Source organism: Anolis carolinensis, unplaced genomic scaffold, assembly GCF_035594765.1.
Source record: "Anolis carolinensis isolate JA03-04 unplaced genomic scaffold, rAnoCar3.1.pri scaffold_13, whole genome shotgun sequence".
Taxonomy (NCBI): domain Eukaryota; kingdom Metazoa; phylum Chordata; class Lepidosauria; order Squamata; family Dactyloidae; genus Anolis; species Anolis carolinensis.
In genome coordinates this window covers 17,013,494-17,078,178 of record NW_026943824.1, presented here as the reverse complement: position 1 = coordinate 17,078,178, position 64,685 = coordinate 17,013,494, and the positions used below count along the sequence as shown (strand labels likewise).

General features: G+C 42.9%; 1 protein-coding gene across 2 annotated transcripts; it reads right to left on the bottom strand.

Moving 5' to 3' along the window:
- Window positions 1-17,536: 17,536 nt before the first annotated feature.
- Window positions 17,537-55,364, bottom strand: rhbdl1 (rhomboid like 1). Of its 2 annotated transcripts, none has more exons than XM_062964352.1 (8): window positions 55,181-55,364; window positions 48,302-48,469; window positions 38,187-38,411; window positions 35,378-35,526; window positions 35,081-35,193; window positions 29,863-29,963; window positions 24,584-24,644; window positions 17,537-21,461 (listed from the first exon to the last, which is right to left on the bottom strand). In XM_062964352.1, the coding sequence occupies exons 1-8, from the start codon at window positions 55,217-55,219 to the stop codon at window positions 21,055-21,057; spliced, it is 1,263 nt and encodes a 420-aa protein (XP_062820422.1). In that variant the 5' UTR covers window positions 55,220-55,364; the 3' UTR covers window positions 17,537-21,054. The 2 variants fall into 2 exon arrangements, with proteins under 2 accessions (XP_062820422.1, XP_062820423.1); XM_062964353.1 differs by having other exon boundaries at window positions 48,311-48,469; window positions 55,181-55,362.
- Window positions 55,365-64,685: the final 9,321 nt, after the last annotated feature.

Here is a 64,685-nt window from a genome sequence, read left to right as displayed (position 1 = left end):
AGCATTCTCTCCTGTATAACACAGCCAGGCATTGAAGCTGCAAGGCTATTCAGTGCAGTTCAACCAGACCAACAAAGGATTAACCTTGGTAGAAGGCGGCCAGGCTTTGAAGCAGCGATACTACTCTGTACTATTGAAGCTGACCAACCAAAGATTCCGCTAGGTAGCAAGCAGCCAGGCTTGGAAGCAGCGAGGCTATTCAATGCAATTCTAAGCAGCCCAAAAAACCATTCCCTTAGAACACAAGTACCCAGGCTTCCAAGCAGCAAGCCTATTTCATTACAAACAAGGATTCCCATAAGAAGAAAACAGCCAGGCTTTGAGGCTGCAAGGCTATTCACTGCTATTCCACTTGGCCAACAAAAGATTCCCATATACCACAGCAACGCGTGGCCGGGAACAGCTAGTTAATCATCAATATACAAATCTCAACATATTTGAACTTTGCAGAATTTTTGATGGTATTTAAGTATGCTTATTTGCCTTTCTTGCTGCGTGCTTTACACTTTGGCTCACTGGCCCATTTCCCTGGGTACCGCTAGGGGGGAGGCTTCCATTGCAGAAGATATTTCTTCCACTCATTTGGATTTTTCTCCATTGTCAGCATTCTCTATAATTGGGGTGGTGTCGTCCTGTGTGGGCTTTTCTTTGTATTAATAATCAGTGAATTTTTTGCCCAGCTGGCCTTGGATTGCTTCTCCTGCAACTCTGTAAAACATGGAACAGATTGGACCTAATCCCGCATTTGCTTATTAATAGCATCGAAAACTACTTAGGAAGCTGTGAGCAACAAGATTGAAATATATTTTCTCGCATATCTGACAGTATGTAAGCACAAGCCTGTACTTAGACCTATGTATAGTCCAACAGAGAAGTGAAAAAATGTATATGAAATTAATCTTCCAGTGCCAGTGTTTTCCATAGACACCTCCAAGGACATGTGGCCACTGGCAGGACTGCATGGAGCGCCTTTACCTTCCCACCGGAGCAGTACCTATCGATCTACTCACACTCTGGGGGTTGGTGCTCATCTCCATTTCTAAGCCGAAGAGCCGGCGTTTTCCATAGACACCTCCAAAGATGTGTGGCCACTGGCAGGACTGCATGGAGCGCCTTTACCTTCCCACCGGAGCAGTACCTATCGATCTACTCACACTCTGGGGGTTGGTGCTCATCTCCATTTCTAAGCCGAAGAGCCGGCGTTTTCCATAGACACCTCCAAAGACGTGTGGCCACTGGCATGACTGCATGGAGCGCCTTTACCTTCCCACCGGAGCAGTACCTATCGATCTACTCACACTCTGGGGGTTGGTGCTCATCTCCATTTCTAAGCCGAAGAGCCGGCGTTTTCCATAGACACCTCCAAAGATGTGTGGCCACTGGCATGACTGCATGGAGCGCCTTTACCTTCCCACCGGAGCAGTACCTATCGATCTACTCACACTCTGGGGGTTGGTGCTCATCTCCATTTCTAAGCCAAAGAGCCGGCGTTGTCCATAGACACCTCCAAGGTCATGTGGCCGTAGGCATGACTGCATGGAGCGCTGTTAACTTCCCACCAGAGCTGTACCTATTGATCTACTCACATTTGCATGTTTTCGAACTGCTAGGTTGGTGGAAGCTGGGGCTAACAGCAGGAGCTCACCCCACTCCCCAGATTCAAACCTGCGACCTTTCAATTTGCAAGTTCAGCAGCTCAGTACTTTAACATGCTGCACCACCGGGGGCTCCTAGAGAAGGAGATAGCACCACTTAAACACACTTCAAATCTTCTATATATATATAAAAGAGTGATGGCATCACGGCAGCGGACAAAACAACAAAAGTAAACACCCCACAACCTTGAAAATTGACAGCACAACCCCTCATCCATGCCTCTAGGTTGATACAACAAAAAGGAAAGAAAAATAAAGTCTTAATTAGAGGGAGAGGAATAATTGTTTTTATCCAATTGCTCCCAGTTAGAAGGCTAAGCTCCGCCCACTTGGTCTCCTAGAACCCACTCAGCCCAGGGAATCCTTTACCTTAACTACCACCAATTCCTCAGTACTTTATTTCCCATACCACCATACTTTGCCACAGCAACACATGGCCGGGCACAGCTAGTGTATGTATAAGTCACATTTGCATGTGAGAGAGATTTCAGGTGTGTAAATCTCCATTCCTTTCTATAATTTATATACATGTAGGTTTGAATCCAGGGAGCGGGGTGAGCTCCTGATGCTAGCCCATTTCCTGCCAACCTAGCAGTTTGAAAACATGCAAATATGAGTAGATGAATAGGTACTGCTCCAGCTGGAAGGTAACGGCGCTCCATGCAGTCATGCCAGCCACATATGATCTTGGAGACGTCTATGGACAATGCCTGTTCTTCAGCTTGGAAATGGAGATGAGCACCAACCCCAGAGTCAGACACGACTAGACTTAACGTCAGGGGAAAATCTTTATATAAAACAAGTGTGTATGTTGTGTTGTGGGAGAAGAGAGGGAGAACCAGGAATGAATGTAATCATTAGAAAAGAAAGAAATCGAGTCATTAAGGAGGAAGGAGGGGAAATCAAGACTTGAATTGTTTCCCTGGATGTAAAGCCTCATTGAACGTCCCTTTGAACAGATGAGTGAGGAACGTGCTTATATTGTGCTATGCTAATAATATAATTTATTGTATGTACATATAACTTGTAAGCTGCCCTGAGTCCCCTTCAGGGTGAGAAGGGCGGGATATAAAGGTTGATGATGATAATAATAATGATAATAAAAATTATAATCATCATCATCATCCTTGACAAAATTGAAGGAAAAGCTGATAAGGAGAAGACCTGGCTCTGGCTCACGAATGGGACCCTGAAGAAGGAGACAGAAGGCCTGATCCTTGCAGCCCAGGAGCAAGACATCAGGACAAAGGCAATTAATAATAATAATAATAATAATAATAATAATAATAATAATAATAATAGAAGACCTGGCTCTGGCTCACGAATGGGACCCTGAAGAAGGAGACAGAAGGCCTGATCCTTGCAGCCCAGGAGCAAGACATCAGGACAAAGGCCATTAATAATAATAATAATAATAATAATAATAATAATAATAATAATAATAATAATAGAAGACCTGGCTCTGGCTCACGAATGGGACCCTGAAGAAGGAGACAGAAGGCCTGATCCTTGCAGCCCAGGAGCAAGACATCAGGACAAAGGCCATTAATAATAATAATAATAATAATAATAATAATAATAATAATAGAAGACCTGGCTCTGGCTCACGAATGGGACCCTGAAGAAGGAGACAGAAGGCCTGATCCTTGCAGCCCAGGAGCAAGACATCAGAACAAAGGCAATCAAGGCCAAGATTGAAAAATCAGCTGATGACCCAAAATGCAGACTGTGCAAGGAAACTGACAAAACCATGGATCCTATCCTCAGCTGCTGTAAGAAAATCGCACAGACAGACTACAAACAGAGGCACAACTATGTGGCCCAAATGATTTATTGGAACTTATGCCTCAAGTATCACCTCCCTGCAGTTAAGAACAGGTGGGATCACAAACCTGCAAAAGTCTTGGAAAATGAGCACGCAAAGATACTGTGGGACTTCCGAATCCAGACTGACAAAGTTCTGGAACACAACACACCAGACATCACAGTTGTGGAAAAGAACAAGGTTTGGATCATTGATGTTGCCATCCCAGGTGACAGTCGCATTGACGAAAAACAACAGGAAAAACTCAGCCGCTCTCAGGACCTCAAGATTGAACTGCAAAGACTCTGGCAGAAACCAGTGCAGGTGGTCCCGGTGGTGATCGGCACACTGGGTGCCATGCCAAAAGATCTCAGTCGGCATTTGGAAACAACAGACATTGACAAAATTACGTTTTGCCAACTGCAAAAGGCCACCCAATTAGGATCTGCGCGCATCATCCGAAAATACATCACACAGTCCTAGACACTTGGGAAGTGTTCGACTTGTGATTTTGTGATACGAAATCCAGCATATCTATCTTGTTTGCTGTGTCATACAACAACAATAATAATAATAATAATGATGATGATGATGATGATGATGATAATGATAAATGGCGAAGCATCTCCAAAACAGAACACAGACAAGTTCAGGGCAGTGGTGTCCAGCCTCGTTTTGGCCGGGGCCTTTGGCCACAAAACCCCTTGGGCATCATCTCTCCCTTCTGCTTGGCCTTTCCTCCTGCCAAGGTTTCAATAAGAATGCTTTCCCGCTGCCTGGAATATGCCTCCTGGCCGGCTTTGCTCTGCCTGGACTTTTCTGCTCTAGTAATTTTTTGTTCCCTCCAGTGCTCCGAGCCCCTCTTTTGCCTGCCTTGTCCACGCTTCCCGATTCTATCCCTTTATACATCCTTCCTCCTTTATTTTTACCTTCAGAAAACCAATGCTCCATGCAGAGAATCCCACAAAGACATAAGTATGAAATGCTTTCCATTTCATACTTCCTGTCGCACCCCAGGGCTGTATGAACGCAGCGTTTTGGCGATGATGCGCAGCTGCGGGTAGGGGTGACCGGCTGGTTGAGGACGCAAGCGGCAGAGTTTTGTGGGGAAGGAGTTGCCAAGCTCATTCCTCGCTATGAGAAGTGCCTAGATTAGAATGGCGACTGTGTTGAGAAGTGGTATTTGGGTGTGGCTTTCAACTACATATGTAAATGTGTTCTCCTATACTTTTTGAGGATGCAAGCGGCCGGGTTTTGTGGGGAAGGAGTTGCCAAGCTCATTCCTCGCTATGATAAGTGCCTAGATTAGAATGGCGACTGTGTTGAGAAGTGGTATTTGGGTGTGGCTTTCAACTACATATGTAAATGTGTTCTCCTATACTTTTTGAGGATGCAAGCGGCCGGGTTTTGTGGGGAAGGAGTTGCCAAGCTCATTCCTCGCTATGATAAGTGCCTAGATTAGAATGGCGACTGTGTTGAGAAGTGGTATTTGGGTGTGGCTTTCAACTACATATGGTAAATGTTTTCTCCTATACTTTTTGAGGACGCAAGCGGCAGAGTTTTGTGGGGAAGGAGTTGCCAAGCTCATTCCTCGCTATGATAAGTGCCTAGATTAGAATGGCGACTGTGTTGAGAAGTGGTATTTGGGTGTGGCTTTCAACTACATATGGTAAATGTTTTCTCCTATACTTTTTGAGGATGCAAGCGGCAGAGTTTTGTGGGGAAGGAGTTGCCAAGCTCATTCATCGCTATGATAAGTGCCTAGATTAGAATGGCGACTGTGTTGAGAAGTGGTATTTGGGTGTGGCTTTCAACTACATATGGTAAATGTTTTCTCCTATACTTTTTGAGGACGCAAGTTGCAGAGTTTGGTGGGGAAGGAGTTGCCAAGCTCATTCCTCGCTATGATAAGTGCCTAGATTAGAATGGCGACTGTGTTGAGAAGTGGTATTTGGGTCTGGCTTTCAACTGCATATGGTAAATGTTTTCTCCTATATTTGTTCATTTTTAATTCCAAAACGTAATCTACTTTCTGGATAATCCTCGTATAAATACGTGAGGGGAAGTCCTAGGGAGGAGGGAGCAAGCTTGTTTTTTGCTGCCCTTGAGACTAGGACGCAATGGAACAACGGCTTCAAACTACAGGAAAGAAAGGAGATTCCACCTGAACAAGAGGAAGAACTTCCTCACTGTGAGAAGGGCTGTTCAGCAGTGGAACTCTCTGCCTCGGACTGTGGTGAAGGCTCCTTCTTTGGAGGCTTTTAAGCAGAGGCTGGATGGCTATCTCTCGGGGGTGCTTTGAATGTGATTTTCCTGCTTCTTGCAGGGGGTTGGACTGGATGACCCGTGAGGTCTCTTCCAACTCTATGATTCTATGACTCACTTGACAAAATCAATGATGCTTAATAAGATGGAAGGCAGCAGGAAAAGAGGAAGACCACATTCCAGATGGATGCTCTTCCTTCGAAATGGAAGCCATGCGTCTCCTGAGTTTGCAAGACCTCAGCAGGGATAAAGGTCTCTCCTTCAATAAGGGTCACCATTCGTCAAAGTCAACAGCAGTTAACCAAAAGTTGTACTATGTCAATGATGGGCAACCTTTTGCACTTGGTGTGTCAAAATTCGCCAAAAAACCTAGCATGACTTGGGTGGTGTGTCACTTCGAGAAACAAACCCACAATTTCGCAATATGTATAGTTTAAATAATAAAAATATATAATTGTAATATATTACTGTATTCAATAAATCAAAAACTATTTACTACCATTATTTCCATGTACAACAATCTATGGTACCTCTTGCAATTTCCACGCTGATTTCTCTCGGTTGTAGTTTCAATGTAGTCATGAATAATGAATAATATAATAATCATATAATAGTAAAAATATAATAATATGCTAGCCAGGCTCTGGCTCACAAATGGGACCCTGAAGAAGGAGACAGAAGGCCTGATCCTTGCAGCCCAGGAGCTCAAAGGAACTCCTCAAAGCACAGCAGAATCAGTACAAGAAAACCGCACTACAAACTAGAGCTGACAGCTGGCACAACAAAACATTGCATGGAAAGTTCCTTGACAAAATTGAAGGGAAAGCTGATAAGGAGAAGACCTGGCTCTGGCTCACAAATGGGACCCTGAAGAAGGAGACAGAAGGCCTGATCCTTGCAGCCCAGGAGCAAGACATCAGGACAAAGGCAATTCAGGCCAAGATCGAAAAATCAGCTGATGACCCAAAATACAGACTGTGCAAGGAAGCCGATGAAACCATTGATCATCTCCTCAGCTGCTGTAAGAAAATCGCACAGACAGACTACAAACAGAGGCACAACTATGTGGCCCAAATGATTCATTGGAACTTATGCCTCAAGTACCACCTCCCAGCAGCAAAGAACTGGTGGGATCACAAACCTGCAAAAGTATTGGAGAATGAGAGACTTCCGGATCCAGACTGACAAAGTTCTGGAACACAACACACCAGACATCACAGTTGTGGAAAGAAAAAGGTTTGGATCATTGATGTCGCCGTTCCAGGTGACAGTCGCATTGACGAAAAACAACAGGAAAAACTCAGCCGCTCTCAGGACCTCAAGATTGAACTTCAAAGACTCTGGCAGAAACCAGTGCAGGTGGTCCCGGTGGTGATGGGCACATTGGGTGCCGTGCCAAAAGATCTCAGCCGGCATTTGGAAACAATAGACATTGACAAAATCTGCCAACTGCAAAAGGCCACCCTGCTGGGATCTGCACGCATCATCCGAAAATACATCACACAGTCCTAGACACTTGGGAAGTGTTCGACTTGTGGTTTTGTGATACGAAATCCAGCATGGCTATCTTGTTTGCGGTGACATAATAAAATAATAATATGATACAATAATAATAGAATTAATAGAATGATATATACATATATGTAATGTGCATAATTCCCATGGAGTAAACAACAAAACCACTGGACCAAATCACACCAAATTTGGCCACAAAAGACATTAGTCATCCAATCAATCTGCATGCGGCAGCGTGTCAGCAAAAATGGCTAGGCGTGTCAGTGCTGACACGCGTGTCATAGGTTGGCCATCACTGTACTGTGAATATGCTGAATGTTCATATAATGCAATAAATATGATCAGTGGTCAGTGCACATGGCCGAGAACCCACGATGCATCTGCAGTGTGTAGAGGCAACGTGTCTTCACATACTAAGACATTTCAATGTCTTATTGCATATGCAACGGTCCTACATGACCCACTCTGTTTATGCCACAATCATCTTGAAATCGAGCATTGTACATTGTCCAAACACACACACACTGTTGTACGCCACTACTAGGTGATGTACACAATAGATGCCAGCCTACGTGCGGCTGAAAGCACTTGGCTGGAATATAAGAAGGAACCCTGGAGTGAAGCATTCTGTTTCGGAATTGTTTTGAGACTCCCTCCTTGTAACGCCGGGCTGAGCTAGAGAGTGTGAAGCCAACGAGACTGGAGTCAAAAGCAGAGCAATGACAGGACGAGAACGAGATATCACTCGGGGAGCGTTGAATGTGATTTTCCTGCTTCTTGGCAGAATGGGGTTGGACTGGATGGCCCATGGGGTCTCTTCCAACTCTATTATTCTATGATTCCATGACCCTTTGCCTTGAGAAAAGTGGGGGAAGGAAAGAAGGCTCGGATGCCGCCTTACTAAAGGATGGAATAAGTAGGGAGCCAATAACTAGCTCATTGGAATTGGCACACTCAGGAGAACACTTTGGCCCTTTAGGCTGGATTTTATAGCCAGAATCTTATTGAGCTGTTGTGCCGATAATTCTTGATCATGCCTTGTGTGGTTGTATCTATTTTTTTAAAGATAAGTCTAGTACCCTTCTTAGTCAGGCACTTTCCAATTTTGTCAGGGATTCCTCTTCTTCAGAAGAGGAAGGGGAGCAGGAAAGTGTTTATGAATCTGAGAGTGAGTTGGAATCTGAGGAGGAGACTTTGCAAGTACCCACATTTCAGGAGAGGCGAAAGGAAACAGAGCAGAGACGTCGTTCAGCTAGAATAGCTTCCAGAAATGCAGCTGAGTAATTGGGAACTGCCCTAGCAGCTGAGAGGAGACTCAGGGCTATAAAGCAGAAGCAGGTGCAGCCAGCTCTTGCTGGAAACAAACTGACTCTAATGCCAAAGCCTTTGCTCCCCTTGTGCCTGCTTCAAGTCTGCATCTGGGAAACTGCTCCTAAGGATTTATTGCTGTTTTTTTGTCTGAAGTAAGACTGCTATTTGAATCTGAGGGTGAGTTGGAATCTGAGGAGGAGGCTGGGAGGGGACTCAGGGCTATAAAGAAGCAGGTGCAGCCAGCTCTTGCTGGTAACAGACTCTAATGCCTTCCCTCCCCTTGTGCCTGCTTCGAGTCTGCATCTGGATTTATTGCTGATTCCTTGTCTGAAGTAAGACTGCTTTTTGATTTGGGAGTTTATCAGAGACTAAGAACTGTTTGCCCTATGACTTCCTTGCTTCCTTTTGCATTATTCCACCGAGTGTGCTGTACTTTATGTTTTGCTGAAGCAAAGCAGTTTTCATTTACTTACCACAGTGTTTTAAGGCTGTTCTTGAAAGACAAAGCAGGACACATTTGACGGCTCAAAGCTGGCACAAGCCTGCCATCACCTTCCCTGGAAAGGCCGCTAGAACATCATCTGAAACGTTGGCATCTGTGAGTGTACGATTGCAAAGAGGTTTTACGTGATGCCTGTTTCGAACAAGATCTTGCCCTGTGGGAAATGTATTCTTTTTTTCAAATAAGATCATGTCCTGTGGGAAAGTAGCAGCAAGTTTACTGTGGAATCTGCCCTGCGAATTTTAGCAGGTTGGAAAACTCAGGTTATAAACGCTCGCACCAAATCAAACCCAGCTCAAGACGTCGGTCATGCTGGGCAATTAGTTTACTCCAGTGAAATGCCAAGCAAATCCCCAGCGTGCTCTTTCTAATCTTCCCAAAGAATGTAAAGGATTATTTGATATACGTTGATGCTGGTTGGCTTTCTATTGGTCGCTGCATTTTGGCCGGGGAAAATCCGAAGCAATTAGCAAGGTTGCAGCTGTGACGGTGGTTTGAGGGCAGCGGAGGAGATTAATTTGAAGCAGATTGCAGGGACCGAAGTTACTTACTTTCAGAAACTGAGTCTCTGCGCATGTGTACAGACTCAGGCGCGCATGGGAAAGGGCTGGAAAACTGCCAAACGGGATCACTGCCTCCGAGGCCAGAGCTGCACCACTAAACCACTTTCGATGCAGCCACATACACAACGGACCTTCTCACAGCGACACCAGAGGCTCTCCAAATGGCCAGTTTCTGGTCAAAGGAAATTTAGTACAATGCCAAATTTTTCTATCTATATATATAAATGAGTGATGGCATCACGGCGACCCACAAAACAAAAAAACTGCAGGTCGCCCAAACTTGAAATTTGACAACAAAACCCATCATCCACGCCTCTAGGTTGATACAACAAAAAGAAAAGAAAAATAAAGTCCTAATTAGAGGGAGAGGAATAATTGTTTTTATCCAATTGCTGCCAGTTAGAAGGCTAAGCTCCGCCCACTTGGTCTCCTAGCAACCCACTCAGCCCAGGGGACAGGCAGAGTTAGGCCTCACTTAAGCCTCTTCCACACTACCTATAGAATACAGATTATCAGATTTGAACTGGATTATATGGCAGTGTAGACTCCAGGCCCTTCCACACAGCTATATAACCCATTTATAATCTTACGTTATCTGTTTTGAACTGCATTATCTGCCATATCATCCACTTCAGTGTGCATTTTATACAGCTGTGTAGAAGGGGCCTCATATAATCCAGTTCTAAGCAGATAGTATAACATTATAAATATACAGTAGAGTCTCACTAATCCAACGTAAACAGGCCAGCACCTTTACCCAATTCCTCAATACTTTATTTCCCATACCACCATACTTCGCCAAAGCAATGCGTGGCCGAGCACAGCTAGTAAATTATAACTGTGTTCTCAATTCACTCCTGACACAATAATATATTTAACACCACAGCTTGTGTTGTCCTAGTGTCCTGTTTTGTCTTTCAATAACAACCTTAAAACACTGTGGTAAGTAACTGAAAACTTCTTAACTTCAGCAAAACAAAGTACAGCTCACTCAGTGGAATAATGCAAAAGGAAGCAAGGAAGTCTTTGGGTAAACACAGTTCTTAGTCTCTGACAAACTTCCAAAACAAATAGCAGTCTTACTTCACACAAAGAAACAATAAATCCAGATGCAGACTCGAAGCAGGCACCAGGGGAGCAAAGTCATTAGAATTAGTTTGTTACCAGCAAGAGCAGGCTGCACCTGCTTCTGTTTTATAGCCCCGAGTCCCCTCACAGCTGCTAGGGCAGTTCCCAATTACTCAGCTGCAATTCTGGCACCTATTCTAGCTTGTAATGAAGTACGAATTTTTGGTTTAGAGACGTTATGTTTAAATGTGTGTTTGTGTTTTAAAAGGGTAAGTATTACAGTTATTGCATCTCAGCACTCAGGGGCTGGTACCTTTTTTCACAAGAATTTTTTAATGAAGGGAAGAAAAATACTGATCAAAAGACTGTGATACAACCCTTGGTGGTTCTGCTCTCCCTTTTTGTAAGTGGAAAACAAAGACCTTACCCTTAAAAAGCTTTCATCTTCTTTACAAAATTGCCCAGAAATGGAAGGGTTTGCATGACTTGTCATTAGGTATTTGTTTAGGGGGAAAAATGGGTCATTCGTGCTTATTGAGAAATCAACATGTCAGATTAGATAGTCTAAAATGAACTTCATGAATACGGTTCTAATCATAATTGGCTTCCATTTATTACCGACATTAAATCACGGATAGTTTAATTGCTGGCGCAGTCCCATACCGGTCTTTGGAATGGCATTTTATTGTCGTTCCAGTGTGTGCATTTTGTACATACCTCTTGTCATCGCGTATGTGTGTGGTTAAAAAAATAACCCATATGTATTTTTAATCATTATTTTGAGAACCTGCAAGCTTAGATTTGATTGGAATCCCATTGGTGTCTTACCCATGAATGAGATCCCTATGGAAACAGTTGGATATTTTGGTTTGATCTGGATCATCTGCAGCAGATGTGCATCCAATGCCGTTTGTGCATGAAAATTTGGGTTCACTGGTTAAATCTTTTGGGGGGAAATGCCATGAACCCACTGCTATGGACATAAAGAATGAATGGGTTGCTTACCTATAACCATGTTTCGTCAAGTGGTCATCTGAAATTTGCACATCTTGGGTCTTCTCGCGCATGTTTGTGCATTTTGGAGACCTCAAAAAACAAGCTAGTAGCAATTGTAACTAAACCGGCCTTCAGTAGAAGCAGCTACAAATGTGTAAGCTAGACATACACATTCATTGTTGGTGTTCTTGATTTCATGTTCACAACCACAGCCCTATCACCACCATGATCGTAACCTCCCTTTCAAACCATTTTTAAGAATCAGCAGCTGCAATAAGTGGTGGTGAACAGTTCCATTGAAACTACATCTGTAATGTAGGAAAGATGCCGGCTTAGATTATCCAGTTTTTTACCCAAATTTCCCAGCCTTTTGCTGGCCAGGGATGTATGGAGCAGGGGTCCCCAAACTATGGGCCATGGGTTGGATGCAGCCCTCCAAGGTCATTGACCTGGCCCCTGTCCTAAACTTTAGACTTAGGGTTGACCTCAGTCTGCCTGGTCTTTGGAGGTCTCTTTGCTTAGCTATGGTCTTATGAAATCATCTAGATGGTCTTCGCGGGCCCCTTTCCTTATTTATGCTCTTCTGATGGCCTGATGAGATCATCCAGATGGTCTCCAAGGGTCCCTTTCCTTATCTATGGTCTTCTGAGACCCTCTATATGGTTTTTGAGGCCCCCTTTCCTTATCTATGGTCTTCTGATGGCCTGAGATCATCTAGATGGCCTTTGAGGGTCCCTTTCCTTACCTATGGTCTTATGAAACCATCTAGATGGTCTTTGAGGGGCCCTTTCCTTATTTACGGTCTTCTGATGGCCTGATGAGATCACCTAGATGGCCTTTGAAGGTCCCTTTCCTTACCAATGGTCTTATGAGATCGTCTAGATCAGGGGTCCCCAAACTAAGGTCCGTGGGCCAGATGCAGCCCTCCAAGGTCCTTTACCTGGCCCCTGTCCTAAACTTTAGACTTAGGGTTGACCTTAGTCTACCTGGTCTTTGAAGGTCCCTTTACTTAGCTACGGCATTATGAGACCATCTAGATGGCTTTTGGAGGTCACTTTCTTTACCTATGGTCCTTTGAGACCATCTAGATGGCCTTTGAGGGTCCCTTTCCTTACCTATGGTTTTAGGAGATTGTCTAGATGGCGTTTGGGGGCCCCTTTGCTTACCTATGGTCTTATGAAACCATCCAGATGCCCTTTGAGGGTCCCTTTCCTTATCTATGATCTTCTGATGGTCTGATGAGATCATCTAGATGGCCTTTGGAGGTCTCTTTGCTTACCTATGGTCTTATGAGATCATCTAGATGGTCTTTGGAGATCTCTTTGCTTAACTATGGTGTTATGAAACCATCTAGATGGTCTTTGAGGGTCGCTTTCCTTATCTATGGTCTTCTGATGGCCTGATGAGACCATCTAGATGGTCTTTGGAGGTCTCTTTGCTTACCTATGGTCTTATGAGATCGGCTAGAATGGAGTATGTTGCCTCACCCCAACTTTGCAGCTCTCTTGAGAGCAGAGGAATTCATTGTTATTCATTGTCTCTCCTCTTGTTATTTCCCTTTTACTATTCACTCCACTGCTTTTGGAGGATAGCCATCTTTGCACCACGTCATCCATCAGTTTTCTAACCAGACCAAAGACCTGAGCTATTTATGTTCAGATGCAAAGCCCCCTTTCAACGTGATGACATTTGGAAGGAAGGGATGAATTAAATAAGAGAACTGACCTAAAGCCATTAGTAACCCCCTCTGTGTGTGTGTGCATTTGCATGTGTGAGCAAGACGCGTCTGCAGACTTTAAAAAAGAAGAGCCAACGTGCGAAATCATCCTATTGAGCGGTGGTCTCCCTCTCCGAGTGGGATTGTGTCACATTTGCCCTCCGGCAGTTGGAATAAACAGGAATCTAATTCAATTAGCTGCAGCAGACCCAGAATTAGCCAGCCGGCTCTATGAGGCCAGGCACAGAAATGCCAGGAAAGGCGGCCACGGATAGAGAAAAGGTCCATCTACATTATGGAATGGATGTGGTTTGACACCACTTTGAAGGCCATGGCTCAATGCAATGGAATCCTCGGATTTGTAGTTTTACAAGGCCTTCTGCTTTCGCTGTCATGTCATACTAGTGCCTCACATAAAGGCAGAAAAGAAACCAAACATTTTAAACGCAGCTAAAACGTAGGATGGCGGAGAGTTAGAACAGAAAGTGTGCACATTCTGTGGATTTTCCACAGTAGCACTTCCCCTCTTCCTTTGTGTTCAGCTTCTTCCTTCAGTTGTTCAAGTTAAATTCACTCAACTCAGCAAAGGGGAGAAGGGCGAGATGGTGTTCCTGGACAAATGAATTTTCTATCTATATATTAGACATGTCCAAAAAATCCTTTTGAATCGTATATCGGAATTATTTCGGATTGTTCTCGCTTTTTGATACGCATTCCGAGACATTGTCTCACAGCGCATCCAGCAATGTAATTCGAACCATTGTTGGCCCATTCTCTAATTGTCTCTTAATGTTTCGTTAATTCCCCCCCCCCAAAAAATCTTTTAAATATATATTTAAAAATATTAAAAAAAAATTGGTTTCTGCAACCTACCTAGAATGGGAGCTTAGCGCAGCCTAAAATGGCTGCCACTCCCCGGCCAATCAGAAGCTTCCACGATGGACACAAAGGTGGGGGCTAGGGTTGATGAGGATAGCTCAAGAAATGAGGGCGGGAGAGCCCTGTAAAAGTCCCCCCCCCCCCCGGTTCCTTTTTTTTGGCGATTGCTCATGCGCGTCTGCCATTTCAGAAACATTTAGAATCATTACGAATTTTCGGAAATATCCGAAATTTTTGAGTGAAAAAAATCGGAAATACTTTCTATATCGAAGCGCCAGCGCCCCCTACTTTAGAAACGAGAATTGAAACATTTTTTTCTTCGATCGGACATGCCTACTATATATATATGAGTGATGGAATCGCGGCGCCGAGCAAAACAACAAAACTAAATGTCCTCCAACCTAGAAATTTAACCACACAATACAACATCCACGCCTTAAGGTTGAAACAACGCACACAGAAAATCACACAAACCCACAATGCACCATCTGCGCTTGCTCAAAGAAGCCCTCCTCGCGCTTCCCGTCAATACCACCACTACCTCAACCATTTCTCACCAACACCACCAGACAACGCCACAGCAACACGTGGCCGGGCACAGCTAGTCTATATATATAAAGGAGTAATGGTGTCCATTCCTCCCACTAAACAACAAAAGTACAAACCCCAGAACCTAGAAATTTGGCAACACAACCCACCATCCTTGCCCCTAGGTTCCGACAACAAAAAGAAAAGAAAAATAAAGTCCTAATTAGAGGGAGAGAAATAATTGTTTTTATCCAATTGCTGCCAGTTAGAAGGCTAAGCTCCGCCCACTTGATCCAGCAACCCACTCAGCCCAGTGTTAACAAAAGAATAAAAAATAAAATAAATACAATAAAAATAATAAAAACACTAAAAATTAATACAATAAAATACTATAACAAAATAACTAAAAATAATACAACAAAATAATAAAATATAATAAATAAAAAAGATAAGTTACAATAAAATTAATTAAAAATACAAACACAGTAGAGTCTCGCTTATCCAACGTAAACGGGCCGGCAGAACGTTGAATAAGCGAATATGTTGGATAATAAGGAGAGATTAAGGAGAAGCCTATTAAACATCAAATTAGGTTATGATTTTACAAATTAAGCACCAAAACATCACGTAATACAACAAATTTGACAGAAAAAGTAGTTCAATACACAGTAATGCTACGTAGTAATTACTGTATTTACGAATTTAACACCAAAATATCACGATGTATTGAAAACATTGACTACAAAAATGCATTGGATAATCCAGAATGTTGGATAAGCGAGTGTTGGATAAGTGAGACTCTACTGTAACGTCAAATAAAAATTCCACAATAATTTTTAACCAAAACCACCACCACTTTGCCACAGCAACGCATGGCCGGGCACAGCTAGTATATATATAAAAATGTAATGTACGTTTGTAGGACTGAGTAAACAACAAAACCACTGAACCAAATCACACCAAATTGGGCCATAAAAGACGTAGTCATCCAATCTATGTCTTCCAAACAAAAAAACCTAGAAAAATAAAGTCCAAATTAGATGACGAGGAAGAGCCGTTTTCAGCCCTGGCTGCTGGTCAGAAGGGTAGGTCCTGCCCCCTTTAGGCCCCTCCCACTTTGTCTCCTAGCAACCTCTTCGGCCACAATGGTGCAGAGGGACAGCCTCTTCCACACTGCTTATAAAATACAAATTATCAGATTTGAACTAGATTATATGGCAGTGTAGACTCAAGGCCCTTCCACACAGCTATATAACCCGGAATGCCAAGGCAGATAATCCACAGTATCTGCTTTGAACTGGATTATCTTGAGCTCACAGTGATATATAATCCAGTTCAGTGTGGATTTTATACAGCTGTGTAGAAGGGGCCTCGTAGTATAATCAAGTTTTAAGCAGATAATATAATATATAATAATTACTGTGGTATAATAATACAAGAATATAATCTCTAAAATCAGGACAGTAAATAAACAACACTCTGAAAACAGGGAAATTCCAGACAGGAAACAATCAGGGCCAACTAACACCTCCCAACAAAGGAGTCCCCTAGGAATCCCACTTAGGGCGACGCCACAGCAACGCCTGGCCGGGCACAGCTAGTTAATTATAAATCCCTTGCTCTATACTAATTAATGCCAAATTACAGTCAAGTGCAACTACTGTATATACTCGAGTATAAGCCTAGTTTTTCAGGCCTTTTTTAGGGCTGAAAAAGCTCTCCTTGGCTTATGGTCCTGACCGGCTTCTATTCAGGTCAGCTTAAACTTGAGTATATAGGTATTCAGTGTTGGAAAGTCTTATCTTACTAAAGTCTTATCTTAAATAAGTTTTATATAAATATTCAAAAACATTTAACCTGCGGATGCCTCAAGTAATGCAATTTTATTAATATCCATTTTATTTTTGAAATTGACCCATAGCTGCTGCATTTCCCACCCTCGTCTTATACTCGAGTCAATAAGTTTTCCCAGTTTTTGTGGTAAAATTAAGTGCCTTGGCTTATATTCAGGTCGGCTTATACTCTTACAGTAGAGTCTCACTTATCCAACACTCACTTATCCAACGTTCTGGATTATCCAACGCTTTTTTGTAGTCAATGTTTTTAATATATCGTGATATTTTGGTGCTAAATTCGTAAATACAGTAATTACAACACAACATTACTGCGTATTGAACTACTTTTTCTGCCAAATTTGTTGTATAACATGATGTTTTGGTGCTTAATTGGTAAAATCATAACCTAATTTGATGTTTAGTAGGCTTTTCCTTAATCTCTCCTTATTAGCCAACATATTCGCTTATCCAACATTCTGTCGGCCCGTTTACTTTGGGCAAGTGAAACGCTACTGTAATAATAGAGTAAAATAATAAATGCAATAATAATAATAAGACTCTACTGTAATGCAATTTTATTAATATCTATTTTCATTTTGAAATTGACCCGTAGCTGCTGCATTTCCCACCCTCGTCTTATACTCGAGTCAATAACTTTTCCTAGTTTTTATGGTAAAATTAAGTGCCTTGGCTTATATTCGGGTCGGGTTATACTCTTACAGTAGTTACTTCTAAGTTTGGAAAAGAGCAGGAAAGACAGCTGGTGGTTCCAAGATCCCGAGTTGGAGAAGGCAATGGCGGGATTTCTAGAACGAGGCTTTCTTTCCACCTCTGGCAGATGAGCATCCCGTCGCCTGGGCCAGCTTTGAAGTTATAGAACCAACACAACAAAGCAGCAGCAGGTGTGCAAAATATTTATTCGTATTTCTTTCCCGTCCCCCCTCACATTGCAGATTTGGGTAGTGCATTTGCTTTCCAGACGTTCTGCCTCCCTGCCCTCCCAGTTTGCTCCACTCCGTGTTTAAGCCTGCGCCATTTGTCAGTAGTCATATGCCGCATATGCTGTGGGAAGTTAACAGCGCTCCATGCAGTCATGCCTATGGCCACATGACCTTGGAGGTGTCTACGGACAACGCTGGCTCTTCGGCTTAGAAATGGAGATGAGCACCAACCCCCAGAGTGTGAGTAGATCAATAGGTACTGCTCCGGCGGGAGGCTAACAGCGCTCCATGCAGTCATGCCTATGGCCACATGACCTTGGAGGTGTCTACGGACAACACCGGTTCTGCAGCTTAGAAATGGAGAAGAGCACCAACCCCCAGAGTGTGAGTAGATCAATAGGTACTGCTCTGGCAGGAGGCTAACAGCGCTCCATGCAGTCATGCCTATGGCCACCTGACCTTGGAGGTGTCTACGGACAACACCGGTTCTGCAGCTTAGAAATGGAGAAGAGCACCAACCCCCAGAGTGTGAGTAGATCAATAGGTACTGCTCCGGCGGGAGGCTAACAGCGCTCCATGCAGTCATGCCTATGGCCACATGACCTTGGAGGTGTCTACGGACAACACCGGTTCTGCAGCTTAGAAATGGAGATGAGCACCAACCCCCAGAGTGTGAGTAGATCAATAGGTACTGCTCCGGCGGGAGGCTAACAGCGCTCCATGCAGTCATGCCTATGGCCACATGACCTTGGAGGTGTCTACGGACAACACCGGTTCTGCAGCTTAGAAATGGAGATGAGCACCAACCCCCAGAGTGTGAGTAGATCAATAGGTACTGCTCCGGCGGGAGGCTAACAGCGCTCCATGCAGTCATGCCTATGGCCACATGACCTTGGAGGTGTCTACGGACAACACCGGTTCTGCAGCTTAGAAATGGAGATGAGCACCAACCCCCAGAGTGTGAGTAGATCAATAGGTACTGCTCCGGCGGGAGGCTAACAGCGCTCCATGCAGTCATGCCTATGGCCACATGACCTTGGAGGTGTCTACGGACAACGCCGGTTCTTCGGCTTAGAAATGGAGATGAGCACCAACCCCCAGAGTCAGGCATGACTGGACTTAACGTCAGGGGAAACCTTGACCTTAGTTGGTCATTGGCTAAATGCTCTTCCATAAACCTGGTCTCAGTGCACTGAATGGCACCAAGTCACACACTCTCAGCCCAGAAAACCCTTAGGATCATCCTGTCAGAAACTCCCTGAAGACACCTGACTACAGCAAAACAGCCAGTTCCTGGATTCCATTCGATGGAACCATGAGAGTTAAAATGGATGGACAACGCTACCGTTCTGCAGGGTGAATGGGACCCTGGAGGTACTGAGGACTTCCGCCATTCAAAGTAACTTCTCTGCCACAGCGTTATGGAGACACGTGCCAATCCTGCACATGGAACATAGAATCATAGAATAGCAGAGTTGGAAGAGACCTCATGGGCCATCCAGTCCAACCCCCTTGCCAAGAAGCACCCCAACTTTGCTTTGTAGCAGAAGTGACACCTGGACTGACCGCACACCCGAGTGAGACAATACTTCTCATGGAAAAGCCTGGAGCTCCTCTAGGCCACGGATGTGTTCCAGTGGTCCTCTCTTTGGTATACAAAGTCCCGAACGTGATTGCTCTCTCTTTTTTCTCTCCCGAACTCCAAAGTGCATGTATGATTGTAGAGCTTCAGAACCCTTCCCCACCCTCGACCCTCGACCTGAACACAACACGGAGGACCACCATGCTCACCCCATGCAAACTCTCCCACCCACCTGAGATTCGAGACCTCGGCCATCCCTGACCTCGACCAAACCCTTATCTAGAAAGGCCCAGCATGTCGTCCGACACAGGATTGATTGTTCAGTCGCGATTCCATCAAGACCTACAAAAAGGAGGCGGAAGGGAGGCTCCATTTGATGTCGCAGAGACCCCGAGACCCAAGGTTCGTCTGGGATTCTGCATTAAGGCTAGAGTATCTGGAGCACATCAACGGACGCCGGAAAGTGCTTTGGGACTGAATGATACCGTTGGTATTGGACTCGACAGTGACTGGCAGTGACTCTCCATGGGTTGTGGATGAAGCCCAGGATCTTGTGCGTGCAAAGCTGGCACCCTGCGACCGAGCCATGGAACAACACATGGTCCCGTCTTTATAGACTAGAAACTAGACATGTCCAAAAAATCGTTTTGAATCGTATATCGGAATTATTTCGGATTGTTCTCGCTTTTTGATACGCATTCCGAGACATTGTCTCACAGCGCAACCAGCGCAACCATGTCGATCGGACATGCCTACTAGAAACCCAAAGGGAGAAGAACCCATGACTCTTCCCAAACTATGGATTATGACCTCTTTCTTGAGGAACTGAGACACAGGGAAGGGAAGACTAGCTGCCACTGGAAGCTCACAGAATCCAAGCGCGCTGTGGCGCAGCTGGCTAGTAACCAGCTGCAATAAATCACTACTGACCGAGAGGTCATGAGTTCGAAGCCCGGGCCGACCATTAAATAGCCTGGCTTGCTGTTGACCTATGCAGCCCCGAAAGACAGTTGCACCTGTCAAGTAGGGAAATTTAGGTACGCTTTATGCGGGAGGCTAATTTAACTAATTTACAACATCATAAAAACTGCCAGCAAAACACGAGGAAAGGAATGAGGAAGTACAGCCACCAGTGGACAGTGAAGCAACAGCTCCCCCTGTGGCCGGAATCGTGAAGCTGGAAAAAAATGTTAAATGCCTCTGTGTCTGTCTATACTGTATGTTGTTTGTCTGTTGGCACTGAATGTTTGCCATATATGTGTTCATTGTAATCCGCCCTGAGTCCTCTTTGGGGTGAGAAAGAAGGGTGTAATATAAATACTTAAATAAATAAATAAATAAATAAAGCGGCGGACAAAAGGAACTAAGGCGGTAGCCCCTCCCACTGGCTATATACCTTCATGGGGAGTGGGCGGGGCTTCCGCCAAAATGTATCTTAGAGCTGTAAATAAATAAATAAATAAATAAATAGGAAGCAAAGACCTATTTATGGGCCACTCAAGTTGGCAACTCTAGGATTCTATGGAATTTCGATCTGCAGGGTGCTAAGCAGGTCTGGGTGGGGCAGGGATTAAATGGGATGCCGTTTGTAGATCAAAAGTCCACAAAAGCTAAATAAAGGAGAATCTCGCGCTGTCGGCCCGCTCCCCAGAACAGATATAGGGGAATAAGTGAGCACACCTTTGCTAAAGAAAACGGTCTCGAGGAACCAAGCAGCACCTGTTCAGCAGGTGAGGTTCAGCATACAAAGAGTTTCCGGGAAGGAAGGGCTCACTGGTTCATTCCTGTCCATGCGACTGTCTGGCTTCCCCACAGGAGCCGAACACAGGTTGTTTTTTGGCCTCCTGCAGGTGTTTCTCCGGCGGAAACGTCGTTCCAGAGAGGCGACCGGCGTCATGCGCTCTGGGGGCGCCAAGCCAGCCCCGCCTGCCCTCCCCTCCCCTCTCCCTCCCCAGCCGTGTCTGCAATTGTGGGCACTTCCAGGGCGAGTAAGTACGTGTTGCAGAAGGAACCGGGGCCGGGCGCGGGGCTAAGGGGGGGGCGGGACCTGGGCCCTAGGAGGTCGTAGGCGAAGATGTTCCAGAAGACGGCGAAGACCAGGAAGGTGGCGTAGGAGAGGAGGACCACCCACCAGCCGCACTGGTCCTGGAGGTTCTCCTCGTAGCTGCGCAGGATGGTCAGGCCCATGCTGATGCCCACGATGGCCCCGGCCAGGTGAGCCATGAAGCTCGGCTGCGGCCCCGAGGAGGGCAGCGGGGGAGAGAAGCGCAGCCACACGGCTCGGCCCACCTCGGAGCTCACTGCAGTCCGGAGAGGGAGGGGGAGGGAGGGAGGGAGAGGGAGGGAGAGATAGAAGAGAGAGAGGGAGGGAGAGGAAGAGAGATGAAGAGAGAGGGTGGGCGGGAGAGAGAGGGAAAAGAGAAGGAAGAGAGAGAGGACGGGAGGGAGAGAGAGGGGGGAGAGGGAGGGAGAGAGAGGGGGAGAAAGAGGGGGAGAGGGAGGGAGAGAAAAGAGAGAGAAGAGAGAGAGGAGAGGAAGAGAGAGAAAGAGAAACGGTGGAGGGAGAGAGGGCGAGAGAGAAAGAAGAGAGAGAGAGGGTGGGAGGGAGAGAGAAAGAGAGAGAGAGAGAAAGAAGAGAGAGAGGGTGGGAGGGAGAGAGGAAGACAGATGGCGGGAGGGAGAGAGGGAGAGAGAGGGAAAGAAGAGAGAGGAAGGGAGGAGAGAGAGAGAGAGAGGAAGAGAGAGAGGGAGGGAGAGGAGAAAGAGAAGGAGGGAGAGAGAGGGAGAGGAAGAGAGATGAAGAGAGAGGGTGGGCGGGAGAGAGAGGGAAAAGAGAGGAAGAGAGAGAGGACGGGAGGGAGGGAGAGAGGGAAGGAGAGAGAGCAGGAGAGAGGGGGAGAAAGAGGGGGAGAGGGAGGGAGAGGGAGAGAGGGAAAAGAGAGAGGAAAGGAAGAGAGAGAAAGAGAAACGGTGGGAGGGAGAGATAGAGAAAGAGAGAGAGAAAGAAGAGAGAGAGGGTGGGAGGGAGAGAGGACGACAGATGGCGGGGAGGGAGAGAGGGAGAGAGAGGGAAAGAAGAGAGAGGAAGGGAGGGAGAGAGAGACAGAGAGGAAGAGAGAGAGAGGGAGCGAGAGGAAGAGAGGGAAGGCAGGAGAGAGAGGGGGAGAGGGAGAGAGAGGGAAAGAAGAGGAAGAGAGAGAGGGAGGGAGAAGAGAGGGGAGAGAAAGAGAAGGAGAGAGGAAGAGAGACGGTGGGAGGAGAGAGAGGGAAAGAAGAAGAGAGAGGAAGAGAGAGAGGGTGGGAGGGAGGAGGGCGAGAGAGAGAGGAAGAGAGAGAGGGGAGAGAGAGGGAGAGAGGGAGAGAGAGAGAGAGAGAGAGTAGGATATACAGGAGGCCCTTCATTTGTATCCCGTTATTTCATACTAATGTGCTCCCACAGGCACGCCCAGGCTCTGCCGGTCATCGGCCTTCTAATAATCTGGGAAATATCCGTTCAACATCCTTCCGTCCCTTCCGTTTTCTGCTGGCATTCCCAGTGTCACATTCGACCTACCCACTGTTTTTTCTCCTGTGCAATAAACTCCAAGGAGGTGGAACTATGGCTACTAGACATGTCCAAAAAATCGTTTTGAATCGTATATCGGAATTATTTCGGATTGTTCTCACTTTTTGAAACGCATTCTGAGACATTGTCTCACAGCGCAACCAGCAATGTAATTCGAACCATTGTTGGCCCATTCTCTAATTGTCTCTTAATGTTTCGTTAATTCCCCCCCCCCCCCAAATATTTTAAAAAAAATTGTTTCTGCAACCTACCTAGAATGGGAGCTTAGCGCAGCCTAACATGGCTGCCGCTCCCCGGCCAATCAGAAGCTTCCACGATGGACGCAAAGGTGGGGGCTAGGGTTGATGAGGATAGCTCAAGAAATGAGGGCGGGAGAGCCCTGTAAAAGTCCCCCCCCCCCCCCGGTTCCTTTTTTTTTTGGCGACTGCGCATGCGCATCCGCCATTTTAGAAACATTTAGAATCATTACGAATTTTCGGAAATATCCGAAATGTTTGGGTGAAAAAAATCAGAAATACTTTCTATATCGAAGCGCCAGCGTCCCCTACTTTAGAAACGAGAACTGAAACATTTTTTTCATCGATCGGACATGCCTAATGGCTACGCATGTAAATGCAGGGCCACTTTATGCCAATGTGTGTTTTTGAGGAGGACAGAAGTCTCATCCTCCAAATGACTTCCCACCCTTCTTTCGACTACAACAGAACACACTTGGCCATTTAGCGGCTGGTCCTGAGCGGATAAGTGTCCGACTCTGTTGCCGTACCCTGATGCAAAACAGTGATGTCATCTCCTGAAATTTCTCAGCAAATGATGCCATCACTTTGCACCTGGATCTGGTAGCATAGCCATACTTCCACTATCCTTCAGCTCTGCTCTCAACCAGTCATCGCAGCTAAATGATGAGTCCTGGACGGTATGAGAAGGCAGCCATAGTTCCACTCCAAAATACAATATCTATATATATAAAAGGGTAATTAAATTTCAGCCTAGGACAAAACAACAAAACTACACATCCCAGAAACACTAAACTTGGCAGCACAACCCCTCATCCATGCCTCTACGTTCATACAACAAAAAGAAAAGAAAAATAAAGTCCTAATTAGAGGGAGAGGAAGAATTGTTTTTATCCAGTTGCTGCCAGTTAGAAGGCTAAGTTCCGCCCACTTGGTCTCTTAGCAACCCACTCAGCCCAGGGGACAGGCAGAGTTAGGCCTCACTTGGGCCTCTTCCACACTGCCTATAAAATACAGATTATCTGATTTTAACTGGATTTTTAACTGGATTAATGCCTTTTAAATTTATTTGTGTGTTTTTGTATTTGATATTATTGTATGTTTGTATGTTGGTTTTATATCTGTAAGCCGCCCCGAGTCCCTCTGCTGAGATGGTGGCGGGGTACAAAAATAAAATAATAATAATAATAATAATAATAATTATTATTATTATTATTATATGGCAATGTAGACTAAAGGCCCTTCCACACAGCTATATAACCCATTTATAATGGACTTAATGTAAGGCAAAACCTTTACCCTTGACCTTAACTACCACCAATTCCTCAATACTTTATTTCCCATACCACCAGACTTCGCCACAGCAATGCGTGGCCGGGCACAGCTAGTAGTAATATATAATACTTATATTGTTCTATACAAATAATATAATATATTGTATGTACATAGGACTTGTGAGCTGCCCTGAGTCCCCTTCGGGGTGAGAAGGGCTTGATATAAGTGTCGCTAATAATAATAATAAAATATAGGATCTCAGACAACATTTTGCAGCACATAGGAGGAGGAGCACATGGGAAGCCAACACAGCCAAGGAAAGGTTACTATGGAAAGAGATACTCACTGCACACCAATGCCAGCACCATGCGGAGCAGCTTATATGGACATCGCATTCCTGCCCAGTTCTATGGAGGGAGAGACAAAAAAAAAATAGTCCTATATTCAGGGTTCTTCATGTATCATATCCGTTCCTCTCTCAATCTCTTGGACCTTTGAAGCAGAGACCGCTCTGTTTAGGACACAATGATGGTGTTGTGTTCTTATGGTGCTAATTTGGAAAATAATAGGATATAAATATATTAGTGGGTAGTCAAAGTCCTCACTTGGGTCAGGTAAGGCTGCATTAAACAGTAAGATTACGTTTCTAGCAAATAGATTTAAAGAATTTCTCAAAGATTGGATATCAGAGGAACAGACGGGGTTTTTACCCAATCGGAGTATTAGAGATAATGTAAGAACAATAATGGACACGATAGAACAGGGGTCCTCAAACTTTTTAAGTCGAGGGACGGTCCACAATCCTTCAGACTGTTGAGGGGCCGGATTATCAATTGAAAATAAAATACAAACAAATTCCGATGCACACTGCACATGTCTTATTTGTAGTGCAAAAACAACAACAACAACAACAACAACAACAATGAAGGAACAATACATTATTTAAAAATAAAAACAATTTTAACCAACATACATTTATCAGGATTTCAATGGGAAGTGTGGCCCTGCTTCTGGCCAATGAGATAGTCAAGTTAATTAGGGTTGTTGTTGTTGTTGTTGTTGTTGTGTGCCTTCGAGTCATTTCAGACTTTGGGCGAGCCTAAGTCTAAAATTTATTTATTTATTATTTATTTATTTACTGCATTTATTTACTACATTTGTATCACACCCTTCTCACCCCAAAGGGAACTCGGAATGGCTTACAAATTATATGTACATACAATATATTATATTATTAGCATAGCACAATATTAGCATTATATATTACTATACTGAACTATACCACTATACTGCAATATTATTAGTAATATTATATGTAATATAGAATACATAATTAATATTATTATATGGTATTAGTGTTATATTGTATTACATTATAATATTATCAATATTATATGTATATACAATATATTATATTATAAAACTGAGGGCGGGGGCCAGGTAAATGACCTCGGAGGGCCGCATCCGGCCCCCGGGCCTTAGTTTGGGGACCCCTGCGATAGAATATTATGAAGTTAATAAGCAAAAAGAACTGGGACTATTATCATTAGACGCCGAAAAGGCTTTTGATAAATTGAACTGGGATTTTTAAAAAAAATACTATTGCAGGAAATGGATGTAGGGTGGCAGTTTCAAAATGGTATTAAGGCAATATATAACAAGAAAAGAGCAAAAATTAGGGTTAACGGTCAAACAACGGGAATCTTCTCAATAAGTAAAGGGACAAGACAAGGCTGCCCCCTCTCTCCTCTGATATTCATTTTTGTGTTTGAATTGCTAATTCGAAATTTGAAGGAGGACAAAAATTTAAAAGGAATAAAAATAGATAGGCAAGAATTTAAGGTCCGAGTTTTTACGGATGATATAATCTGCATTATTGAGGACCCCAAACATAATATTCAAAGATGGTTGGACAAAATTAGCAGGACTTAAAATTAACAAAAAAAGACAAAGATATTAACAAAAAATATGACTAAAAATAGCAAGGATGAATTAAAAGAAGTATCAGGATTAGAACCCCCCCCCCCAAAATAAAATATTTGGGGATTTGGATTTCAGCTAAAAATAACCAATTATTAGAACTAAATTACATCACAAAATGGAAGGAAATAAGGAAAGACCTGGATACATGGAAAAATTTAAATTTGTCATTATTAGGACGGGTAGCAACAATAAAGATGACCATCCTGCCAAAGATTCTATACCTTTTTCAAAATATACCTATAAGGAATAATAAAATATTTAAAGAATGGCAACAGGATATAACTAGATTTATATGGAATAACAAAAACCCAGGATCAAATATAGTACTATGATCACCCCCAAAAATGAAGGGGGTTTAGGGCTACCAGACTTAAGATTGTATCATGAGGCATGTGCCTTAGATTGGATGTGTGATGACTCATGGGCCATGTAGTCCCGTTCCTAGTACTGTTGTGACAGATGAAGAGGAAAACTTGGGTTTCCCACCGTTTCTGCTGGATTTGGAGCCCTTGCAGCTGCAAGATGTTTGCCCACAAGAAGTTAGCCAAACAAGCCTTGAGCAGAAATCTCCCCCATTTTCTCGCCGTCTTTATTATAATCAAGATAGAAGCGCTCGGGAGGCGACTCGCCGGAGCGCCAGGATAGCTGCCAGACAATTAAATGATTAAGTCTGTTTCCCTTGGGAAAGTTTAAGGAGTCCTGCATCTGGACACAGAATAGGTTTCGTTTCTTGTTCCCCAGAGAAAGTGTTCTCTGGCGGGAAAACAAGATCCTATATAGGTGTTTGGCCGCAGAGGAATCCTTGCGGAGTCAATTCGTCGGCTTGAGGAGTGAGATCGTGTGTAGACTTCGTACTACAGTTCCCAGATCCCGGATCAAGTTTCCAGCCCAGCCTTGTACCATGGACTTCTATGGACTCAGTTCTTGATTCATGTTTGCCTTGCTTCAAGTTGGTTCTTGCCAAGTCTCAATTCTTGCCTTGCCTTGCGTTTTAAACCACGGACCTTGCTTCTCAGATTCAAGCCTTGTTTTCCAGTTTCCTTCGGATTTACTTTAAGCCTCAAAGACTATGGACAGTTCCCCACACTATTGCTTGCCAAATAGTGTGTGTTTCGGTGAAGTGGATTATAACTTTGGACTTTAATATCACATAGTGGACATTGTTTTTCTGGACTATATTTGACCTTTCCTGAAAGGTCTACTCCTGAACTATATTCTACACTTGTTTTTACTGACTTTATATATTCCTTTAATAAAGATATTAGATAGAATCTGGCCTCTGCGCATAGTTATTGGTGCTCTGCAGCCGGGGTCCTGACAGGATAAAAGATTGGACAAATCTCCAAAAAGTTAAAATCCTAACATTGGAAGGCCATGACCTACGCAGAGGATGGCACGGATATCTGTGGTATAATAAAATAAGTGTGGTGTTGTGTTCTTATGGTGCTAATTTGGAAAAGAATAGGATATAAATATATTAGTGGGTAGTCAAAGTCCTCACTTGGGTCAGGCAAGGCTGCATTAAACAGTAAGAATACGTTTCTCCACATTTACTGGGTTTAGCACAGGACTTGCGCAAAACTGGGTTTAGCGCAGGATTTTGCGCAGGACTTGCGCAAAATATTGTGGAAAATGCTACTTTTAAGTGAGAGAACACCTTTTATGGGAATCTCTAGGTCAGGGGTCCCCAAACTTTTTAAGACGAGGGCCGGTCCACAATCCTTCAGACTGTTGAGGGGCCAAATTATCATTTGAAAAAAACAAAACAAAAAACGAATTCCTATGCATACTGCACATGTCTTATTTAACAACAACAACAACAACAAAAGAACAATACAATATTTAAAAATGAAAACAATTGTAACCAACATAAACCTATTAGGATTTCAATGGAAAGTGTGGGCCTGCTACTGGCCAATGAGAGAGTCAAGTTAATTAGGATTATTGTTGTTGTTGTGTGCCTTCAAGTCATGTCAGACTTTGGCCGAGCCTAAGTCTAAAATTAATTATTTATTTACTGCATTCATTTACTACATTTATATCCAACCTTTCTCACCCCGAAGGGGACTCAGAGCAGCTGTATGTACATATTATATATTATATTATTAGCATAACACAATATTAGCATTATATATTACTATATTGAACTATACCACTATACTATTATATAATATGTAATATATAACATATAATTAATATTATTATATGGTATTACTATTAGTATTATATTGTATAACATAAGATTATTATCAATATTATATGTATATACAATATATTATATTATTAAAACTTATATAAAAATATTGTATTATAAAACGGAGGGCGGGGGCCAGGTCAATGACCTTGGAGGGCCGCATCCGGCCCCCGGGCCTTAGTTTGGGGACCCCTGCTCTAGGTCCTCCAGCATAACTGGAAGTTGGCCATAGAAGTGCACTAGAGATACAACAATCTCTCGGCCTTCCAGCATGACTCCGTGGTCAACCTCCGACAGAGTTGCACGGGAAGACCTGGAAATTGTCCGCAGACAATCAAATCTACCAAGGTCAGACCTGCAAACATGGAAAGGCAATGGTTACTTGATGCTACTATGTAGGCCAGTGATGCCCAGCCAAAAATTAAATGCATCGCGTTGAATTACAGACTGCATCAAATGTATGGAGTTACTTTTCCTGCTCACTATCCATTTGCATTCTTCTCACTACCATGCTACTCTAATGTCCATGGCGACATCCAATGGCATCTGGCATTTGTAGGCAGGCAATGGAACTCAAATACTCTCCAGGTGTTTTGGACTTCAACTCCCACTATTCCTAACAACCTACTTTCCGTTTGTGGGAATTGAAGTCCAAAACGCCTGGAGGAAGGGCCGAAGTTGGCCCATGCCTGGGATAGACAGTAAATTAAACAACAACAAAGCAGTCCAAGGGTTGTTGTGTGTCTTTCGGGCTGTGTGGCCATGTTCCAGAAGCATTCTCTCCTGACGTTTCGCCCACATCTATGGCAGGCATCCTCAGAGGTTGTGAGGTATGGAGAAAACTGAGCAAAGAGGTAAATATATATCTGTGGAAAGTCTAGGGTGAGAGAGGTCAGTGTGAATGTTGTGTAGTTAATCACTTTAATTAGCATTGAAAAGCTTATCTGCTGTCTTCTTCCTGCCTCTGGGGCATCCTTTGTTTAGAGTCGTTAACTGCCCTAGGTTGATTCATGTCTGGAAATCCTCTGTTTTCAGAGTATTGCTTTTTATTTACTGTTCTGATTCTTGAGTTTTTTAATACTGGTAGCCAGATTTTGTTCATTTTCATGGTTTCTTCCTTTCTGTTGAAGTTGTCCACATGCTTGTGGACTTCAATGGCTTCTCTGTGTAGTCTGACATGATAGTTGTTAGAATGGTCCAGCATTTTTGTGTTCTCAAAAATGCCCGAAAGACACACAACAACCCTGTGATCCTGGCCATGAAAGCCTTCGACAACACATTAAAGCAGTCCAAGACTGTGGCTACGGCCTGAGAGCCAACAGCCAGGGATGGGAGGGACGTCCTCTTGTCTGTGCTTGGACATGCGACATTTTGCGGTGACCCCACTTTGATGGACCCCAAAAGGCATTCGTCGGAGGGGACGGTGCCCACCTCCCCACGATGCTCACCATCACGACGTTGGCCAGGTGAGCCGAGCAGAGGGCATAGACACCCCCGGAGCCCCCGACCAAAGGCGCTCGCATGTCGGTGATGGAGACCGTCAAGGAACCTGCAGCAAAACACAGGAGGAGAGACGCAGTGTGAGCAGCAACTCGGGCAGGACGGACGAACATCCTCTGCACTTTCATTCTCCCATAACTGCCGTGGTCCCATCTATATATATAAAAGGGTAATGAAGTTTCGGCCTAGGACAAAACAACAAAACTACACATCCCAGAAACACTAAACTTGGCAGCACAACCCCTCATCCACGCCTCTACGTTCATACAACAAAAAGAAAAGAAAAATAAAGTCCTAATTAGAGGGAGAGGAATAATTGTTTTTATCCAATTGCTGCCAGTTAGAAGGCTAAGCTCCGCCCACTTGGTCTCCTAGCAACCCACTCAGCCCAGGGGACAGGCAGAGTTAGGCCTCACTTAGGCCTCTTCCACACTGCCTATAAAATACAGATTATCTGATTTTAACTGGATTTTTAACTGGATTAATGCCTTTTAAATTTATTTGTGTGTTTTTGTATTTGATATTATTGTATGTTTGTATGTTGGTTTTATATCTGTAAGCCGCCCCGAGTCCCTCTGGTGAGATGGTGGTGGGGTACAAAAATAAAATTATTATTATTATTATTATTATTATTATTATTATTATTATTATTATTATTATATGGCAGTGTAGACTCAAGGCCCTTCCACACAGCTATATAACCCATTTATAATCTTATATTATCTCCTTTGAACTGGATTATCTTGACTCCACACTGCCATATAATCCACTTCAGTGTGCAGTCAGACACAACTGGACTTAATGTCAGGAGAAAAGCTTTACCCTTGACCTTAACTACCACCAATTCCTCAATCCTTTATTTCCCATCCCACCAGACTTCGCCACAGCAATGCGTGGCCGGGCACAGCTAGTAGTAATATATAATACTTATATTGTTCTATACAATATAATGCGTGGCCGGACACAGCTAGTCTGATTATAAAGAAGGGAAGGCCTCCAAGTGGCCAGCTTCTCGTCAAAAGAAACTTAGTATAATGCCAAGTTTTTAACATTGTTTGTGTTTTAAAATACACTATTGCTGCAATTAGGCAAAATGATTTTTGGTTTTTCCTGAATCCCTTCTTATTATCCAACATATTCACTTATCCAATGTTCTGTTTATGTTGGATGAGACTCTACTGTATATTTATAATCTTATATTATCTGCTTAGAACTGGATTATATGAGGCCCCTTCTTCACAGCTGTATAAAATGCACACTGAAGTGGATTATAGGGTAGTGTGGAGTCAAGATAATCCAGTGCAAAGCAGATAATATAAGATTCTAAATGGGTTATATAGCTGTGTGGAAGGGCCTTGAGTCTACACTGCCATCATGTTATACAACAAATTTGACAGAAAAAGTAGTTCAATACGCAGTAATGTTATGTTGTAATTACAGTAGAGTCTCACTTATCCAACACTCGCTTATCCAAAGTTCTGCATTATCCAACACATTTTTGTAGTCAATGTTTTCAATACATTGTGATATTTGGTGCTAAATTCATAAATACAGTAATTACTACATAGCATTACTGCGTATTGAACTACATTTTCTGTCAAATTTGTTGTATAACATGATGTTTTGGTGCTTAATTTGTAAAATCATAACCTAATTTGATGTTTAATAGGCTTTTCCTTAATGCCTCCTTATTATCCAACATATTTGCTTATCCAACATTCTGCCGGCCCGTTTATGTTGGATAAGTGAGACTCTACTGTAGTTACACTTGACTGTAATTTGGCATTAATTAGTACAGAACAAGGGATTTATAATTAACTAGCTGTGCCCGGCCACGCATTGCTGTGGTTTTGTCCTAAGTGGGATTCCTTTCTTGGGAGGTGTTAGCTGGCCTCGATTGTTTCCTGTCTGGAATTTCCCTGTTTTCAAAGTGTTGCTCTTTATTTACTGTCCTGATTTTAGAGATTATATTGTTCTGTATTATTATACCACAGTAATTAATTATTACCCTATATACTCGAGTATAGCCCGACCCAAATATAAACCAAGGCACTTAATTTTACCACAAAAACTAGGAAAACTTATTGACTTGAGTATAAGACGAGGGTGGGAAATGCAGCAGCTACGGGTCAATTTCAAAAATGAAATTTGTAAATACAGTAATTACTACATAGCATTACTGCGTATTGAACTACTTTTTTCTGTCAAATTTGTTGTTAAACATGATGTTTTGGTGCTTAATTTGTAAAATCATAACTTCATTTGATGTTTAATAGGCTTTTCCTTAATCCCTCCTTATTATCCAACATATTCGCTTATCCAACGTCCTGCCGGCCCGTTTATGTTGGATAAGTGAGACTCTACTGTACTGTATTTACGAATTTAGCACCAAAATATCACGATATATTGAAAATATTGACTTGGATAATGGCTTGGATAATCCAGAAGCTTGGATAAGCGAGGCTTGGATAAGTGAGACTCTACTGTACTTTCTTATATTCTTCAATGAACAGCTTGATTGCTTATATTCTGGGCTTCAGTGTGGTTTTCAAGGTGTCCATGCAGCTATGGGGTGTGACAGACATGATAAATACATACTAGACATGTCCAAAAAATCGTTTTGAATCGTATATCGGAATTATTTCGGATTGTTCTCGCTTTTTGATACGCATTCCGAGACATTGTCTCACAGCGCAACCAGCAATGTAATTCGAACCATTATTGGCCCATTCTCTAATTGTCTCTTAATGTTTCATTAATTTCCCCCCCCCCAATTTTTTAAAATATTTTTAAAAAAATATTTTTTAAAAAAAAATTCTTTCTGCAACCTACCTAGAATGGGAGCTCCCCGGCCAATCTGAAGCTTCCATGATGGACGCAAAGGTGAGGGCTAGGGTTGATGAGGATAGCTCAAGAATGAGGTTCCTTTTTATTTTTTGGCGATTGCGCATGCGCGTCCGTTATTTTAGAAACATTTAGAATCATTACGAATTTTCAGAAATATCCGAAATTTTTGCGTGAAAAAAAAATCGGAAATACTTTCTATATCGAAGCGCCAGCGCCCCGACTTTAGAAACGAGAATTGAAACATTTTTTTCATCAATCGGACATGCCTAATAAATACATAAACAAGCCTTTTAATGCCCAACACTGTCATACTTTAAGCCTGGAATGTTTCAGAAAAGTTTCTTGCTCTTTTGATGGGTTTCCTTGGCACTTTCTTGCCCTTTTTCAGACTTTTACAATTGTAAAACAGTCTGAGATTCAATTGTGTAGTATAGATATTCATTAATCTATTGATTCAACGAAAAAATAAATGCCAATCAGGACGGACCGCGGAAGGGTTAAAATGGTAGGCTCTCACACACACACAGTCCCTAAAAAACGGCAATCTGGTTTGATCAAGCTTTCCGCAGCTGCTATTTCTAGGTTAACAAAAGACTCGTGCCACGTCCAACGTCACATCTGCTTCAACCCTAAAAGCCGAGATCTAAAAATAATTAAATAGGCCTCGTGGTACGAGCCGGAAAATCTCGACTTAACTGATTGCAGGGATTTTTCACCCATTCATATCTGCACGGATTTGCATTTGAATGAAACAAACATCGACAGCGAAGGGAGTTTGTAAAATAAGCGACACACGCCAATGTCAGCACAGCGGATGCTGTTTTGGGGTTAAGGAAAGGGCCTGAGGCTGTTGGGAATGATGGGAGTTGGAGTCCAAAACCCAAAGTTTGCCCGTATTCCTTAGGTCCTCCATTGCCCACATTTGCTGGATGTCATCCAAAATGTGCTAGAGAACCTGGATATCAGAGCAATGTTATTGGTTTGCTGTGAGTTTTTCGGGCTGTATGGCCATGTTCCAGTCGCCCGAAAAACTCACATGCCATGTTCCAGTAGCATTCTCTCCTGATGTTTTGCCCACATCTGTGGCTAATGGCATCCTCAGAGGTTCCGTTGGAGGTGAGGCAAGTGGGGTGTACGTGTACATGTGTGTATGTGTGTATGTTTTATAGGCATGTCCGATTGATGAAAAAATTGTTTCAATTCTCGTTTCTAAAGTAGGGGGCGCTGGCGCTTCGATATAGAAAGTATTTCCGATTTTTTTCACCCAAAAATCTCGGATATTTCCGAAAATTCATAATGATTCTAAATGTTTCTAAAATGGCGGACGCGCATGCGCAATCGCAAAAAAAAAAAAAGGAACCGGGACATTTTTACAGGGCTCTCCCACCCTCATTTCTTGAGCTATCCTCATCAACCCTAGCCCCCACTTTTGCGTCCATTGTGGAAGCTTCTGATTGGCCGGGGAGCGGCAGCCATGTTAGGCTGCGCTAAGCTCCCATTCTAGGTAGGTTGCAGAAAGAATTTTTTTTTAAATATTTTAAAAAATATATTAAAAAAAATTTGGTGGGGGGAAATTAATGAAACATTAAGAGACAATTAGAGAATGGGCCAACAATGGTTCGAATTACATTGCTGGTTGCGCTGTGAGACAATGTCTCGGAATGCGTATCAAAAAGCGAGAACAATCCGAAATAATTCCGATATACGATTCAAAACGATTTTTTGGACATGTCTAATGTTTTATCCTGTTTTATGCCGTTATATGGTTTTATTGTTTATATTGGTTTTAATGTATGACTGTTTATTACATAATAATAATAATAATAATAATAATAATAATAATAATAATAATTAATTAATTAATTTATTTATTTATATACCGCCCTATCTCCCGGATGGGACTCAGGGCGGTTTCCAATCATAAAAACAACACAAACATTACATAACAAACATAATAACACATTATTAAGCAAAGTAAAATATACAATTATAGAAATAAATAACACTTACATGACCTAGTTTCCAACAGACCTCACAACCTCTGAGGTTGCCTGCCACAGATGTGGGTGAAACGCCAAGTTACCTTTTGTGGACAAGCAGAACCATTTTTCCCTGCCCAGAAAATCCTCCTTTCCGCAAGATTGCTTTTTTTTGTGCAAACAATCCTGCTTTCTGTGCAGAAATGCTATTTTTTCTCCCCCTGCAAAAAAAGCTTGTCTTCCGTATAGCATCCAGAAGGACCCTAAAGGGTAATACTGTATGTTTATTGTGCTCGGTTGCCGACGAGAAGAGGAAATGTGAGGCCGTCCCATGACTCACCTGCCAGGACGCCGGCCAGGTAGAGGAAGCTGATGCGGAGGACGCCGTGGACCATCTCCAAGGGAACCCCGATCATCAGCTGAAGGAGCGCATTGAAGCCCAGCTGTTCCAACCTGGAAAGACACAAGAGGAAGCTGAAACAGACAGAAATCCCAGGCTGCTAGGAATTGTAGAAGTTGAAATCCAAAACACCTGGAGGGAGGACCAAAGTTGGTCGGTGCCTGCTGTAAGAAAAGGTGGAAACGGCTGTAAAAGTCAGGTGAAATCTGCACGAAGCCGCCGCCGCCAAATACCTACCCAACATGCATAAACATGTAAGTGAGGAACCTCCAGGCCCGGGCTCGGTGCCCCGGGTGATAGACGAGGGGGCTCTTCATGTACTCCGGGTGGTACGTCTGCAGCACCCACTTGTTCAGCCGGGCTCCGTAGCAGAGGAAAACAATGATCTGACGGGGAAAAGGAAGAGACTCGCTTAGGACAGTCCATGTCTGGATCTACACTTGACGTATCATTCAGATCAGCACACTAGACCAGTGGTCCCCAAACTAAGGCCCGGGGGCCGGATGCGGCCCTCCAAGGTCATTGACCTGGCTCCTATCCTAAACTTTAGACTTATGGTCGTATGGTCCTATGAGACCGTCTAGATGGCCTTTGAGGGTCCCTTTCCTTACCTATGGTTTTATGAGATTGTCTAGATGGCCTTTGGGGACCCCTTTGCTTACCTATGGTCTTATAAAACCATCTAGATGGTCTTTGGGGGCCCCTTTCCTTATCTATGGACTTATGAGACCATCTAGATGGTCTCTGGAGGTCTATTTGCTTACTTATGGTCTTATGAGATCGTCTACATCAGGGGTCCCCAAACTAAGGCCCTCCAAGGTCATTGACCTGGCCCCTGTCCTAAACTTTAGACTTAGGGTTGACCTAAGTCTAGCTGCTCTTTGGAGGACTTTTTGCTTACCTATGGTCTTACGAGATCATCTAGATGGTCTTTGAAGGTCTCTTTGCTTAGCTACGGCCTTATGAGACCATCTAGATGGCTTTTGGAGGACACTTTCCTTACCTATGGTCCTATGAGATCATCTAGATGGCTTTTGGAGGACACTTTCCTTACCTATGGTCCTATGAGACCATCTAGATGGCTTTTGGAGGACACTTTCCTTACCTATGGTCCTATGAGATCATCTAGATGGCTTTTGAAGGACACTTTCCTTACCTATGGTCCTATGAGATCATCTAGATGGCCTTTGAGGGTCCCTTTCCTTATCTATGGTCTTCTGGTGGCCTTATGAGATCATCTAGATGGTCTTTGAAGGTCTCTTTGCTTAGCTACGGCCTTATGAGACCATCTAGATGGCTTTTGGAGGTCTCTTTGCTTACCTATGGTCTTATGGGATCGTCTAGATCAGGGGTCCCCAAACTAAGACCCTCCAAGGTCATTGACCTGGCCCCTGTCCTACACTTTAAACTCAGGGTTGACCTAGGTCTGAAATGACTTGAAGGCACACAACAAAAACAATCTTAATTGTGGACTATTTCATCACAGTCCGGCCCTCCACTTAAAAAGTTTGAGGACCCCTGCACTAGACAATCCACATTATTATCTGCTTTGGGCTGCATTGTATGAGTCCACGCTACCATATCATCCAGATCAAAGCAGATCATTTGCTTTGGGATTGAGGATCCCACCAGCCGCCAAAGGAAGCAGCTTGAGCAGACACGGAGAAAGTTTTGTTTCTCTGTCCAATTGAATGAAAAGTAATGCCTCCGCCTTCGTTACTTGGGTTTGGATGGGAATATTTTAATAAATCCAACGCAGAAATAATCCTTAGAATGTGCTCTTTAACGACCACTATTCACTTTTCCACATAATCACCAAACAATCACCAAACATTTCTGCCAAGTTTTCTGAAGCCGTCACAGAAGAAGTCAACACTCTGTTTCTGCAACCGACATCTCACAGGACCGGTCGTGCACAGATCTTCCAATAGCCAAGCAAAGCAATCATGTGAACCACACATTCTTGTGAAATGCCAATTAGGCATGAAATTTCTCTCTGAGTGATACGATGATCGTCCTGAATCAATCTGTCAACCAGGGTTCCATACTTTGCACTTTAACAACACAACCGTTCAATGCTAAGGCTTCCCCGTCTGCGCAGGGTTCCATACTTCTCCCTTTAACAACACAACCGTTCAATGCTAAGGCTTCCCCGTCTGCGCAGGGTTCCATAATTCGCATGTTAACAACACAACCGTTCAATGCTAAGGCTTCCCCGTCTGCGCAGGGTTCCATACTTCGCACTTTAACAACACAACCGTTCAATGCTAAGGCTTCCCCGTCTGCGCAGGGTTCCATAATTCGCATGTTAACAACACAACCGTTCAATGCTAAGGCTTCCCCGTCTGCGCAGGGTTCCATAATTCGCATGTTAACAACACAACCGTTCAATGCTAAGGCTTCCCCGTCTGCGCAGGGTTCCATAATTCGCATGTTAACAACACAACCATTCAATGCTAAGGCTTCCCCGTCTGTGCAGGGTTCCATACTTCGCACTTTAACAACACAACCGTTCAATGCTAAGGCTTCCCCGTCTGCGCAGGGTTCCATAATTCGCATGTTAACAACACAACCGTTCAATGCTAAGGCTTCTCCGTCTGCGCAGGGTTCCATACTTCTCCCTTTAACAACACAACCGTTCAATGCTAAGGCTTCTCCGTCTGCGCAGGGTTCCATAATTCGCATGTTAACAACACAACCGTTCAATGCTAAGGCTTCCCCGTCTGCGCAGGGTTCCATACTTCTCCCTTTAACAACACAACCGTTCAATGCTAAGGCTTCCCCGTCTGCGCAGGGTTCCATACTTCGCACTTTAACAACACAACCGTTCAATGCCAAGGCTTCCCGCCAAATGGAACTGTAGAGGAGAGTCTACTGAACAAGCCAGGACTGTGGAGTTACGAAGGTGGAGGCATTACTTTTCATTCAACCCTCGTATATATGGAGTACTTATGAGTGAGGGCAAAACAGTCAGTGTAGTTCTCAAGAGCCAGCTGCTCTCTTTTAGATGTCACCCTCAGGTCATTTCCGCCACAGAGATGCCCACCTGGGTTAAGGTGACCACTGCCATGAAGACCGGTGGTGGGCAGGCACGGTGCTGGTAGAAGTACCACCGCCGGTCCATCTCACAGGGCAGGATCTCGTAGGCCACGTAGCGCACAAAGCGCTTGTAGAAGCCCAGCCCGGTCTCGTCCAGGAGCCCGTCGCGGGGCAGTGCCCGTTGTCCGTTGGCGATGGCCCTCTTGAAGCTGCTGGACCGCTTGCTGCTGATCTGGAAAGAGAGGCCGTGAAGGGGGTTGGACTGGATGGCATCTGGGGTTGCTATTATTATTATTATTTCATTATGACACAGCAAACAAGATAAATATACTGAATTTCATTTCACAAAATCACAAGTCGAACACTTCCCAAGTGTCTAGGACTGTGTGATGTATTTTCGGATGATGTGCGCAGATCCCAGTAGGGTGGCCTTTTGCAGTTGGCAGATCGTGATTTTGTCAATGTCTATTGTTTCCAAATGCCAGCTGAGATCTTTTGGCACGGTACCCAGTGTGCCCATCACCACCGGGACCACCTGCACTGGTTTCTGCCAGAGTCTTTGAAGTTCAATCTTGAGGTCCTGATATTATTATTATTATTATTATTACTATTATTATTATTACAAAGGCTGGGTGGCCATCTGGTGCTTAGGGTGCTTTGATTGTGCTTCTCCTGCATGAAGGCAGAAGCGGGTTGGACTGGATGGCCTCTGGGGTTGCTCCTATTATTATTATTATTATTATTATTATTATTATTATTATTATTATTATTATTATTATTACAAAGGCCATCTGTTGGCAGGGCTTTGATTGTGCTTTTTCTGCATGGCGGAAGGGGGTTGGACTGGATGGCCCTGGGGGTTGCTCCTGTTGTTGTTGTTGTTATTATTATTATTATTATTGCAAATGTTGGGTGGCCATCTGTGGAGAGTGCTTTGATTGTGCATTTCCTGTAAGGCAGAATAAAGGGGGTTGGACTCAATGGCCCTTGGGGTCTTTTCACTGAAATACTGTTAAATTTATGTTGCTTAACACTGTTCTTCACTTCAAATACTGTATTGTGCTTTCTTGCTTGCTTTTTCCCTCTATACACAAGGTATGTGCCATTCATGTTTTTTCATGTTTTTTCAATGAGTTCACACAAACACTCTCCACCCATCTGGCCTATCTGTCAGATTTTAAACCGCAATGTGGCTCCAGTGTCCCAAAGTTTGCCGATGCCTGATATATATATACTAGCTGTGCCCGGCCACGCGTTGCTGTGGCGAAGTCTGGTGGTCTGGGAAATAAAGTATTGAGGAATTGGTGGTAGTTAAGGTCAAGGGTAAAGGTTTTCCCCAGACATTAAGTCCAGCCGTGTCTGACTCTGGGGGTTGGTGCTCGTCTCCATTTCTAAGCCGAAGAGCCGGTGTTGTCCGTAGACTCCTCCAAGGTCATGTGGGATGACTGCATGGAGCGGCGTTACCTTCCCACCGGAGCAGTACCTATTGATGCACTCACATTTGCATGTTTCCGAACTTCTGGGTTGGCAGAAGCTGGGGCTAACAGTGGGGGCTCTCTCCGCTCCCCCAATTCAAACCTGCGGCCTTTCGGTCCAGAAGTTCAGCAGCTCAGCGCTTTAACACGCTGCGCCATCAGGGGATATTATTTCCTAAAGGTTGTGAATATACAATATTTCTGATTGGTTTTTTTTGTTTGTTGGAGGCAAGTATGAATGCTGCAATTAGGAAAAATGATTAGGATGTAATGGCCTTGCAGCTTTAAAGCCTGGCTGTTTCCTCCCTGAGTGAATTTTTTGTTGGGAGGTGTTAACTGGCCCTGATTGTTTCCTGTCTGGAATTGCCTTGTTTTCAGAGTGGTGTTGTTTGCGATATTTTATGTGCTTCTACTGTCTGTGGCCCTGAGAAAACAGGATTTGCCAGACTTTGATGATGGGAATACTTTGTTGGGAGGTGTTAGCTGGCCCCGATTGTTTCCTGTGTGGAATTCCCCTGTTTATTTACTGTCCTGGTTTTAGAGATTATATTGTTCTGCATTATTCTATCCCAGTAATTATTTCATATTAAAGAAGAATCTCACTTATCCAACATTCGCTTATACAATGTTCTGGATTATCCAACGCAGTCTGCCTTTTCATAATCAATGTTTTTGTAGTCAGTGTTTTAAATTCATTGTGATATTTTAGTGGTAAATTTGTAAATACAGTACAGTAGAGTCTCACTTATCCAACATAAATGGGCCGGCAGAACGTTGGATAAGCGAATATGTTGGATAATGAGGAATTAAGGATAACCCTATTAAACATCAAATTAAGTTATGATTTTACAAATTAAGCACCAAAACATCATGTTAGGCAACGAATTTGTCAGGAAAGTAGTTCAGTACACAGTAATGCTATATAGTAATTACTGTATTTATGAATTTAGCACCAAAATATCACGATATATTGAAAGCATTGACTACAAAAATGTGTTGGATAATCCAGAATGTTGGATAAGCGAGTGTTGGATAAGTGAGACTCTACTGTAAATACTACATAGCATTACTGCGCATGGAACTACTTTTTCTGTCAAATTTGTTGTATAATATGATGTTTTGGTGCTTAATTTGTATAACGATTACCTAATTTGATGTTTAATTGGCTTTTCCTGAATCCCTTCTTATTATCCAACATATTCACTTATCCTGCCGGCCTGTTTATGTTGGATAAGTGAGACTCTACTGTATATTGATAATCTTAAATTATCTGCTTAGAACTGGATTATATGAGGCTCCTTCTTCACAGCTGTATAAAATGCACACTGAAGTGGATTATATGGTAGTGTGGAGTCAAGATAATCCAGTGCAAAGCAGATAATATAAGATTATAAATGGGTTATATAGCTGTGTGGAAGGGCCTTGAGTCTACACTGCCATATAATCCAGTGCAAATTAGATAATCTGTGGAAGAAGTCTAAGTGAGGCCTACATCTGCCTGTCCCCTAACTGAAACCTGGCTGTCCCTTGGTTGCTAGGCAACCAAGTGGGCAGAGATTAGCCCTCTAAACTGGCAGCAATTGGATAAAAAAAATATTCCTCTCCCTCTAATTAGGACTTTATTTTTCTTTTCTTTTTGTTGTATCAACCTTGAGGCGTGGATGATGGGTTGTGTTGTCAAATTTTGAGGTTGGGGGGCCTGTACTTTTGTTGTTTTGTGAATTGCCGTGATGCCATCACTCTTTTATATATATAGTTATATATATATATAATTATATTATATTATATTATAGCATTTCTTGGGGTTCTATGAGAAATGTTTGCTTCAAAAAGGGCTCTGTGGCTGAAAAAGTTTGAGATTTCTTTGGGTGCAAGCTTTGCATTTTGGAGTTACTTTTGGATCCAAGTTTTGCATTTTGGGATTACTTTGGGTGCAAGCTTTGCATTTTCGGATTTCTTTTGGATTCAAGCTTTGCATTTTTTGGTTACTTTGGGTGCAAGATTTATATTTTGGGGTTCCTTCTGGATGCAAGCTTTGCATTTTGGGATTACTTTTGGTGCAAGCTTTGCATTTTGGAGTTACTTTTGGATCCAAGTTTTACATTTTGGAATTAGGCATAAATGTCTTTCTTTAAAGAAAAAAAAAATCAACGCTCTAAATTGTGCTGGGAAATAAACTGCTAACCAGCAGAGCTTTTTGGAATGGTGTGTTCCGTAGCCCCAGTTACCAATCTGGTTGCAATCCTTTGGGATCACTGGAGATTCTGAGAAATTTTCAAAGGCACAAAAAACATATTACAATAATCCAGACCGGATGTAGCCAAGGCATGTGCCATCAATGGCGAGAGCTGATTTCTCCACCAACGGGCACAGTTGGCGCACAGGCTGTAAATGTCCAAATGCATTCCTTGCCGCGGCTGAAAGCAAAGCTTGAATCTAAAAGAAACCCCAAAATGCAAAGCTTGCACCCAAAGTAACCCGAAAATGCAAATCTTGGATCGAAAAGTAACCCCAAAATTCAAAGTTGCATCCAGAAGGAACCCCAAAATGCAAAGCTTGGATCCAAAAGTAATTCCAAAATGTAAAACTTGGATCCAAAAGTAACTCCAAAATGCAAAGCTTGCACCAAAAGTAATCCCAAAATGCAAAGCTTGCATCCAGAAGGAACCCCAAAATGTAAATCTTGCACCCAAAGTAACCAAAAAATGCAAAGCTTGAATCCAAAAGAAATCCGAAAATGCAAAGCTTGCACCCAAAGAAATCCCAAAATGCAAAACTTGGATCCAAAAGTAACTCCAAAATGCAAAACTTGGATCCAAAAGTAACTCCAAAATGCAAAGCTTGAATCCAAAAGAAATCCCAAAATGCAAAGCTTGCACCCAAAGAAATCCCAAAATGCAAAACTTGGATCCAAAAGTAACTCCAAAATGCAAAACTTGGATCCAAAAGTAACTCCAAAATGCAAAGCTTGAATCCAAAAGAAATCCCAAAATGCAAAGCTTGCACCCAAAGAAATCCCAAAATGCAAAACTTGGATCCAAAAGTAACTCCAAAATGCAAAGCTTGCATCCAGAAGGAACCTCAAAATGTAAATTTTGCACCCAAAGTAACCCAAAAATGCAAAGCTTGAGTCCAAAAGTAACTCCAAAATGCAAAGCTTGCACTCAAAAGTAACTCCAAAATGCAAAGCTTGCACTCAAAAGTAACCCCAAAATGCAAAGCTTGAATCCAATAGTAACCCCAAAGTAACCTAGGGGATTCTATTGTTACCCAACTTGAATACCATTGAATAGCCTTGCAGCTTCAAAGCCTGGCTGCTTCATACCTAGGGGACTCCATTGTTGGCCAACTTGAATATCACTGAATAGCCTTGCAGCTTCAAAGCCTGGCTGCTTCATACCTAGGGGACTCTGTTGTTGGCCAGCTTGAATACCAATGAATAGCCTTGCAGCTTCAAAGCCTGGCTGCTTCATACCTAGGGGACTCTGTTGTTGGCCAGCTTGAATACCAATGAATAGCCTTGCAGCTTCAAAGCCTGGCTGCTTCATACCTAGGGGACTCTGTTGTTGGCCAGCTTGAATACCAATGAATAGCCTTGCAGCTTCAAAGCCTGGCTGCTTCATACCTAGGGGACTCTGTTGTTGGCCAGCTTGAATACCAATGAATAGCCTTGCAGCTTCAAAGCCTGGCTGCTTCGTACCTAGGGGACTGTTGTTGGCCAGCTTGAATACCAATGAATAGTCTTGCAGCTTCAAAGCCTGGCTGCTTCATACCTAGGGGACTCTGTTGTTGGCCAGCTTGAATACCAATGAATAGCCTTGCAGCTTCAAAGCCTGGCTGCTTCATACCTAGGGGACTCTGTTGTTGGCCAGCTTGAATACCAATGAATAGCCTTGCAGCTTCAAAGCCTGGCTGCTTCATACCTAGGGGAATCCTTTCTAGGCCACATTGAATGCCACCAAAAAAAAAAAAAACCCACTTAAGACTACGCCACAGCAACGCGTGGCCGGGAACAGCTAGTAATAAATAAATAGTATTGTAAGGATGCATCTCGCCATTGGTTTGTGACACATTTTTAATGGTTTATGTAGCCTTTTAATGGTGTCTCATTGTTTTTAATAATAATCTGATTTTTAGGTATTTATTGTTTATTCGGTATGCAAAAGACTTATGGTCTAAGCATTAAAATACTGTATATACTCGAGTATAAGCCTAGTTTTCCATCCCTTTTTTACGACTGAAAAAGCCCCCCTCGGCTCATACTCGGGTGAGGGTCCTGGGTGGCTTATATTTGGGTCAGCTTATACTCTAGAATATATGGTACATTTATTATTTTTCTCTAATATTATTGGTATTACAGTAGAGTCTCACTTATCCAACATTCTGGATTATCCAACGCATTTTTGTAGTCAATGTTTTCAATACATGGTGATATTTTGGTGCTAAATTAATAAATACAGTAATTACTACATAGCATTAATGTGTATTGAACTACTTTTTCTGTCAAATTTGTTTTATAACATGATGTTTTGGTGCTTAATTTGTAAAATCATAACCTAATTTGATGTTTAATAGGCTTTTCCTTAATCCCTCCTTATTATCCAACATATTGCCTTATCCAACGTTCTGCCGGCCCGTTTACGTTGGATAAGCGAGACTCTACTGTATTACATTTATTATTTTTCTTTATTATTGTCGCTACTATTACATTTATTTTACTCTATTTTATTATTATTATTATTATTAATACATTTATTATTTTACTCTATTTATTATTACTTGTATTATTTTCCTTATTATTATTATTACATGTTATTATTTTACTTTATTATTATTAAAAGGATGCATAAGCACATTTACATTGAAGAAGATGAGAATAAGGATTTGATCGGAGTCGGAGAGTCTTATCTTAGAGCTTTATGTAAATATTCGAAAACATTTAACACTGGTTTGGGCGAATGGGCTTGCAAAGTACACATGCGCGGTGCCCGTGCCGCCTCCTGCCCGGGCCGCTGCTGTCGGCACATAACTTGAGCCAATTAGGGAGACATTATTGAGCATTAAGTATTCCTCGCAGAATTGCTGGGAGAGGTTTCGTGCTTTTGCAAACTAGAGCTTCGGAAAAAGGAAGACGGAAAAGGCAGGAAAACGATCCCTTAAATCAGGGGTGTCCAGACTTTTATTTTTATCTAAACCTTGTAAGTCTCTTTTATGACAGGAAAAAGCAGGAAATAAAGAATATCATCTATAATTTATCTGTCCTCCACATACACAAGACTGCCCTCATACGGGAACAATTCAATCCTATCTTGTATGTGTTTCCCAGTGTTTCTTACTCTCTCCGTTGGTGCGGAATTTGCATGACCCCGCCCACTGCCTCTCCCATAACCCTTTCCTATTCTACGGCAAACAGAGCAGAACTGATCAGAAACTGAACATCCTAGATTTTATTTTATTATTTCCTCCACCACAGATATATCGGTGTTTCTTACTCTCTCCATTGGTGTGGAATTTGCATGACCTCTGCCTCTCCCTTAACCCTTTCCTATTCTTTTCTATGGCACACAGCAAACAGAGCAGAATGGATCAGCAACTGAACATCCTAGATTTTATTATTTCCTCCACCACAGACATCTCAGTGTTTCTTACTCTCTCCATTGGTGTGGAATTTGCATGACCTCTGCCTCTCCCTTAACCCTTTCCTATTCTTTTCTATGGCACACAGCAAACAGAGCAGAATGGGTCAGCAACTGAACATCCTAGATTTTATTTTATGTGTTTCCCAGTGTTTCTGACTCTCTCCATTGGTGTGGAATTTGCATGACCTCTGCCTCTCCCTTAACCCTTTCCTATTCTTTTTTATGGCACACGGCAAACAGAGCAGAATGGGTCAGCAACTGAACATCCTAGATTTTATTTTATTATTTCCTCCACCACAGACATCCCAGTGTTTCTGACTCTCTCCATTGGTGTGGAATTTGCATGACGCCGCCCACTGCCTCTCCCATAACCCTTTCCTATTCTATGGCACACAGCAAACAGAGCAGAACTGATCAGCAACTGAACATCCTAGATTTTATTTTATTATTTTCATCCACCACAGACATCTCAGTGTTTCTTACTCTCTCCATTGGTATGGAATTTGCATGATCTCGCCCACTGCCTCTCCCATAACCCTTTCCTATTCTTTTCTATGGCACACAGCAAACAGAGCAGAATGGATCAGCAACTGAACATCCTAGATTTTATTTTATTATTTCCTCCACCACAGACATCTCAGTGTTTCTTACTCTCTCCATTGGTGTGGAATTTGCATGACCTCTGCCTCTCCCTTAACCCTTTCCTATTCTTTTCTATGGCACACAGCAAACAGAGCAGAATGGATCAGCAACTGAACATCCTAGATTTTATTTTATGTGTTTCCCAGTGTTTCTGACTCTCTCCATTGGTGTGGAATTTGCATGACCTCTGCCTCTCCCTTAACCCTTTCCTATTCTTTTTTATGGCACACGGCAAACAGAGCAGAATGAGTCAGCAACTGAACATCCTAGATTTTATTTTATTATTTCCTCCACCACAGACATCCCAGTGTTTCTGACTCTCTCCATTGGTGTGGAATTTGCATGACGCCGCCCACTGCCTCTCCCATAACCCTTTCCTATTCTATGGCACACAGCAAACAGAGCAGAACTGATCAGCAACTGAACATCCTAGATTTTATTTTATTATTTTCATCCACCACAGACATCTCGGTGTTTCTTACTCTCTCCATTGGTATGGAATTTGCATGATCTCGCCCACTGCCTCTCCCATAACCCTTTCCTATTCTTTTCTATGGCACACAGCAAACAGAGCAAAATGGATCAGCAACTGAACATCCTAGATTTTATTTTATGTTTCCTCCACCACAGACATTCCAGTTTCTCACTCTGTTGGTGTGGAATTTGCATGACCCCACCCACTTCCTCTCCCATAACCCTTTCTTACTCTTTTCTATGACACACAGCAAACAGAGCAGAATGGATAAAACAACTGAACATCCTAGATTTTATGTTATGTGTTTCCTCCACCATAGACATCCCGGTGTTTCTGACTCTCTCCATTGGTGTGGAATTTGCATGACGCCGCCCACTGCCTCTCCCATAACCCTTTCCTATTCTATGGCACACAGCAAACAGAGCAGAACTGATCAGCAACTGAACATCCTAGATTTTATTTTATGTGTTCCCTCCAACACAGACATCCCAGTGTTTCTCACTCTCTGTTGGTGTGGAATTTGCATGACCCCTCCCACTGCCTCTCCCATAACCCTTTCCTATTCTATGGCACACAGCAAACAGAGCAGAATGGATCAGCAACTGAACATCCTAGATTTTATTTTATTATTTCCTCCACCACAAACATCCTGGTCTTTCTCACTCTCTGTTGGTGTGGAATTTGCATGACCCCTCCCACTGCCTCTCCCATAACCCTTTCCTATTCTATGACACACAGCAAACAGAGCAGAATGGATCAGCAACTGAACATCCTAGCTTTTATGTTATGCGTTTCCTCCACCACAGACATCTCAGTATTTTTTACTCGCTCCATTGGTGTGGAATTTGCATGACGCCGCCCACCAAAACGCTGCATTGAGGATGCAAGCGGCAGAGTTTTGTGGGGAAGGAGTTGCCAAGCTAATTCATCGCTATGATCAGTGCCTAGCATAGTCGCCATTCAAATCTAGGCACTTATCATAGCGATGAATGAGCTTGGAAACTCCTTCCCCACTAAACTCTGCCGCTTGCGTCCTCAATGCAGCTTTTTGGTGACAATGCGCAGCTGCGGAAAGGGGTGGCCGGCTGGTTGAGGACGCAAGCGGCAGCGTTTTGTGGGGAAGGAGTTGCCAAGCTCATTCATCGCTATGATAAATGCCTAGCATAGTCGCCATTCAAATCTAGGCACTTATCATAGCGATGAATGAGCTTGGAAACTCCTTCCCCACCAAACTCTGCTGCTTGCGTCCTCAACGCAGTGTTTTGGCGACAATGCGCAGCTGCAGGAAAGGGTGACCGGCTGGTTGAGGACGCAAGCGGCAGAATTTGGTGGGGAAGGAGTTGCAAAGCTCGTTCATCGCTATGATAAGTGCCTAGATTTGAATGGCGACTATGTTGAGAAGTGGTATTTGGGTGTGGCTTTCAACTATATAATATGGTAAATGTCTTCTCCTATACTTTTTGAGGATGCAAGCGGCAAAGTTTTGAGGGGAAGGAGTTGCCAAATTTATTCATCGCTATGGTAAGTGCCTAGATTTGAATGGCGGCTATGTTGAGAAGTGGTATTTGGGTCTGGCTTTCAACTGCTTATGGTAAATGTTTTTCTCCTATACTTTGTTCATATTTAATTCCAAAATGTAATCTACTTTCTGGATAACCCACGTATAAACACCACTTGCCTATTTTCCAACAGACCTTACAGCCTCTGAGGGTGCCTGCCATAGATGTGGGAGAAACGTCAGGAGAGAATGCTTCTGGAACATGACCGGACAGTCCAGAAAACTCACAGCAACCAAGCTAGACATTACTGGGACCTTCCCGGCCCTAGCAAAAGCTGCCGGAGGTGTGGTGCGGTGTGGTGTGGGGGCCACGGAGCGGCGGCTGGTACTCACGCCACTGACCAGGTCTACCAGCTCCTGGTAGCAGATCTGTCCCTCGTCGTTGCTCTGGGCCAGCGCCACCAGCATCTCCAGCTTGGCCGGGTCCAGGGCCAGTTCATGGCTGTGCACCAGGCTGGCAAAGGTCTCCACGCCAATGAAGCCCGTGTTGTCGGGGTCGAGCTGCCAAAGAAGGGCGAAAGGGGTCAGAGCCAGCACAGCAAGCCAACCTAGCAGTTCAAAAATGTGGCCACATGAACTTGGAGGTCAGCCATAAAACCTCAATGACCCTCTGGTATGTGAGAGCCCCTATATAAATGGGCCAAAGAGAAGATTCTGGTGTTCTGTGCAATAAAACCTGTTGGAATCTACCAGCGTGTTGTCTTGGTGCTTTTTCTGGTGGAAGACTGACCCACAGCACAACTGGGAGACGAGAACCTAACAATCCATAAAACCTCAATTGCCCTCTGGTATGTGAGAGCCCCTATATAAATGGGCCAAAGAGAAACTTCTGGTATTCTGTACAATAAAACCTGTTGGAATCTACCAGCGTGTGTCTTGGTGCTTTTCCTGGTGAAGGACTGACCCACAGCACAACTGGGAGAAGAGATCCTAACACATGTCCACAGACACCTCCAAGGTCATGTGGCCACAGGCATGACTGCATGGAGCGCCAATGTTACCTTGCCGCCACAGCAGTACCTATTAATCTACTCACATTTGCATGATGTCATGATCTCCGATCTTGGACATCTCCAGACACAGAGCAAGCGCTGACAAAGAACAGATGCCAGCCATAAAACGGGCCAGCCATAAAACCTCAATTATCCCCTGGTATGTGAGAGCCCCTATATCAATGGGCCAAAGAGAAGGTTCTGGTATTCTGTACAATAAAACCTGTTGGAATCTACCAGCGTGTGTCTTGGTGCTTTTTCTGGTGAAGGACTGACCCACAGCACAACTGGGAGAAGAGAACCTAACAATCCATAAAACCTCAATGACCCTCTGGTATGTGAGAGCCCCTATATAAATGGGCCAAAGAGAAGGTTCTGGTATTCTGTACAATAAAACCTGTTGGAATCTACCAGCGTGTGTCTTGGTGCTTTTTCTGGTGGAAGATTGACCCACAGCACAACTGGGAGAAGAGAACCCGACACAGAGGGTCCCGCGTGAGTCATCCGGACCGCGCATTGTCTCGCGGCCCCGGTTTCCAATCCATTAGAGTCTCTAATGGCTCCGAATGGCACTGGGAACCTTCCCCAACCAGACTTTTACGATGCATTTCCTTACAACCCTGCAGCGCTATTTATTATTAATAGGATGGCTCCAGCACTTAAGGACATAAAACGAGACCCAAAGCTGGATCGGACCCAAGGCCGATCTCATCCAAAGCAAACGCCAATCTAGCTCAGCGACTCTTGTTGACGTCTGCCTTCAAGTCATTTCGAACTCTGGATTTTCGGGGCCAGATTTGTTCCCTTTCCCTTCCTCCGAGGCTGTGGTTTGTCCAGTGACTGAAGCCCCATCTACACTGACATATAATGCAGCTTGAAATCTATAATGATATAATAATAAAACTTTATTTACCGCATATACTCGAGTATAAGCTGACCCGAATATAAGCCGAGGCACCTAATTTTACCACAAAAAAACCTGGGAAAACATTGACTCCAGTATAAGCCGAGGGTGGGAAATTTCAGAAATAAAAACATGGTTCTTCAGTTTAACAGCTGAGTTCCCTGGGTGCCATTACATGAATGTTTATGAATATCACTTGTTCAAGGAATTGACTTCTAGCAAGGTCATGCTTTTCTTGACTGGTGGTTTTCAAAAGGTGGTCTCCAGATATTAATTTGCCAAATGGATATACCGTATATACTCAAGTATAAGCCGACCCGAATATAAGCGGAGGCACCTAATTTTACTACAAAAAAACTGGGAAAACATTGACTCCAGTATAAGCCGAGGGTGGTAAATTCCAGAAATAAAAACAGATACCAATAAAATTACATTAATTGAGGCATCAGTAGGTTAAATGTTTTGAATATTTACATAAAACTCTAATTTAAGATAAGACTGCCCAACTCTGATCAAATCATGATCTGGTTCAAAGCAGATACTGTATATACTCGAGTATAAGCCAACCCAAATATAAGCCGAGGCACCTAATTTTGCCACAAAAAAAACTGGGAAAACACTGACTCCAGTATAAGCCAAAAGTGGGAAATTTCAGAAATAAAAATAGATACCAATACAATTACATTAATTGAGGCATCAGTAAGTTAAATGTTTTTGAATGTTTACATAAAGCTCAAATTTAAGATAAGACTGTCCAACTCTGATCCAATCATTCTTCTCATCTTCTTCAATGTATCCTTTTAATAATAATAGAGTAAAATAATACATGTAATAATAATAATAATAATAAATAATATTGTGTGTGTGAGTGCAAAAGTCCTATGTAACTGCTTGTATGTATTTTGCATCTGTGTTTGGTACAAGTTATCTATAATAAAAAATAATAATATAGTGTGTGTGGGTGCAAAAGACCTACAGTAGAGTCTCACTTATCCAACATAAACGGGCCAGCAGAATGTTGGATAAGCGAATATGTTGGATAATAAGGAGGCATTAAGGAAAAGCCTATTAAACATCAAATTAGGTTATGATTTTACAAATGAAGCACAAAAACATCATGTTATACAACAAATTTGGCAGAAAAAGTAGTTCAATACGCAGTAATGCTATGTAGTAATTACTGTATTTACGAATTCAGCACCAAAATATCACGATATATTGAAAACATTGACTACAAAAATGCGTTGGATAATCCAGAACGTTGGATAAGCGAGTGTTGGATAAGTGAGACTCTACTGTATGTAATAAATAATAATAATATTTAATAATAATATTGTATGTGTGTGCACGAAAGACCTATGTAACTGCTTTTATGTATTTTGCATCTGCGTTTGGTGCAAGTTATCTATAATAATAAATAATAATATTGTGTGTGTGTGTGTGTGTATACAGTAGAGTCTCACTTATCCAAGCTAAACGGGCCGGCAGAAGCTTGGATAAGCGAATATCTTGGATAATAAGGAGAGATTAAGGAAAAGCCTATTAAACATCAAATTAGGTTATGATTTTACAAATTAAGCACCAAAACATCATGTTATACAGCAAATTTGACAGAAAAAGTAGTTCAATATGCAATAATGTTATGTTGTAATTACTGTATTTACGAATTTAGCACCAAAATATCACGATATATTGAAAACATTGACTACAAAAATGGCTTGGATTATCCAGAACCTTGGATAAGCGAGGCTTGGATAAGTGAGACTCTACTGTGTGTGTGTGTGTGTGTGTGTGTGTATATATATATATATATATATATATATATATATATATATATATATATATCTCTGGTCTCAGATCTGCTTTTGGGGTTGTGTGCCTTGCCAAATATATCAACACACACACACATCTATATACATAAAAATGTCATGTACGTTTGTAGGACTGAGTAAACAACAAAACCACAGAACCAAATCACACCAAATTTGGCCGCAAAAAAACCCTAGAAAAATAAAGTCCAAATTAGAGGATGAGGAAGAGCCTTTTTCCCCCCTGGCTGCCGGTCAGAAGGGTATTCCAGCTCAGCAAACAAGGATTCCCATAAGAAGGAAACAGCCAGGCTTTGAGGCTGCAAGGCTACTCACTGCTATTCCACCTGGCTGACAAAAGATTCCCATAAGGAGGAAACAGCCAGGCTTTGAGGCTGCAAGGCTATTCACTGCTATTCCACCTGGCTGCCAAAAGATTCCCATACGGAGGAAACAGCCAGGCTTTGAGGCTGCAAGGCTATTCACTGCTATTCCACCTGGACGACATAGGATTCCCATAAGGAGAAAACAGCCAGGCTTTGAGGCTGGAAGGCTATTCATTGCTATTCCACCTGGCCAGCAAAGGATTCCCTTAAGGAGGAAACAGCCAGGCTTTGAGGCTGCAAGGCTATTCACTGCTATTCCACCTGGCTGACAAAAGATTCCCATAAGGAGGGAACAGCCAGGCTTTGAGGCTGCAAGGCTATTCACTGCTATTCCACCTGGCTGACAAAAGATTCCCATAAGGAGGAAACAGCCAGGCTTTGAGGCTACAAGGCTATTCACTGCTATTCCACCTGGCCGACATAGGATTCCCATAAGGAGAAAACAGCCAGGCTTTGAGGCTGGAAGGCTATTCATTGCTATTCCACCTGGCCAGCAAAGGATTCCCTTAAGGAGGAAACAGCCAGGCTTTGAGGCTGCAAGGCTATTCACTGCTATTCCACCTGGCCAACAAAGGATTCCCATAAGCCACAGCAATGCGTGGCTGGGCACATCTAGTGCATGTATGTATGTATATGTATGTATGTATGTACAGTAGAGTCTCACTTATCCAAGCCTCTCTTATCCAACATTCTGGATTATCCAACGCATTTTTGTAGTCAATGTTTTCAATATATCGTGATATTTTGGTGATAAATTTGTAAATACAGTAATTACTACATAGCATTACTGCGTATTGAACTATTTTTTCTGCCAAATTTGTTGTCTAACATGATGTTTTGGTGCTTCATTTGTAAAATCATAACCTAATTTGATGTTTAATAGGCTTTTCCTTAATCCCTCCTTATTATCCAACATATTCGCTTATCCAACATTCTGCCGGCCTGTTTATGTTGGATAAGTGAGACTCTACTGTATATATAAAAGGGTAATGGCATCACGGCACCGGACAAAACAACTAAACTAAATGCCCCACAACCTTGAAAATTGACAGCACAACCTCTCATCTACGCCTCTACGTTCATACAACAAAAAGAAAAGTAAAATTAAGTCCTAGCCACAGCAACGCGTGGCCGGGCACAGCTAGTCTATCTATATACATAAAAGAGTGATGGCATCAGGGCAGTGGACAAAACAACAAAACTACAGGTCCCCCAACCTCGAAATTTGACAACACAACCCACCATCCATGCCTCTAGGTTGATACAACAAAAAGAAAAGAAAAATAAAGTCCTAATTAGAGGGAGAGGAATAATTGTTTTTATCCAGTTGCTGCCAGTTACAAGGCTAAGTTCCGCCCACTTGGTCTCCTAGCAACCCACTCAGCCCAGGGGACAGGCACAAGAGTTTGGAGAGACCCCTAAGGTCCTTTCTACTATGCAGCAGGACACAATCCAAGCATTCACAACACATGCACAACGTATAAATACTATACAATACTACATAGGGACATAGACCCCCCTCTATCCTCACCACTTTCACAGTACACAAACAACCAAATGCATACTCAACATAAAGACAACCATACAAGACATTCAATACCACCACTACCTCAACAATTTCTCACCAACAACACCAGACAACGCCACAGCAACGCGTGGCCGGGCACAGCTAGTATGTATGTGTGTGTGTGTGTGTATGTATATTTTGCATCTGTTTGGTGCAAGTGTATAACATGTATGTATATTTGTTTTTAATCTATGCAAATGTTTGTCTATATTTTGCATCTGTTGGTGCAAGTTTATAACATGTATGTATATGGGTTTTCAATCTATGCAATTGTCTTATGTTTTATATACACACACACACACACACACACACATATATATATACTAGCTGTGCCCGGCCACGCGTTGCTGTGGCATTGTCTGGTGGTGTTGGTGAGAAATTGTTGAGGTAGTGGTGGTATTGAATGTCTCTTGTATGGTTGTCTTTATGTTGAGTATGCATTTGGTTGTTTGTGTACTGTGAAAGTGGTGAGGATAGAGGGGGGTCTATGTCCCTATGTAGTATTGTATAGTATTTATACGTTGTGCATGTGTTGTGAATGCTTGGATTGTGTCCTGCTGCATAGTAGAAAGGACCTTAGGGGTCTCTCCAAACTCTTGTGCCTGTCCCTGGGCTGAGTGGGTTGCTAGGAGACCAAGTGGGTGGAACTTAGCCTTGTAACTGGCAGCAATTTGATAAAAACAATTATTCCTCTCCCTCTAATTAGGACTTTATTTTTCTTTCCTTTTTGTTGTATCAACCTAGAGCCGTGGATGATGGGTTGTGTTGTCAAATTTCGAGGTTGGGGGGCCTGTAGTTTTGTTGTTTTGTCCGCTGCCCTGATGCCATTACTCTTTTATATATATAGACTAGCTGTGCCTGGCCAGGCGTTGCTGTGGCAAAGAGGTGGTGGTATTGGTTAAAAGTTGTTGTGGAATTTTTATTTGATGTTATTTGTATTTTTTAAATTAATTTTATTGTAACATTTTTTTATTTATTATATTTTATTATTTTGTTGTATTATTTTTAGTTATTTTGTTATAGTATTTTATTGTATTATTTTTTTAGTGTTTTTTATTATTTTTTATTGTATTATTTGTATTTGTTTTATTTTTTATTCTTTTATTAACACTGGGCTGAGTGGGTTGCTAGGAGACCAAGTGGGCGGCGCTTAGCCATCTAAGTGGCAGCAATTGGATAAAAACAATTATTTCTCTCCCTCTAATTAGGACTTTATTTTTCTTTGCTTTTTGTTGTATCAACCTAGAGCCGTGAATGATGGGTTGTGTTGTCAAATTCCGAGGTTGGGGGCCCTGTAGTTTTGTTCGCTGCCCTGATGCCATTACTCTTTTATATATATAGATAGATAGATATATATATTATCTGTATCTCCACCCAGGTCTTGCATTGCTGTCTAATCCACCACCCTCTGCTCTTGCTCCCCATCCATGCCTTTCCAAGGTGGGGAAAGCTTTCTCCTATGTGCGACCCCCTATGCAGTGCATGCACACGTGCAAAATGCCCTGACACGTGTCAAGAGGGATGCCAAAGGGGTGATGCTCATTGCAAGGCTTACCTGCTCCTGGATGAGCTGCAGCAAGGAGCTCCTCTCCATAGACCTGCAGCAGGAGAGACCTCCTTGCCTTTCCTTTTTTCCTTCCTTCCTTCCTTTTGGAGGCTCAGCAGGGAAAGAAGAGCATCAGCAGCAGCAACTAGCAAGGAAAAGGAGGCAGAGATGAGCGACACATCCGCCGGCCAATGGGAGCAGCAGCGCGGGGAAAAGGGCGGGGCCTAACGGTTGGGGCTGCTGGCGCAGGAGCAAAAGAGCAGCCCAGCAGATCTTGCTCTTAGCAAGGGACTGGGAGTTGTAGTTTGCTTTTATGGCCTCCCAGCCTGCTCAGATGTGCATCTCACAGAGCAAAAGGACAACTGGATAAATATAGAGATCAGGCCTAGGCAAATTTGGGCCCTCCAGGTATTTTGGACTTCAACTCCCACAATTCCTAGATAGATAGGTTTTGTTAAATCTATGCAATTGTTTGTCAATATTTTTAACATGTATGTATATGAGTTTTTAATCTATGCAATTGTATATATTTTGCATCTGGTGCAAGTTTACAACATGTATGTATATTAATTTTTAATCTATGCAATTGTCTATGTTTTGCATCTGGTGCAAGTTTACAACATGTATATATATTGATTTTTAATCTATGCAATTAATTGTATATATTTTGCATCTGGTGCAAGTTTATAACTTGTATGTATATGGGTTTTTAATCTATGCAATTTGTCTACATTTTGCATCTGGTGCAAGTTTATAACATGTATGTATATGGGTTTTTAATCTATGCAATTGTTTGTCTATATTTTTAACATGTATGTATATGAGTTTTTAATCTAAGCAATTGTATATATTTTGCATCTGGTGCAAGTTTATAACATGTATGTATATGGGTTTTTAATTTATGCAATTATATGTTTTGCATCTGTTTAGTGCAAGTTTACAACATGTATGTATATGGGTTTTTAATCTATGCAATTGTTTGTCTATATTTTGCATCTGGTGCAAGTTTATAACATGTATGTATATGGGTTTTTAATCTATGCAATTGTTTGTCTATATTTTGCATCTGGTGCAAGTTTATAACATGTATGTATATTTGTTTTTAATCTATGCAATTACTTGTATATATTTTGCATCTGGTGCAAGTTTATAACATGTATGTATATTTGTTTTTAATCTATGCAATTGTTTGTCTATATTTTGCATCTGGTGCAAGTTTATAACATGTATGTATATGGGTTTTTAATCTATGCAATTTGTCTATGTTTTGCATCGGTTTGGTGCAAGTTTATAACCTGTATGTACAGTAGAGTCTCACTTATCCAATGTTCTGGATTATCTAACGTATTTTTGTAGTCAATGTTTTCAATATCTTGTGATATTTTGGAGCTAAATTCGTAAATACAGTAATTCCTACATAGCATTAATGTGTAATGAACTCCTTTTTCTGTCAAATTTGTTGTATAACATGATGTTTTGGTGCTTAATTTGTAAAATCATAACCTAATTTGATGTTTCATAGGCTTCTCCTTAATCTCTCCTTATTATCCAACATATTTGCTTATCCAATGTTCTGCTGGCCTGTTTATGTTGGATAAGTGAGACTACAGTATTATTAAAATTCAGTCCTGTACAAGAGATATAATAAAATGTGCTTCTATGAAACAAATATTAAACACACACACAGGACAGAGATTAAAACAGAGTGACAGGGTCGCCTTAGGATAGCCATTGATCAGAAGCGACAACACGATTCCTGTCCACTCATCGGAGCCTTCGGGAAGCTTCGGTTTAAGTTTGTTGCCAACATTTTTCATGGCAAGGCTCCAGTGCGTTTCTCAGGCACATATCAAGAAGGACAGACGCCAATGAGGATGATAAACTGTGCTGCATTGAATGCATTCATTGGCATCGGCGGCTGGATTTTTGGAGAAAGAAAGAAAAAAAAACACAAGAGCTCCGGCAGATTAAAAAGTTGGCAACTTTACTCTGGCTGAAGTCACGTTTCGACTGATTTACCTCTTACATGTTTCCTTTTAGCAAGAAAGACCATCATCTGTACACTCAGTTTTCACAACATTAGGTCTTATAAATTAAATGGACTACGCTATAGTTAAAATCCAGCACCCCGTCTTAATTTGCATGACCCCGCCCACTGCCTCTCCCTTAACCCTTTCCTACCCTTTCCTATGGCACACAGTTAGTAGAGGAATTGAACAAGAGGTTTGGGGAGAATTCACCATGATTTACAAGAGTTGTACTTGACAGACATCCAGAAAGCACTCTGAACCCAACCAACGATGGATCTGGACCAAACTTGTCACGGATGATGGGATTTGCAGTACCTTCACTGATCTGGAGGAAACTTAAGTGATATTACCTGACCTGGGTTCGGAATCTGAACCATTCTTCGCTCTCCGTTGACTTTGCCATCGGCTCAGGCGAAAGCAAACACCTGCAACTATTCCCCGCCTTGACTTTCACATTAATAACTTTGTGGCCACCCTTGGTCACAGCATCTTGGTTTTTGTACTCCGAGGTGACACTTTGCCACATACAATGTACGAGGGTTGAATGAAAAGTAATGCTTCCACCTTCGTAACTCCTCAACAGATGGCAGTCCTGGTTTGCGGTAGGTCCTGGCTTGTTCAGTAGACTCTCCTCTACAGTTCCATTTGGTGGGAAGCCTTAGCATTGAACGGTTGTGTTGTTAAAGTGTGAAGTATGGAACCCTGCGCAGACGGGGAAGCCTTAGCATTGAACGGTTGTGTTGTTAAAGTGCCAAGTATGGAACCCTGCGCAGACGGGGAAGCCTTAGCATTGAACGGTTGTGTTGTTAAAGTGCCAAGTATGGAACCCTGCACGGATGGGGAAGCCTTAGCATTGAACGGTTGTGTTGTTAAAGAGTGAAGTATGGAACCCTGCGCAGACGGGGAAGCCTGAGCATTGAACGGTTGTGTTGTTAAAGTGCCAAATATGGAACCCTGTGCAGACGGCCAGTCAATGCGACTCAAGCAACGTGCAGTCACTGAATTCTTGACAGCAGAAGGTGTCACCTCAAAGGAGACTCCTCAGAGAATGTAAGCTGTTTATGGTGATTGTGTTGATGTGAGTCCTGTGTGTCGTTGGACAAGTAAGTTTAAAGATGTTGAGGTGGGAACATCTGACTTGCGCGACAAACAAAGAGTTGGACGTCCTGTGACAGCAACCACTGAGTTTCACAAGCAAAAGGTTGGCAGATAGATTCAGGACGATCGTCGTATCAATCAGATCTGCATTATGCTTTTGATGAAGATGTTCAGAGAACTGTGAGACGCTGTTTGCGGAATCAGAGTGTCAACTTCTTCCGTGACGGCTTCAGAAAACTTGTTCATTTACTCGGAGAGAAATGTCAAGCATAATTGGCATTTCACAAGAACGTGTGGGTCACATGATTGCTTTGCTTGGCTCTCGGAAGATCTGTGCACGATGGGTCCTGCGAGACGCCGGTTGCGGAAACAGAGTGTCGACTTCTTCCGTGACGGCTTCGGAAAACTTGGCAGAAATGTATCCAATTGTCTGGTGATGATGTGGAAGAGTGAATAGTGGTAGTTAAAGAGCACATTCTAAGGATTATTTCTGCGTTTGGTTTATTAAAATATTCCCATCCAAACCTAAGTAATGAAAGAAGATTTCTTGCTTCTTAGCGGGGGGTTGGACTGGATGGCCCATGAGGTCTCTTCCAACTCTACTATTCTATGATTCTATGAGACATTACTTTTCATTCAACCCTTGTACTAAATGACAACTATTTGGTGCAACCAGATGCAAGTGATGAGTGATGGGCGCCAGGCAAAGCGGCCCCGTTCCCCGACCTGTTCCCTGTTTTCACTTTCACGTACAAATAGCAGGGCCGTGTTTTTACCCCCAGACTGGGATGAAAAGTGGTGCCGTTGAAAAGTTGACTCTGCTCTTTAATGGAAGGAATCGGAAACACAGGGACGGTGAATGTGCGGAGAACGATTGTTCTACCTGGTTAGGAACCATCTGCGGAATGGAGGTACACAGCGCCGGCTCCGCGGCAGCCGGTTCACAGATTACGAAGGGCAGAGAAGCAGCGAGTTTGAATATTCATGGCTGCCCCATGCATATTTACAGGTTTTGGGTGGTGAGCAGTTGCGGACCAGAACGAAGCATCATTGCGCCTCTGCAATTAGAGGAGTGCAAAGACCAGCCATGGAAGGGTCAGAATGCAATGCAAGAGCATATATCGCCTACTAGCTGTGCCCGGCCACGCGTTGCTGTGGCTTCATCCTAAGTAGTTTTTTATTTGTGGAAGCAAGTATTAATGTTGTAATTAGTCATCTTGATTAGCACTGAATGAGTTTGCAGCTTCAAAGCATGGTTGTTTCCTCCCTGGGGGAATCCTTTGTTGGGCGATGTTAGCTGGCTCTGGTTGTTTCCTGTCTGGAAGACCCTTACTTTCAGAGTGTTCTTTATTTAGTAAAAAATCAGAAACTCCTCAAAGCACAGCAGACAAAAAAACCAGTACAAGAAAACCGCACTACAAACTAGAGCTGACAGCTGCCACAACAAAACATTACATGGAAAGTTCCTTGACAAAATTGAAGGAAAAGCTGATAAGGAGAAGACCTGGCTCACTAATAATAATAATAATAATAATAATAATAATAATAATAATAATAATACCTGCTTTGATTGAAGTCAAAAATCAGAAACTCCTCAGCACAGCAGACAAAAAAACCAGTACAAGAAAACCGCACTACAAACTAGAGCTGACAGCTGGCACAACAAAACATTGCATGGAAAGTTCCTTGACAAAATTGAAGGAAAAGCTGATAAGGAGAAGATCTGGCTCACTAATAATAATAATAATAATAATACCTGCTTTGATTGAAGTCAAAAATCAGAAACTCCTCAAAGCACAGCAGACAAAAAAACCAGTACAAGAAAACCGCACTACAAACTAGAGCTGACAGCTGCCACAACAAAACATTACATGGAAAGTTCCTTGACAAAATTGAAGGAAAAGCTGATAAGGAGAAGACCTGGCTCACTAATAATAATAATAATAATAATAATAATAATAATAATAATAATACCTGCTTTGATTGAAGTCAAAAATCAGAAACTCCTCAGCACAGCAGACAAAAAAACCAGTACAAGAAAACCGCACTACAAACTAGAGCTGACAGCTGGCACAACAAAACATTGCATGGAAAGTTCCTTGACAAAATTGAAGGAAAAGCTGATAAGGAGAAGATCTGGCTCACTAATAATAATAATAATAATACCTGCTTTGATTGAAGTCAAAAATCAGAAACTCCTCAAAGCACAACAGACAAAAAAACCAGTACAAGAAAACCGCACTACAAACTAGAGCTGACAGCTGGCACAACAAAACATTGCATGGAAAGTTCCTTGGCAAAATTGAAGGAAAAGCTGATAAGGAGAAGACCTGGCTCTGGCTCACGAATGGGACCCTGAAGAAGGAGACAGAAGGCCTTGCAGCCCAGGAGCAAGACATCAGGACAAAGGCCATTCAGGCCAAGATCGAAAAATCAGCTGATGACCCAAAATGCAAGGAAACCGACGAAACCATTGATCATCTCCTCAGCTGCTGTAAGAAAATCGCACAGACAGACTACAAACAGAGACACAACTATGTGTCCCAAATGATTCATTGAAACTTATGCCTCAAGTACCACCTCCCAGCAGAAAAGAACTGGTGGGATCACAAACCTGCAAAAGTATTGGAAAATGAGCACGCAAAGATACTGTGGGACTTCCGAATCCAGACCAACAAAGTTCTGGAACACAACACACCAGACATCACAGTTGTGGAAAAGAAAAAGGTTTGGATCATTGATGTTGCCATCCCAGGTGACAGTCGCATTGACGAAAAACAACAGGAAAAACTCAGCCGCTCTCAGGACCTCAAGATTGAACTGCAAAGACTCTGGCAGAAACCAGTGCAGGTGGTCCCGGTGGTGATGGGCACATTGGGTGCCGTGCCAAAAGATCTCAGCCGGCATTTGGAAACAATAGACATTGACAAAATTACGATCTGCCAACTGCAAAAGGCCACCCTACTGGGATCTGCACGCATCATCCGAAAATACATCACACAGTCCTAGACACTTGGGAAGTGTTCGACTTGTGATTTTGTGATACGAAATCCAGCGTGTCTATCTTTGTTTGCTGTGTCATAATAAAATAATAATAATAATAATAATAATAATAATAATAATAATAATAATAATAATAATAATGAAGAAGATGTCTCTGAGGGGGACTCCTTTGTTGGGAGGTGTTATCTCGCTCTGGCTGTTTCCTGTCTGGAATACCCTTATTTTCAGAGTATTGTTCTTTATTTACTGTCCAGATTGTAGAGATTTTTAATCCTGGCTGCATTTATGCTGGGGCTCTGCGCATGCGCGATTTGTAAATTTTGGTTTTGGGGCTTTTTCTGTAATTTGGACCTAATTTTATCAGGTTTTTTGATGGAAAGACTTAGATTGGATGACCGTGTCTTTTGTGGCCAAATTTGGTGTGATTTGGTCTAGTGGTTTTGTTGTTTACTCCATGGGAATTATGCACATTACATTTATATATCTATATATATAAAAGGGTAGTGACGTTTTGGCCTAGGACAAAACAACAAAACTACACATCCCAGAAACACTAAACTTGGCAGCACAACCCCTCATCCATGCCTCTACGTTCATACAACAAACAGCTCCAGCTACTCCAGAAAACGGCCAGGCTGTGATTCTGCAAGGCTATTCACTGCTACTCCACCTGGCCAACAAAGGATTCCCATAAGCCACAGCAATGCGTGGCCGGGCACAGCTAGTATATATATAGATGTGCCAAACACAAGGCCCACGGGCCGAATCCGGCCCTTTGTGTTACTTTATGCAGCCCTCCTCCAGATGCCGGACTACAACTCCTGTATCATTAAACATGATACAGGAACGTTGTTCTGTTGAGTCGGGAGTATTTAGGGGCATGCAACCGGACAAAATGTCCTACCCATTTCTGTATTTTGAAGGTCAGCTTGCCAATTTAACAAGGAGAAAAACCCTCTCCAAACTCACCTCCTGCTGAGCCTTTTTAAGAGAACAGAGTGACCTGTGGGCCTCGACTGCTGAAGCTTTTAAGGCTGGATAAGTAGAAAATATTCAACGTTCGAGCAACTTCTTAAAACCAGATCTCGGATCAAAGCTTGTGGTGTCGATGGAGACACAACAGCGGGTCCCACAGTGTGACTGTCTGCCCTGGATTTGTGAGCGCATCCACACGGCAGAATGAATGCTGTTTGGCCTCATTTTAACTGCCATGGCTCAATGCGTTGAAATCCTGGGAGTTGTAGTTTAGCCTCCGCTGCCAAATTGTAATTCCAAACTCATAGCATTGAGCTGTGACAATCCACATTCATTCCACAGTGAAATGGTTTTAGCCTTTCTTATATCACTGGGTTGGCTGTTGCTGGGTGAAGTGGCCCTCTGGGATGTCAATGAACTGGCTGTTGCTAGGTGAAGTGGCCCTCCGAGATTCCAATGAACTGGCTGCTGCTATGTCACATGGATTGGCTCTTGCTGGGTGTGAAGTGGCCTTCTGCTATGCCACTGGATTGGCCTTTTCTGGGTGAAGTGGCCCTCCGTGATGTCATTGGGTTGGCTCTTTCTGGGAGAAGTGGCCCTCTGCGATGTCAATACACTGGCGGTTACTATGTGAAGCGATCCTCTGTGATATCACTAGGTTGACTGTTGCTGGGTGAAGTGGCCTTTTGTGACATCAATGAATGACTCTTTCTGGGTGAAGTGGCCCTCTGTAATGTCAATAAGCTAGCGGTTGCTGTGTGAAGCGACCTTCTGTGATGTTACTAGGTTGCAGTTACTAGGTTGCTGTGATGTTACTAGGCTGGGTGAAGTGGCCTTCTGTGACATCAATGAACGACTCTTTCTGGGTGAAGTGGCCCTCTGTAATGTCAATAAGCTAGCGGTTGCTGTGTGAAGCGACCTTCTGTGATGTTACTAGGTTGCAGTTACTAGGTTGCTGTGATGTTACTAGGCTGGGTGAAGTGGCCTTCTGTGACATCAATGAACGACTCTTTCTGGGTGAAGTGGCCCTCTGTAGTGTCAATAAACTGGTGGTTGCTGTGTGAAGCGACCCTCTGTGATGTTACTAGGTTGCTGTTACTAGGTTGCTGTGATGTTACTAGGCTGGGTGAAGTGGCCTTCTGTGACATCAATGAACGACTTGCTGGGTGAAGTGGCCCTCTGTGATGCCAATAAACTGGCAGTTGCTGGGTAAAGCGGCCCTCTGTGATGTCACTAGGATGCCTCTTGCTGGGTGAAGTGGCCTTCAGTGACATCAATGAACTCTCTCTTCCTGGGTGAAGTGGCCCTCTGACATAAATGAACGACTCTTGCTGGGTGAAGTGACCCTCTGTGATGTCACTGGGGGAAAAGGGTGACCTGCGTATGAGGGGAAGGGAGGAAATACCCATGTGAGGTGGGAAGGGAGAAAGTAGGAGGGCAGACAGACAATGTCGGGTATATATGTGTGTGTATTAAATACTAATGTGTCGACAGCACTTTGCCCACACGGCAGCCCTGTGGTGCTGTATTATCTGTGCAAACACAGCCGGGAAGGTGCCTCCATGCGCCTCCATGCGCCTTCCCTCCGGTCTCCAACCTCCGATGTGGGATTTAGAGACTGATTAAGACTCATCTCCTCGGCTGCGTTTGCATGTCGGCGCCTCGGGCAGAGAAGTCCTGTTCAGATCTTCATTAAAGCGAGTGCCGTGCACGGCCTCCTGGGATACACAACCCTCCGCGTGGCCGGCCCGAATCCTGCAAACATGGGGCGCAGGGTAGCATTACGGCAACGCTTGTGGTGGAGGCAAGTCTTCAGGTTGTCAGCTTGAACCCGGGAGTGGGATTCTCTTTGCGCCTTTAAGGATCATATAGAAAAGAAAGAAGGAGGTTTCACTCCCATGGCAAGTATTGCAAACTATTTTACATATCGCGCAACTCAATAACAATCCATCCTGCGGAAATTCCTCCTCCAGAACGTTGGATAAGCGAGTCTTGGATAAGTGAGACTCTACTATATATATATATATATATATATATATATATAGGACTTTATACTTCTAGGGTTTATTTGATTGAAAGACATATTTTGGATGACTCTGTCTTTTGTGGCCAAATTTGGTGTGATTTGGTTCAGTGGTTTTGTTGTTTACTCCATAGTAAAAACGAACATTACATTTTAATATATATAGTAGGCATGTCCGATCGATGAAAAAAAATGTTTCAATTCTCGTTTCTAAAGTAGGGGGCGCTGGCGCTTTGATATAGAAAGTATTTCCGATTTTTTTCACCAAAAAATTTCGGATATTTCTGAAAATTCGTAATGATTCTAAATGTTTCTAAAATGGCGGACGCGCATGCGCAATCACCAAAAAAAAAGGAACTCGGGGGGGGGGCTTTTACAGGGCTCT

Excerpts from the sequence above, each read along its gene's own strand:
- rhbdl1 (XM_062964352.1), bottom strand. The coding sequence starts at position 55,219 with ATGGAGAGGAGCTCCTTGCTGCAGCTCATCCAGGAGCAG. Across the intron at positions 35,194-35,377 it reads TACATGTTTATGCATGTTGG|GTTGGAACAGCTGGGCTTCA; the intron begins GTAGGTATTTGG and ends GTGTCTTTCCAG. Across the intron at positions 29,964-35,080 it reads CCTGGCCGGCGTCCTGGCAG|GTTCCTTGACGGTCTCCATC; the intron begins GTGAGTCATGGG and ends GTTTTGCTGCAG.